Source organism: Lutjanus erythropterus, chromosome 4 (assembly GCF_056507025.1).
Source record: "Lutjanus erythropterus isolate fLutEry1 chromosome 4, fLutEry1.hap2, whole genome shotgun sequence".
Classification (NCBI taxonomy): Eukaryota; Metazoa; Chordata; class Actinopteri; order Lutjaniformes; family Lutjanidae; genus Lutjanus; species Lutjanus erythropterus.
The window spans coordinates 12,460,262-12,517,034 of NC_139320.1; the positions used below are offsets into that span (position 1 = coordinate 12,460,262).

At 40.3% G+C, this 56,773-nt stretch overlaps 2 protein-coding genes and 1 long non-coding RNA gene across 6 annotated transcripts; 1 reads left to right on the forward strand and 2 right to left on the reverse strand.

Annotated features, from left to right (window-relative positions):
* Nucleotides 1-4,823: 4,823 nt before the first annotated feature.
* Nucleotides 4,824-30,023, reverse strand: cluha (CLUH binding protein of NUMT mRNA a). 3 transcript variants are annotated; one of them, XM_084716993.1, is made up of 27 exons: nt 29,731-30,023; nt 21,382-21,575; nt 20,368-20,539; nt 18,663-18,806; nt 18,402-18,529; nt 18,097-18,251; nt 17,096-17,221; nt 16,510-16,657; nt 15,258-15,350; nt 14,705-15,139; nt 13,928-14,187; nt 13,508-13,833; nt 12,325-12,426; nt 11,723-11,823; nt 11,462-11,614; nt 11,307-11,369; nt 10,558-10,802; nt 10,362-10,446; nt 10,119-10,272; nt 9,848-9,987; nt 9,667-9,747; nt 8,861-8,986; nt 8,615-8,736; nt 8,440-8,533; nt 8,216-8,350; nt 8,041-8,114; nt 4,824-6,695 (listed from the first exon to the last, which is right to left on the reverse strand). In XM_084716993.1, the coding sequence occupies exons 1-27, from the start codon at nt 29,867-29,869 to the stop codon at nt 6,569-6,571; spliced, it is 4,122 nt and encodes a 1,373-aa protein (XP_084573119.1). In that variant the 5' UTR covers nt 29,870-30,023; the 3' UTR covers nt 4,824-6,568. The 3 variants fall into 3 exon arrangements, with proteins under 3 accessions (XP_084573119.1, XP_084573118.1, XP_084573120.1); XM_084716992.1 differs by having other exon boundaries at nt 13,421-13,833; XM_084716994.1 differs by lacking the exon at nt 29,731-30,023 and adding an exon at nt 28,585-28,709 and having other exon boundaries at nt 13,421-13,833.
* LOC146328139 (uncharacterized) lies at nt 30,015-36,723 on the forward strand. Its single transcript, XR_014769972.1, has 2 exons — nt 30,015-30,142; nt 36,662-36,723. It is a non-coding gene; the product is annotated as an uncharacterized LOC146328139 (long non-coding RNA).
* Nucleotides 36,724-37,302: 579 nt separating this feature from the next.
* Nucleotides 37,303-53,402, reverse strand: ccdc92ba (coiled-coil domain containing 92Ba). Of its 2 annotated transcripts, none has more exons than XM_084716998.1 (4): nt 53,026-53,402; nt 52,523-52,663; nt 43,898-43,945; nt 37,303-38,602 (listed from the first exon to the last, which is right to left on the reverse strand). In XM_084716998.1, the coding sequence occupies exons 1-4, from the start codon at nt 53,165-53,167 to the stop codon at nt 37,878-37,880; spliced, it is 1,056 nt and encodes a 351-aa protein (XP_084573124.1). In that variant the 5' UTR covers nt 53,168-53,402; the 3' UTR covers nt 37,303-37,877. The 2 variants fall into 2 exon arrangements, with proteins under 2 accessions (XP_084573124.1, XP_084573123.1); XM_084716997.1 differs by having other exon boundaries at nt 53,005-53,144.
* Nucleotides 53,403-56,773: the final 3,371 nt, after the last annotated feature.

Consider the following 56,773-nt stretch of genomic DNA (forward strand, 5'->3'; position numbering starts at 1 on the left):
AGCTCTTTTTTCCAAATACTCTAACAGAAACTTTGCCCAGCAATACATACTGTCAATCTGTTTCATGTACCGTGCACTGTAGCTTGAACTTTGAGCCATTTCAACATCATGGTCTGTCTAAATTAGACTTTTCTGACATGAAATGATTACATTACATATCAGGACTGCAACTAACAATCGTTTTTTTTACTGATGATTAATCTGACTTTTATTTTCACAATTAATTTATTAGTCTATAAAATGTCAAAAACATGAAACCTGCTCATCATTATTTCCCAGAGTCCAAAGTGATGCCTTCAAATTTCTTCTTTTGTGCAACCAGAAATCCAAACCCCAAATACTCTTCATTTATCATAAATGAAAACCACAAAAAACCACCAAATCCTTACATTTAAGGACCTTGAACCAGCATGTTTGACATTTTTGCTTGAAAAATGACTGTACCAATCAGTTATCAAAATAGTTGCCAACTATTTTTCCCCCAATCGACTAATTGTTGCAGCTCTATTATATATTAAAAATTTATAGCATTTTCACACAAGATTTCAAGAATCAAACCTGCATCAGTGCTGCTTGAATAGAGTCAATTAAGTAGTTAGCCTAATTTGTTTGAACAGTATAACTAGATTCACAAAAGCAAGATCTGCTAAGATTATCGCTGTCAAAATAATAACACGCTGAAATGGGGATCGCATTCCTCTTCAGAATGGTTGCATTTGTGTAAGTACAAGTCAGTCAGACTAAAGCATACTAATACTCTTACCTGAGAGGAAAGCACGCAGCAAAAACAAAACAGTTTCACCAATATCCAGTAATTCGTGCTGATTAGCTGCACCGCGGTCTTTACAGGTGTGGCTGAGAAAAGTAAATCAGCAAAGGATCCTGGCTTTAGTCACCACTTTATATCCGCTATCGCGATTGCTCAAAATTACAAGGGACACTAACAGCTTGTAGGAATCAGCCCACAACCTTGTGAGCCACCATCGCGATGATTTGCGTCCATCCCAGTTCGCAACATGAATCACTCAATCATACATCGACATGAGAGAGAAAAAGTGCAGACTGGAAAACGACAGGGCACACACTTGAATACTGAGTAGACAGACGCAGTACATACAAACTCTTCCGACGTGCTCCACCCTGATTTTCCAACACTGTGCCAACAACCCGCATGAAGCAGAGAGATGATGAGGGCTTCAGCTGAGCATGGCAGCAGCCATCAGCCAGCATCCACCAGTATGACAGCGACAAACAACAGAGCAAATACAATCAAGAGCAATGCATGATAGAAAGCTGCAACAAGATGATCAGATGTTCAACTGCAATGATTTTTGCACAACCAATACACAACCCGAACCAAATGACGAATATCCCTTACGCCCTTTACAAATTCTACCACGAGATGCAGCAATGACGCGCCGATTTATAGCAAAATATCTACACGGTGATAGCAATTAAATGTTCAAACGAATCAACTGCAACAGCAGTTAAGTTAACGTCGTGTGACCTACATTTGATTTTGTTGACGATTTTTTTAAGCAGGCACTAACGCTGCTTCAAACTATGCTAATTACTGGTTATTACTAACTTGGGACGCACACCAAACGCAGATGTAATTTACGTTAGCCTTGTCATACGTTACCTCACAAACTATCATTTTTTTCTGGCTATGGTCGCTAACGATGTTGGTCAACCTGACGACAGTGTCAGCCGATAGCTTAACGTTATCTATGGCCCGTTAACGCCTGCTAATATTAGCTAAAGTTAACGTTAGCTAAGTTAGCTCTTCGGCAGGCAGATTTCTCTTTCTAGGATGGCGAAGGAATGACCCGCCCTACTCCTCCCTTGATTGGCTGACGGTGATATTCTTACCCTTACTCAACCAATCACCACTCCTAGTGCCTTACGAAGCCAACAGATACTGGCCAATCAGAGGCAGGGTAGGGCGGGACATTCTATCGTCGTCCTAGGAAAGGAAAATTAGCTTCCCGGCGATGCAGTCAGAAAGTTAGCTGGTACGTTCACTCTAATGACAACCACAGGCTCATGATATGCACTTAAGCTCAATTAACTGCAATTAACTCACACAGTTAACTGACGCTGAGCGACTTTTCTTATGTAAGTACACAATACTGCTTATCAAACTCCGCTGACAAGGTACCTGCTGCTCCAGTCCAAGCGGCCTATCCGCCATTTTGAGACATAAAAAGGAGGTGCAAAAATTACAGCCACATCGTCATTTTCCCCACCTAACGCCAGATTCCTTCGACTCTGACCGGCTCCACGGCTGAAAACTAGCTGAACTCACCCTATTGTTTCTCCCCGTGGATATCCTCAGCCGTCTCCAGCGATAACACGACCCGACAGGGCGTGAAATTTCCGCTCCAAAATATGATCTTGTGATGTGGAGGTAAACTGTGCCCGTCTTGCCTCTCCAGCACTGCCTGCTTGTTTTTTCGTAGGCTACCGCATTCGCCTTCAATCGGGAACGCGCACGAAGATCGCGTTCACGGTCAGACGGGAGCGCGCACGCCCTTGATAGAAAAAACACTTTGGTTGTTTTATACGTTTTTGACTATTGACTCTTGCATGACTCCTCAGCATCAGTTCTTGACATATATAACTTTATTTGCAGTCAGTTATCCATATTTCTCCTCATACAAATTGAGGATCCAAGAACAGATGTTGTTGCATTCTGAACAAATTGTAAAGCAGATTTGTGATTTGTAATTTTGGGCTACATAAATACAGCTGACGTAACTTGTCTTGCAAATTTTACAATGTAAATGAACGAGATTTAATTCACACTAATCCCCAACTATTTTCAGAACTGATTAATTGTTTGTTTTAAGCTATTTTATGACAGTAAACTGAATATCTTTGGGTCGTGTGGACTAAACAAGACATCTGAGGAAATCACCTAGGGCTCTGGCAAACAGTGATCAACATTTTTTGCAATATTCTGACATTTTATGGACCATACAACTAATCGGTCAATCAGGTGATCAGTGGATTAATCAATATTTTCATGCTACTTTATATATCTATTCCACTTCAGTTTGGAGGCCAATATTTGTGCTTTTTACTCCACTACATTTATTTGGTAACTTTCATTACTGGTTACTTTACAGATTTGGATTATTAATACCAAAATATCAACCCACTAATGAAATGTCATGTATTATATATTAATCTACTCAACAGTATATAAAATAGCTGAAATTAGCTCAACCTTTACCAGCTGCAACATGAAAGAGATTAACATAGTAATGCATCACTAATTATAAGCCAGTAATAAGATAAATATGAATCTGAAATGGCTCATTCTGCATAATGATGAATACTTTTGCTTTATGAATATATCTCAATGCCAATACTTTGGTACTTTTACTTAAGTACAATTTTGGATGTAGTACTTCTACTTGTAACATTATTTTTACACTGTGGTATTACTACTTTTACTAGAGCACAAGATTTCACTACTCTTTCCACTACTGGCTACATGTAAAAGTTATCGAAACCCCAAACAAAACTTGTACTAGTTTTATTTTATTCATTTTAATATAAAAAAAAGCATACTCAGAACAAAATATAATTAGATTGTTATTTTGTAAAGAGCAACACACAGATACCACACATCATCAGGGGAAGCAGACTCAAACACTTGGCCTAAAGCAGCCTTTGTGCAGAAGAGATTTCATCAGCTGAGAAAACACAAAACCCTCAGACAATCAGTATTTCGGGCAACACACAGATACAGTAAATGCAATATGACTAGTGGGCAGCAAAGTGCATAATATTTTGGGGTAGATATTATACTCTTATTTCCCCACACAAAGACCTTTAACTTCATCTGTATTTATATGTAATTTCTGGTAATATTCATACTCCACACTTGCTTTGCATTTCAGACATTCAATGGTATATATTATGCAAATTATATTTGTGAAAATACACTTTGCTCTTAGTTTTGTATTATTACACCACGTCATCTTTTTTTCCCACTTCTGATGCAAACGTCTAATAACATATCAAGCACTTTCACAGCTAAACTATTCAAAACAGAAATGTTACACCGACCTCTAGTGCAGTGAGATTAGTGCCTCTGACAAAATGGAAGCACAGTGTTAAAAGAGCAACATAGAGCACCTGTGCGTACAAATAGTTCTCAGTGAGTTTATTCTAGATCATAAACTATTACTGTTGCTGGGATTTCAACAGGTTTCTGAACATGTTCAACAGGTAGCAGTCTTTGTAATTTTGGGCCATAGGACTAGTATTCTATTTAGAAAATACTAAAAAAAAAAAAAAGTTCCCACATTTTAATTCGTCTAAGTCAACTGCAGCATGTATTTATATGTGTGCACTTGCACTGCAACAGCTCCTGTCATCTAGGTCAATATATGTCCCTCAGATTGAGAATGAGACAGATATTAGTGTGCCACCTTGTGGACAGTGTTGGTATTACTGTTGAGCAAGACTAGGAGCAGGGGGGATAAGGAAAACTGAGAAAAAGATACAAGAAACCCAGAAAAAAAAATAAAGAAGCTCATTTCACCTTCATAAATTGTAAAGTTATATCTGGTTATCACCCTGGTTCCATTCAGAAGCATAAATAATAGGCACAATACACACCATGCTCGACCATTGATGTGATGACATCATGTTTATAGGAGCACAATCAGGAAAAATCACTGCATGTCTGAAGAGCTCGCCTTTTGTTCTTTTATGCGGCTTCCTTATTAATTCAGCCAGTGCAGTAAGTAGTCCATCTTGCACATCTTGTGCCAAGTAAAAACTGCATTTTTCCGAAAAACAATCAGTTCCAGCACCATCTCTATTGCTTTAATCACATACATTTAGACACGGCAACAATTAAGTAACAAATTGCCATGGGAGGGATACATTGCATGTATACAAGCGGAAACAAACCTTTTATCAGTCTCTTTTTGGTACATCACATTGAGGCAGCCCTTCTTTCGTCCACTTTTGGTTGTGCTGTGACCGTGACAGCACGAGAAAGTGCACTAAACACTGCTCAATGAACAGACACTCCTGGCTGGTTTTTGTCTCAGTTACATATGAAAAGATGACCCAGTATTGGGGGAAAAAAGAGAACACCCAGCAACAATAAATCAGTCAATACTCCCAATGTTGAACACCTGTCCAGTGGTGAGAAGAGGTTCATATCAGTACCAATTCATACACAAACAGATTTACAACATCGGTGGCCATGAATGTTTTAAGAAAAGAGGCGTCAGCCATCCAACAAGTTTACTATGAGTAGAAAAATAAAACATTTGGAAAGCCAATGTTTGCTTTAGCCTCTATTCACTATGCAGCAGCAAAAAGCAGCAAACAGCCCTGGCCAATAGATTTTCTGTCGGACTACACAAAGACACACACACTGTCACACACACGTACAAACATACATGCACATAATTCTTTCAATGTGTAAAAATAGAAGATTGAACACAGCTAGTATATAGATAGATAAATCTACTGCTTAAAGGTGGACGTTTCAAATCTGCGTTTTTTTTCCCATCAATCAAGTACCTTGTCTAAATCCGATAGCGATTTATACATCTTTTTCCACTTCTATACATTTTTTCTATAAAACAGACATGGCTTAAATTAATTGATGATCAACAGGCCTAATACCTTCTTTAATTCTCCTGTGCGCTTTTACAAAATTCATTTTATTTTCTAAATAAAAAAGAAAAGAAAAAAAATCCAGCAAATGAAAAATCAAACCGGTTGAAAGTTCACTAATGTGTGGCTGTATTGTTTGCTTGCTTGGAGAAACAGGAACCATAGGACACAGCAGGCACCCACCTGGGATGTCACACAAATACGTACAAATGATAGGATTATTTAATGAGAGGGGACATGAAAGAGTGATGGGTGACTGCTGCAAAGATGCCACTAAGAGGGGAATTTACATTCTGAAGCCCCACTTGAAAAATCTCAAATTTAGTGACTGTATTCTGGTCTTAGTGCACAGTAGAAAGTAACCCTGAGTTCTAGGACAGGGTGGGTGCTTTATCACTGAGAGCACCGTGAGGGGGGGGGGGGGGGGGGGGGGTGTCAGTGGCTACATGCCCGGGGGTCTTCGAGGCTCTTTGGGGACTGGTGGGGCAGAAAGTGGTCCTGGGCTAACAGTGCTGTGGGATATGTGAGCTGAGACGAAGCATTATTGGGGTAACATGGTACAGTGGATAAGGCTCTGGTATACAATTTCATGGTCATCCTTGGTCTCCCTCCCCCGGCTGCACTTCTAAGCAGCTAACACCTTCACCGCCAGGTTCTTGGACTGGGGATTTTTCAGATTGCACTTTACATTGATTCTATGTTTGGACTCCCTTCCTACTTCGTAGGAAACTCCCACTCTGTATTCCTTTGTCCTACAGTTCATACAGTGTGTTCTCCTCTCCTCCCCCCCTGTTAATTTCAATGCTGATTGCTCGGTTCTCAGGTCCACAGGCTCAGTGACATGGCTGTTGCATCACGGCCTCTTTCTCCCCCCCTCCCAATAGCAGAAAGTAGCTGTGTTGAGGGCTTTTAGACATTAATCAATGGGAATTTTGTCCTCTAGTTCCACTGGGCTGTCCTCAACAGGCTCCTCGCTCTTCCCCAGCTCCTGCAGCTGCTGCCGCCTCTGCACCTCTGCCTTCAGGTTCTCCAGATCCTTTTGGCTGAAAGGGAAATACAAAAAAAAATAAATAAATAAAAATCAATCATTCTGTTCTTACTTACATCTCAAATCTATCTCAAGTCAAGTTAATTTTTTTTTCTATGTAGCCCAATATCACAAATCAAAATTTGCCTCAGGGGGCGTTACAATCTGTGCACTACAACCAGCTACAACAAATAGCTTCCTGAGGGGCCCTAGCACTGCAATTTTTCTATGTTTTCATGCTCTGTCCACACCTAATCACCTGGAGCAGGTGTTCAGCGCCAATCAGGTGTAAGCAGAGCAGGGAGAGATGAAAAATATGCAGTGCTATAGTGGCTGTTTCTGTACGTCATTTTTGCATCAGACTACATGACGACGATGACACCATATAAAGAAAACAGACAGCATAAATGCTCAATAAGCCTGGACTTCATTGTTGGTCCAGTTGTCAAATGCTTTTCTTCTGTAACTCCATGTTGTGTCAAAGCACAATAAACAAAACAAACTGGTTTGAGGTAGAGCTACAATGATTATTTTCTACTCCTGTACGATATTTAACTGAATATCTTTGGGTTGTGGGCAAAACAAGGGTTGTGGGTAACTGAAACAAAATGCAGCAAGTACTTAATTAATCAGAAATGTTCAGCACTGCAAGCCCCATCCCAAGAGTTCCAGTAGTTTTGGAAAATGCTACCCCCAGGGACTCTTTGTGGGATAAAATAATGTCCCTGAAACTTAATTTAGACCCTGATCCCTGCAGTGGAAACGCACCAAGTTCCCGCAAAGGTTTCTAGTCCTGAGGGGGTGTTCCTGTGTTGGAAACGCTGCTTACATTATCTCCTACTGGTTTATAGAGCTGTTTTCTTATGCTGACCACACTGTGATGCCACACACAGTTGAAGAGGCTTGCTGCTGCTGTGTGGAACATACAGTAAGGGTATTTGCTTGAGTAAACCAATGTAAATGAGGTGAATATAAAAGATAATGTGGTAAATTATGGATTTCTGGATTCACAGTACAATGTTTGTGGCACATAACACTTGAATTATGCAGCAATTCGAAATTCTAAAGAAAACTAATGGGTTTTTCCAGTTTTCCCTGATGTTGATTGACAGTAAAACTGAACAAATTTCAAAGAATTTGAAAAAGATAGAGATGTCTCTTCTGTGGCCAAGTTTCACTCTATTTGGTGATACTAAAACCTACACTCAAGAGTCCACTAAACTTCTCTACAGTTATTTTCAGCAATAACCTCTTAAAGTAATCCACAATAACACAGCTGCAGTAATGCATATTTTTATGAGTCAAGTCAAATTTCTGCTGTGTCTCAAGAAAACATTAAGTCCCTGCAGGTTTCTTATTACCTGAGTGGTATGAAAATGATGCCGTTGATAATGTTGAGCTGTTCCAGGACACTGGCCATGCTGGGAGCAGTGAACTGGGAAACAGAAGGAGAGACAAAACATATCATCACTGCTGAATGGTGGTGATGAAAGAGCAGAAGCACATTAACAACATATGGTGACTGAGAACAGTCACCTTCAGGGGCATGATGCTGGCATTGGAGCCGTTCTTGTAGATCTCATTCATGGTTCTCTGCAGAGCGACAGCCTGCTGGGTGAGATACTTCAGGTACTCTGAGCTCTCCTTGGTTTTCTCATGTGCCTCGCCCATCTGAGAAGAGAAGAGAAATATTTAAAATGTCACGTCATCACAGCAGGTGAAGAGAAGTGTGTCAGTTCGTAACAGTCTTGTGGGCTGACCTGGTTCTTGTAAATGGTGTAACCCTCCTTCTCGTGCTGTAATGCAGAGCGGAACTCAGCCTTGCTCTCGTAAACCCTTGCGACCAAATGATGGCTGAAAAAAAAAAAAAAAAGACAAAGTCAGTCATCATGTCAGTCAGTATTATAGCTACTATATGGATGAGGAGTCTCTCACCTGAGGGCCACTTTGAGGGACCGGGGTCCATGGTACTTTGTGTTGATGGTCAAGGCATTCTCCAGGAATCTCAGCGACAGATCGTACTCCATCACTCCGTGCAGCACCAGTCCAATGTTACTCTGCAGAGGGAGAGTCAAGAGCAAGGACAGACTGTACACCAAATTGTCTGTTTTCCTCTGGCAGGTTGGGATTTTACCAAAGACTTAAATCAGTATCAGTGCTCAAAGTAAAGGCTGCACTCACGTCTAGCAGCGCCATCTCTGGGTGGTCCTCCCCGCAAACCAACAACATGAGGTAACGGGCGCGATAAAGCAGCTTCAGGGCAGTCGACAGCTGGCCGTTGGCAAAGCAGTACAGAGCCAAGTGCATCTGTGGAGTGAAGAGAACAAACTTAAGTTATAGGGAAACAATGGCTACGATAACTGATGATCAAACATCATTTTTACTGCTTTATGCAGCTTATCTGAATGTTTTTAGCTTGGGGTTAGGATATCAACGACAGTTTAGATTGTTTTTATTCCCATCTTTCTAATAGGAAATTCTCTGTGGTCATTGGCAATTTTAAATCCTCCACCTTTCAGTTCTCCTCTAGAGAGCCTCAAGGCTTGGTCCTTGGCTCCTTGTTGTTCTGAATTTATGTTACTATTAGGTCAAATCTGTCATAAATTCAACATCGGTTTACATTTTTATGCGGTTGACTTCCAGATCCATTTCTCATTTGATTCAAGCATTACAACACAACTGGTCAAAATACAGTCCTGTCTTACAGATCTTAAACGCTGAACTACTTGAAGTTTGGAGAGGTTGAATGTAGAGCCAAAGTGCTGCAGCAACACAACTTGCAAAATCCAACAGGGGCCGCATAAGTCCTATTTTAGCATATCTACACTAAGATTACTTTTAATGCACGTTTGGGATTGGCCCCTGATTATATCATTAACTTACTAACCCCTTACAAGCCTGAATGCAGCCTCTGGCAGAGGTCTGTTAGTAATTCATGGGTCAAGGCTAAAAACCAGCAATTTAGCATGAGCTAAACATGTCCTTACATATTCTTGAATTGTGTTGGGGTGCTCGATGCCGAGGACTCTTTCACTCATCAGAACAGCCTTCTGCTGGTTGCTGAGAGCCTGCAGGTAAATACACAGAATGTCATTCAGAGACATAAAATCAATACCATGTGTGTATAAATGTTGCTGACAGAGTAAAAGTGGCTATATTTCTGCCTACCTCAGGGTGGTCTCCCATGATGTAATTAAGGCGTGCCAGCAGGCGCAGGCAGGCACAGATCTCTACATGCATGGCTCCGTACACGTTGTTGAAGAGGTTAAGAGCCTCGTTGATCAGCTCGCAGCCCTCCTTCAGAAAACCTGGACATGAAAAGGAAGAATGACATGCATTTAGTCAAATCAAATTCGTCTTTTCGTCAATATTTATTACTTCTTTTACAGATTTCTTCACTTTGTTGACGCACCTAAGACTCCATATAAACACATCTCACCTTGCTGCACTTTGGCCTGTCCACTCTGGAAGAAGTGGAAGGCATCCGAGGCTTTGGGGTTCACGTGCTTCACAACAGGGAAAATATTCAGGATGTCCTCCTCTGTGAAGGCAGGCTTGTGGCGGCTGTCAAAGTTATACTCTTTTATCAAGATCTAGAAGGCAAAGAAAAGTAGAGGAAAACTGATAAAGGCCATTTGGAAAACAGACATGAGGAAGTCATGATAGATCAAATGAGTCGTACCTGGATGCCAGTTTTGATTGAAATTTCTCTAAGCAGAGTGGTTTTCTGGAGGCCGTATTTCTCCACCACCTGGTCCACACTATCACTGTGTAACAAAACATTTTAAAGACAGAATATGTGTGACCAGTAAACACACAAAATGTAAAGGCTTTACCATGTTTGTAACTTGTTTCACATTAACGGATGGAGCCCTCACCACTGTATGGTGAAGTGATAATAGCTCTGGGCCTCAGAGGCGATGTTCTTCCACAACTCGCTGGGCGTCAGGCTGGCCCACGCTGTGTTGTCACCGCCACCGGGGACCCTGTTGCGACGTTTGCGGCTCTTGCGGCGTGACACCAGCTCGTCAGGTGGCAGGTGTGCGACAGCATCAGGGAAGGAGCTCAGGAAGCAGTTTAGGAAATGGCTTACAGCAGCAGAGAGGGCAGACAACTCCACACCCTACATTATGAGGGGAAAAAAATTAAATACAGGGTTTGTACAGTTTTCTAAGGATAAAATTCAAGCTCTTTCATGGTACCTCAACAACAATTTCCAGACCTTTGAAGCATTTATCTTCACATCTAAATTGTTACAATAAATTCAACTTATACCCACAGTAATCTGTGTATTGTCACTTTGATCATTACATACATAAAATCAAAGTTAATATGAACAGCTGGTAAACTAAACAGTCATTTAACGCTAATTTGACTCATTTTGACATCAGGAGGCAAACAAATATGACAATAGGATCATTTCATTTCAAATATTAAAAGGTTTTTGGTTTGCATGAGTGATTGTCTAGAAGAAACACCAGATCATATTGGGGGGGCTTTTTTCAAAGAATATATTCAAATTCAAGGATATTCCTAACCTTCCTAACTCAAGACTTTGTCCAAACTATTAAAATAACAATCAAAATGAATGAAAGCGGTTAGATGATGCATATTTAGTGTTACCAACCTGCAGGTATGTCTTGAAGATATGTTTTGCACATCTGGTGATCAGCTCACTGATTCCTATCCTCTAAGGTTTGGAAAAAGGGAAAATTAGATTGGTAAAACCCAAGTGCAAAAAGTATGTGACAGTGGTTGTTAGAGTCAGGGGTTCACACTCACATAGAAATGCTCCAGCTGGGCTTTGGCGGGGGTTTTATCCACAAACTCCAGAACAGAACCCAAATAGCGAACATTGATGCCTCTCTGGCGCAAGGCCTCTGTCAGTGTGGCTCCATCCATGGGCAGAGCGCTGTGGTCCAAACAGTCCTTAACCTGCTCATAAAACACACACAGTACAGTCATGCCTTTGAAATCAGCTCTACAACATGAAAATTCAACCTTCATTTGATCTGGATCTGTGGGCGTATCTGTGACACTGACCAGTGACGGGATCTGACAGGACACCAGGAAGGCAGCAGCATCTTTGAGAAGCTGTTTCTGCTTCTGGACGTCATCTGCACTGTCGTCTGGGAAACGTACTCCTAGTTCAACAACACACACACATTGTCACTTCTGTGTTTATATTCGCCTATGAACAACTGTCACTCTAAAAATAATGAGCTAAAAATGACTACAACAAGAGGGAAATGAGACACTGACAAACCTGACAGATCAGGGAGTGAAAATGGATGAAATACATAGTACAATTATATTCTTTGCTCTTTAGCTAAAAGGGCAATAGTTCGTAGTTTAATTATTTTCTATTAATACAGACATATTGTATATAATGGGACAGTGTTCATGTCACCTGCTCCTCACTGTTCTTTAGGATGGATTAAAAGCAGCCATTTGCAGTGCAAATTGGGGTTCAGTATTTTCCAACAAAAAACATATAGAGCTGTAGACTGAACTACAAACCTTGTGATTTGTGGACAAGCCACTTTACAGCCAAAGCCTTCTTGTGGTTTTAGGCGTCGTATAACTTGACATCACCAGAACAATTCACGAATGAAAATTAATGCAAATGCACTTGTCGTGCTTACCTGGAGAGAAGATGTCTGGGTTGAAGCGAATGTCAAAAGATGTGTTGCTGATGGAGCCGACTGCCTTGCAGGCATTGAGGACCACCTCGCGGCTTTTGGGGTCTGTTTATGATCAGGTTCACACAAGCAAAAGATGTAAACATTTTAAAAGTCATAAGTACAGACACATCATATCAACACATGCAAATTACAGTTCAAACCATGTCCACATTAAGCCAGTGTTTTTTCCCCCTCCATCTGTTCAAAACTGCTCTTTTGAGTCTGCAGTTGTTGCTGTGTCTCAGTAATGGAAAGAGGCCAATCCTCTGTTGCCTCTGACTCTGTGTCATCACTTATCTTAATTATTTGTTTATTTAACATGGACATTACACATTAATACACATTGCTGTGAATGTGCTTAAGTTGAGCAGCCAATACAGCTGATCACACAATACAGATAGCCTGGTTGATAATTGTAATTCAATTGTGTTTCCCCCTCAATCACAAAATATTGATTTGATAAGCTTACTGTAGACATGACCTTAGTCAAGTACACAACCACCATTTCAAAGCAGTCAGTACACAACCACAACGACAACAGATTAGGTCTTACAAGCAGATTACTGTTTGATTTAGGATCAATGGAGCATCACACAAATCATTGAACAGGGAGATTATTTCTGCATTTCAAAACACACTGGGATTATCAGACACAGCGAAAGTGATTATTCCATTTATTGGGTGAAATCCCAAAGCAAAGCACCACAGGCTGGGACACTAAGAGACAGGCTAATCGGAGGCCAACACTCATCCTGACTACAGGCTGAGGACTGAGCAGGGACAGCTCTCCTGGTGGAAAGAAGCAACTAACAAACCAGTGCTTCATACTCCACTGCTATGGACACGCACGCACGCACGCACGCACGCACGCACGCACGCACGCACGCACGCACGCACGCACGCACGCACACAAACACACTTCAGCTGCAATGAGCTGCACCCAGCTGCATAAATACTACTTCTCTAATAAACACTACTTTCTCTATGCAATTGTCCACCAGAGTGGCTCTCCCTGCATCGTCCAGGCCATGTGTTTTTGGGGTATTTTTGGACATACCAATACAAGATCCATCTTCGGCAACTAAGGTCTCCGCCAGCTCTTTGGCCTGAGCTAATCCTGGAATACTTTCCTCAAGCTCCTTACCCTCCAGTGGGCTCTTGCACTCCCCGTTCTGGGTGGCTGTGAGGTCTAGAGGCCCGTTTGTGGTGGGCTTCGAGGAGTTTTCTTCACCGTCGGCCACTGCCTGTGAGGCAGCAGGGGTGTCGTTGTCTGTCTGGCTTGTGCTGTCTGTGGAGACCTCTGTTGCACTGGGAGAATCTGCTGCAGGGGTCTGTGTCTGGGTTGTGTCAGCGTTGCTTTCTGTAGTCGTTTCAGAGGTTTCTGTGATGGCGGGTGTGTCAGTTTTAGTGTCCTTGTTTGCTTTCTGTTGCATGAGCTGTAACGCTGCCATCTTCATGAAGAGAAGATATCTGAGGGAGGAACAGAATCACCAGTTAATCACATGTAGAAACTTTCCTGATTATGATAATATGATGATGCACACCAGCTCAGATATATACATACCTGTGCTCAACAAAGGCCTCGATGAGCTCTTGGCGTAGACAAGCCAGGCGGTGGCGGTGCTGGCGCGGGAAGCCTTGGCGCTGACTCTCTGGAGGCAGCTCCTCTCCATCCACAGGCAGGAAGTTGAGGTCAGGAGGGAAGGTACGCAGAAGGTCCAGAATATAGTGGCGGCCATCGTTTCCAATGATGCCCTTACATTCGACAGAAGAGCACAGCTCCACCGTCTCGTTTTTCTCATTCAGCACACTGTGCCTCTGGACCTAAAATTTACAGCCAGTATACAGAAATATAAACTTGTTGAAGACACAAAGGAACTTAATAGACTGTCTATAATAATTTTAATTATTATAACAATTTAACAGTAATTTACGCAGTAAGTTCAGCTGGGAGAACTTTCCTCAACAGGAGTAAATACTGCATTTGTTGGGGAACATTTTCAGCTGTGGATGAGTACACATTTAGTACTCTGATGAGTATTTACTTCAGCATGATATGTATGTTGGATTGACTCATGATTGTGTATTCTTCCTGGTGGTGGTGTCTGTATCTGCAGAGCCACTGCCCTCTGCCTGTATTTCCTCATGCTTTGCTGTGTTCAAGGCATTTCACTTCAGTGGTGTGTAGCTGCTAACCAATACAGCACACAGCAACGACAAACAACAATATTACTAATCGAATTTCATAGCTTATTGTGAAACTGGTCATCATTTCATCCCCAGTTACACTGTATTCTCCATCTCTTTCCCCTGCTTTAGAGACAACGGTCGTGTTACTGACCTTGAGTGGCCTGCTGGTTTTCTCCAGCAGCTCCAGGTATTTGCTGTGCGATACGACTGTCTTTCCAAAGTCAATGGAGCCGTAGATGACGCTCTGCTCCTGCTCACGCTCCAGGATACCTGGAATGATGGACTGGGCGGTGACCCGGTAGCCTCTGTAGTCCACCACTACCGTCCCCAGAGTGTACAGACCCTCCACGTCCACTGCCCCGTACGCCCGTACCCCGTTCAAGTCATTGGTGGGTGCAGCATGGGCAGCAGCATCTCCACCCAGTTCACGATAGTGGTCCCGCACATCAAAGCCCAGGCTGAAGAAGATGTTGTTCCAGATGAACATTTGCATGCGTGTTTCCTCACCAGGGTTGATGGCCATGACGTTACCATCGATGACTGCCATGGCGCCTCGAGTGGCGGCTGCTGCAAAGTCACTGTGGACCTGCAGGAGAAAAAGAATGATTCAGTATCACCTGGTCTCATCTGTTGACTATGTTACAGCAGATTTTGTGCTAGATGGCTGATCTCACATCATTTGTTTTAAGAGCAGAGGGCAGTACCTTAAATATGGCTCTCTCCCTCAGCAGGCGTTCAGGCAGGTTCTTACGCGGCAGCTCTCTGGTGGTCTGCAGCTCCTCATTCCAATCTCTGGTCTACAGACATAATGGCACAAAAAATATATTAATACTGGACATTAAAATAATGATATTATTCTTGTAAGAACACAGTTGTTCAATCCTTTCTTGCAAACCCTCTTTGGAGCCCCACTCCTGGATAATTTCAGACCAAATTGTTCCTGAACTATTAATTGCCGTTTCAAACAGAAAGATCTCTGAGACATCTCAGTCTGGATTTAGGGCCATCCACAGTACTGAAACTGCAGTCCTTAAAGTGATGGATGACCTGCTTGTTGCTGAAAATCCTCAGTGTTTCAACCTTTTAGATTTAAGTGCTGCATTTGTTGCTGCGGACCATTCAGTTTTATTGGATCATCAAACACCAGTTAAGATCTTAGGGGCCCAATTGCAATCTGGCCCCTACACACTCTCACTCCATTTTGCACGACAGGTCCACCACGTTGAGTGTTGTTCCAAACTAGTCAGTTTGAAGGGCATTATAAAGCCCTCCAATGGGCTTACATAGCACGCTCCTCTCAAGCACAGCATTTCTTTTGTGTCCAGGATGGAGGAAATGCCACAAAAGTTCCATGCAAAGTGTGATTATTTTGAAAGACTAAATAATAAGATACCCAACTTGAAAGTCAGTTGATCCCTTTTTTGTGCACACGTGACAGAATGACAAGATGAAAAAACATACAATACCACAGAACAGATGTGGCAAAAGAAGTGTGGCAGCAGAGATTTTATTTAAACAATAATTCTTCTTTTCACAAGCTCACAATGCCATGAATGCAATGAGTGTGCCAGTCATTGCCACTTACAGCTTTATTAATGCTGTTTATAAGATTATCATTTTAATATTTATTTAATTATGGTTGTTACTGACCTCAGTAAATATCACATCATCATGATTTAAATTTTATTTTTTAATTGTAATGCAAAACTGATCATTTCCACAAATCGTATTGCATATTGCAATCTCAATTTCAGTCTAAATAATTAAAATGACAAATGCATTTTCTTTTAATGACTGTCTTTATAATAATTTTCTCGTTTACAACATTTGCCTAATGCTGTATACCTTTAATATTGACTATACACATTTTTTTATCACTGTCTACCATTTTATTTCTGTCTTTCAAGGCACTTTAACTTTATATATATATATATCTCAATTTCCATCTGTGCCCACCTGTCCAGGTATGTGCTCCTCATAACCCAGGCGGGAGGTGTAGGCATCCTCAGCACGAACACAGTCCATGGCATGATCTACCTGCGGAGCTGTCCAGCTGTACACCTGGAAAGGCGTGGCTATCCTCTCAAACGGGTGTCTCTGGACTCTGCAGCAAAAATACAGTGAAACAGAGAAAATGGCATCACCTACACGGTCTCTTTTCATACATCTCCAGGCGCTTATCTGCAGTCTGATGACAAACTACACAAACAGTCAGGACTCTGTGGTTCTTGTCATTTAATTTCTTATTGAGCTTTAAAACTTTGATCTCTTGCATACCGGCCAGATCCTGCTTGTAAAAGAAAATGCGTTCTCACCAGGTTAAATAAAGTTAATGAATGAATGAGTTTTAGAATGATAGTAGAAAGGTAGCACTTCAAAGAGAAATGTAGCAATAGAAAAGAAGTGAAACAATGCACAGTTCAGTGTGAGTAGGGAACAGACGTTGTGGAGACACTGAGGTATTAGAAATGCTCAAACACAATAAGTCATTCAGTATGAAGGGAAGATGACCACTGACAGGAGGGCAAAGAGCTGATTTTACCTTTTCTTCTGCAGAGCAGTGAAGTTCTTCTTGAAGGCAGGGCTGATCTGGCTCAGCAGCTCCACCAGTGAATGGCTCAGGAAGCTGGGATTGGCTGGCTTAGGGTTGAAGGTGTAGGTAGTAGATCTGAAAAACACAAAACACACGCACACAACCATTATTATAGCTTGTTATTATGGCTTTTTGTAACAAATAACACAGTTATGCAACTGAAAATGAAGAGGGAAGGACAAAAGTCATTGAAAGAAAAAAAAAAACCTTAATGAAAACTAAAGCCTGGATCAGATGTAGTTTTCCTGAAGGGAAGCCGCTCTGTCCAAAACTACAAAACACTAAAACATGAGAGGAACTTATAATGGCTCTGATCAAGTTGTTGGAAACAGAACAGATAACCCTGCTCCAAACACCAATTCTACTTATCAATGTAATCCAATTAGTCCTCATTAATTTGACTGTTAAGTCTTTGCTGGTCTCCAAAACTAATCTAAAATTAGGATCCTGATACTATTAATACACCACTGCTTGTACTTGCATCTCCACAGTGCTTCACTATCCTATATTCATATACATACACACATATATACACACACATGTACATTTTTTCTGCCATATTCTGTAACCAACTCCATGTAAATCTTACACACTGGACCTTTAACACCAACATTAATGTGGTTCATCACTGTATAGCAATATCATTTAGTTTACAGCTCAACCCAGCTGCAGTGCCTCTTTAAAGTAAGTGCAGCTATGCGCATGTCTGTTCTATTTAAATTTTTTGTTCTCACAGTAGCACCTCTTTCCTCTTTCTCTTTGACTGCTGCCAAGTATCTTCACTTAATGATGTCTTAAATTTGCAGCACTGCAAGTCACTCTGCATATTAGTGACTGCCAAACACTTTGTGTATAAACTGTGCATCAAAAGATTAAGGAGCTTAACAGCTCCATGTTTTCACTGCAATGGACGCTGCGTTAAGAACTATGAGAGTGAAATGTTCACTGACTGGTTGAGGTAGAAGCCACGTGTAGAGGCAGTAACGCTGACATGGCGCTCCTCCACAGTCACAATGTATAGGTACATGAGGTCTCCGTGCATCTTCCTGTTTCCAGGTGGAGGGTTCCAGCCACTCATCGTCAGGACCTTCAGGCACTGCATAGGCTGTTAAAACAATGAACAAATCTTACAATTTCAGTCTCTTACTCAACTGCTTTAGCTTTGAATTTGGCTTTCTCTATAAATAGTTTGCAAGTACTGTTTGCATCTGTTTTTCAAAAGATATAATTAGACCAAGACTGTGCTGCTCCTCACCTTCCAGTCCTTGTTCTGTGGCTGGAGGGGCACCAGGGGGCGCTCTTTGCTGCCAGGCAGGATGTGCTCTGGGGGGGTGCAGTCGATCTGCTCCAGCTCGTTGCCCTTCTTCTTCCGCTTTCCACTATCTGGAGTCACATAAAACAAGCAAGGTGACAGTCTGTGGTCCACCTGCACATCACCACATTCGTGCAAAAACACTGCACATTAAAATGCTCCAGATGGCTGAACATGGCTCTGCATCCACCCTAAATGCCTCACCTCCAAGGTCTCCATCTGTGAAGATGCTGAGGAATGACAACGAGTTGCAGTCCACTCCGTTGTAGGCATCTGAGGGGTCCAGACTTTTCAGCAGGTCTCTGATGTGACGCACATGGATGCGGGCCTCACGCACTGTGTATGGCTCTAGAGAAAAGAGAAACAAAAGAAAATAAATAAGCAGCAGGCAGTGAGCAATTTAACATGTAACAGATCAGAGTAGAGGTTGAAATTAACTATGACTCCAACACTTACATTGCAAGAACCAAGCAACATACCTACAGTGCCAGGCTGTAGATGTAGAGCAAATCATTAAAGGGAAAATTTGCCACTTTTATGTGGAAAATTCAATCAGTTAATGGTAAATTTAGTCAATTTAAGCAATACATTTCTCAGTGCTGCTATATTAACCAAGAAAACAGAGCTTTCCTGCACATGGAGCCGTGTAGCAGTGCCTAAATGTACCAGGATGTATTGCTGGGGAATCTGCGACTCTTCCACCCACGTTGCTGTGTATCACCACCCTAGCCTTTAGCTACACTTTGTTGGCCAAAACATAATGTTAGGTGACAAACATACTCATCTAGCACGCCCCCTGGCTACCCTAAGGCAGACACTTAAAATCAAAGCTGAGAGAGCCTGTCGCCATAAGATTTTACAGCAGAAAAACTCAGTTTTTTAAGTCAGTATCGCACACACTGAAGAATTTAGTGCTTCAACTGACTACATTTACCTTCAACACCCACTCTGATCAGCATCGAACATCAGCATTCTTGCTTTGTCTATCTGCATGATGGTGAAACACTCCCAGTAGCAAAAGTGCAATGGAACGCCAATCAAAAGAGTGAATTCAGAACACATCCATCTCCCTCGACTTCATGAAGACGCAGTTGTCTGACATCACACAACAACGGCAGAACCCATGCAAATAGACACTTAAAAGCAGAATAAATCTTATTTGCATCTATTTAACTAAAATAATCCATATTATTTCACAGTAAAATCCGTTCTGTATATAAAGTGGTGTCAAAATATATACCGTATTAGGTAGCTGTCAAAAGGAGGCTGCACTGCTGTGGGTTCCATTGTGAGTTCACATGCCAAATAAATCTGTCAGTCTGTCAGCTGAATTTTCCAACCTCAATGCATCTCAGCTGCATGACGCCAACAATAAAAAAAAATTCATGGCTAAGTCCAACCTCTGTCTTTGACTGGAGCACAAAACAATAACAACATTTTTGTCGTTGTTGTTGAGAAGCACTGATCAGGTTTGTCGAGTTGCACCTACCAATGCTGTCTGACTATCACCTTCATTAATGGTGTATTTGTTTTCACACTATCTGGTTACCTAATTGACATTTTCACCATGAACACCAACAAGGATGAAGTGAAATGCAACACTAGATGCTTTGTCATCTGTAGCTTTATGTACACCCTTAACAGACAGCCTTTTGACATTTACTTACTTGAAGGTTAGAACAATATTAATTCAACTGGCCTTTTTTGGTGAGGACAATGTCTGTGATTACAGTCTCTTAAAAAAGGTAAAACTCAAGTTAAAACAATGTAAGTAATGTAATAACAGCCTGACCTTTCCAAGCCGAGCTGTTAATTTTGAAGGGATCTGCAACGTATTGCTTGTATTTTCCCTCTTTGCACCACAAGAGCAAGACAAAGCCAAATGTGAACAAAAGCCTCTGGATCTGACCTTCCACCACTTTGAGCAGCGAGCCCTCCTGCAGGCCCTCGATGGACTTGAGCTCAGCAAAGTTGTCCAGCACGTTTCCATCCAGCTGCAGGGAGAAGCAGGTTCGGTGGCAGGTGTCCTCACGGTCCATCAACACCTGATGGATCTCCTGTACCATTTCCTGAGGAGATACCTGATGTAGACAGGGAGATGACATGATGTAGGTAAGAACAGCTTCAAAAACATGGTCACCCTTTACATCACAGCTCTGTAATAACACTGTCACAGTGAGGCAACAGTTGATAATAAGGAAGCAATAACTAAATACCATGTAATTAAATTAATTATATAACCAATAGCTTGGTATTAACAAAGGGTATATTGTCTAATATTAGAATTACAAAATTTATGGATTTATGTAAAAGGGTAATAATGGGGAAACATTTAAAGTGAGCAATGAGGCAAAACTATTTAGTAATAGTATAATATTTTAATAAGAATATGGTCACCTACTAACAATAAAACTGTATCGATTTTCATGTGATTGCGAAGGAATTATGCTGATAGTAGCCTAAAATGTCAACCTATATAACCTCATTATCAGGTTATTACCCCAGTAATGACTATTTAATACTAATATTACCCAGATATACTCATTGTTAACATCAACCTATTACGTGTTATTATTTTTGTAATTACATGGTATTACTTAATTATTACCTACCTCTTTATAACCAAACTATTGCCCCACTACGACCACCAGGTTTTTACCATGCTGCAAAGTACTACTAAAAACATTTTCATGTTCACACTGCAGTATAATCCGGTCCAAAAATAGCCCTGAACCAGTGCCAGTTCCATTTTAAATGCCCGGTTTGATTATTAGATCTACGAGTTTGAAAGCTCATCTGAAGCAGTGACGATCAGCAGGTTAATGGCAGAAATATAAAGTTCAGTTCAGTTTATGCAGTGCTATCGTCTGTCTGAACACCTGTCCTAATGAACTGCTGCTTGTGAAGTTCCAATCCTCCTTACCTGCAGGTCAAATGGCTCTGTTCCAGGTGCCTGGATCTTGACGGTGAAGCCTGTGTCCTGGATCACTATCACCTCCTGCTCGTTAGACTCTTCTCCTCCGTCCGTCTCGCCGTTGCCATCCTGCTTTGATTCTGCCTCTTCTGTGTGCCCATGGGCCCCGTCACCGTTCACCATGGCTGTATCTGCACTGTGCGCTGTGATGGAAGAGAGACACAGAAGTCATCAGTGAATCAGATATATTGTTGACAAGCCAATAGGAGAAACAAATGGTCGACCGATATGTTCTTTTCCAGGGCCGATATGATACAGATTATTAACAATGAAGGAGACATAACAGATGTTTGACACACATATACTGCACATTAAAAGTTAAATCTTAGAATAAAAACCGAGAATAACAATTTCCTGCTATTTTTTACTTTTACTATTCATTTTGGAGGCATGTATGGTACTTTTTACTCCATTAAGCTTTTATTTTAGGGCTGCACAATTAATTGCAATGTAATCAAAAGTGCAATATCCAAATCACAGAACCAGGGCCAAATTACTTTTTTTTTTCTTAAAGGAAAAATGTGTGAGAAAACAGCATTATAATTAAGCACTATAGTGCTGCAGAGATGCCCTGGCCTACAAATCTTCTTCTCCAGATGAAAAAAAAATGCTTGTGTGATACAGACCACCGAACGTCACATCACTTTTTTTTTTTCTCAAAATGAAAATTGAAATGCAAAAAACACAATTTCAGGCTGATAACTGGCCAACCCTTGGGCTGTGCAATATGGACAAAATCAAAATAGCATGGAATTTTTGACCAAATACCTCAATATTTATCTATACTGTGACAATATGGTAGCAATCACGATGAGATTTTTCATATATAATCATCAGCAATGTGCATATAACAGGTAAGTGGGTAAAGGCAAATAACAGAACAGCCTTTAAAACCAGGGAAAGACAACACTCCTACCACATTATGATATCCAAAATCTAATATGATATCTAGTCTCATATCAGTGTCGATGCAATATCAATATATTGCCCAGAACTGATCAACCACTAAGACAAACAGCTTCTTTCTTTTTCACTCTACAGCTGCCATTAGTCAATAATCTGATCGACAGGAAACACCATCTTTAGACAACGAGTCATCCTGACAACAAAAACGCCAGACTGTTTTCTACCACATGAAAACAGTGAGACGCTGCCAGGCAGCCAGGTCACAAACAAAGCACACAGACCCAGAGGCTGGATGACCTTACCAGTAACCTCATGAAATATTTATGAATGGGTGAACGGAGCCGACAAAGCTCAGCTACAGTATGCTGCTGCCAAGTTGGTTTAATTCAAATACAACAAATACAGCAAACAACAGACTACAGGTGAAAGGCTCTAGACTTAAATTTCAATCAGCAACTGTACAAGCTGTCAAAGGAAACTCCAGTAAAAAGTTTCAACTGCAAACCACAGATGACTAATGATTGTATCAAGACCAACACTCAGTAACCAGTTGTTCTTTTCAGCTGATTCAGACAGAAAGTACCTCATTTCCAACACCAACCTGCTGAAAACTTTTGCAACACTGGAGGAAGTTTAGCCAGTGAGCCTTGCAGGACTGATTACCAAAGATTTCAGCATTCACATGAGGGAATTACTGGTCAGTTGCATGGCTGATTGCAGCAAATAAAATTACTGCAGGTTAGCTGGTAACCATTCACCAGCTGCCCTCACTCTTTTATGGACATGCAATCTCTCAAAATGACAGTTACTCATTACTTTATATAACAAGTATGATGCGAAGAATCTGAGCTGAATTATGAGCCACCTACAAGAAAGCTGGTCACGTTACACAAACTGCACATGTATTACATTTCCCACCTTCACTGGAGTGAGTAACAGTAAAGGTGAAAAGAAAATGACATGAATGAAAATGAGGCTACATTAATTCAAAGGAGCAGGGAACAGTATGTGGATGCAGGAATACCTGTTTTCTCTCACTGGGACACACACACACACACACACACACACACACACACACACACACACACACAGACACACACACACACACACACACACACACAGACACACTGCTGCCAGCCAGCATGTCCTTGCTGACTGACTGTCAAGGGTAAACAGCGTCAGGGTTACCGAAGAGAAGGGGCCAGAGGGAGGGGTGGGGACTCATAACTGGACCACGACCCTGGGTGGGGAGGAACGCGCTGAAATGGTGGTGGAGGTGCAGGGGGAAGAAGCGCAGCAGAGAGGAGCGACTGTTCAGCCACGCTCTGAACAACAAACACAACGGCTGCTTCAGAGCAGACACGCAAGATAATAATGTTACAAACCAGGACACAATGAGGGCTCTGTGTTCAGTGTCAGTACAGAAACATTAAAGTTATTATCAAATCATTTTGAGCACTCTTAGTTTGAGAGATTGACAGAAGATTTATAGCTTACTTCAGAAATTCTCCTTAAACTGGAAACAATCTGAGAAGATAACATTGACATAGTTTTTACTTTTAAAGTGGTTAGCGCTTATTCACGTTATCTAGCAGTTAAAGAGTAACATTATCATTGTTTTGGAGTCATGTTTCTGACCAATTGATGAGCAGAAGTCCAACATTTCACTCTTTTAGCTCCATTTTTGGTCTCCACCACCTCCTGAGGGGAAATATCTGGCTCTTTAGCGGCTTAAATAATCCACTGTTCACAAGCTAGTCACTAACGGTGTTAGTCTGCTGTTAAATGCTGAGCAAGCACTATGCTAGAAAAGCATTGACAGTGGACGAAAACAGGCAAATTTTTGCTATGAAGCTCCATGAAATTGAGCAGATCCAAGTGATAGTTCTCTGTAGGTTCATCACTGCCAGCAAGTCATTTAATACTGTTACAGTGTTTTCACATTTTGATATTCCAGCAACCTTCTGGGACTGTCTTTGTATTTTAAAGGGTAACTTTGACACTTCTCAACCTGGACCCTATCTTCACATATTTATAAACCTTTAATTCACAGAGTTACATGTGAAAATATCAGTAGTGGGCAGAGAAGGAGGTTGGACATCAGAGAAGCAGCATGTTGAGCCAGAGTATTTTCACATCTAATGCAGTGTTTATTTCAACAAAACCAGAACTGGTGATTGTTGGAGCAGTGGAAAGATGAACCAAGATGGTTAAAGTGAGTTTTATTTTTCCTTTTTGAGTTTGACAGAAGTTTTAAAGTCAAAATAACCGTTTCTGTAAATGGAGTCTGTTGGCTTTGATGAGATCAGGAGATCTTTTTAGGAAAGAGGTCCATCTCTGTAGGGATCCTTTCCATGATGCTGTCAGACACTTAATAACACTCTGAGCCTGTTTTGCAGCTGATGGCTGCAGCAGTCTCGCTCAATACTGCAGCTATTTCAAAAACTGTTGTCTCCATTAGTCACTTTAACACATGGGAACATAGGGTCCAGGTTGAAAAATACAGAAGTTACCCTTACACTCTTAACCACTCCTTCCAGCAAATTACGGTTCAGTTATAAAGGGACAAAGTGTGAACGTGGTATTTGAAGAGGACTATCAATAAGGCAGCTTTAGGTTTTTAGCTGGTAGCATTCACCACGTCAGAAAGAGTACAAAGTGCCAGAAGTCCTGGGATTGATGAGGCAATCCAGCAGCCTGTGTGTTGCAAAACTGACCCAATTTGCCCCACAGTAATGGAAGAAAGTTCAGTAGGGAGTGGGGAGTGAGGTGACTGGTGAAGCTAAAGTTTAACAGTAAATAGTCTGCTATTGTTTTAAATGAAGGAAGGAAGCAGAAATCAAACAGGCATCACGATTGATCCTTGATGCATTTCCTTTTGAAATAAGATATGGTGATGACTGTTAGGGTGACGCAGCAGTTTGATCTCAAGTTTGGACGGTCCTGCCTCTACCAACAGCTGACGTCGCTGGTTAGCACTTTCATTAAGGGATATCAGTGGTAATCCATTAAATGTGCTAAAGATACTTCCCGAAAGCAAATGTAATGAAATAGATTACCAAAAACTTAACAATTGGTAGTTTTTTGTTGCTTGCATTTTTTAAATTAAAATGTGTAAATATACATTTTTGAATATGCCTCAATTTAATGCCGACACGTAAGGTCAAACAACACGATAATGTATTGAGGGAACTTAAGAGATTTTACATGCAGTCTCTACTGATGTGGCAATGCCAGATACACCTGGTTGTATTAGGCTGATGTGGGCAATACTGTAAAATAAGCATGGTTGTTTTACAGCAATACTGGATTTACTGAATTCTTTAATAATTGCGATAAGGCATCACTACTATTTTACATATGCAAGTCAGTTGATTTATTGCAAACAATCATTTTATCTATTTATCCACAAATAAACCAGAGATCAACTGTATTTCCTCCGCATTTAAAGCAAGGTTTGTCTTCACCAAATACAAGCAGTCAGTTTACCATAATATAGGCCTATATCCATTTCTCTTCATAGAAATGAAATTCTGTTTAGGATATTCTACTGAATCATCCACCCATATAGCCTTGACATAATTTTATCTCACTCAAAGTAAATACTTTATTTTATGGCCTAAGTATAATCCATTCCTCTTAAACCAATTCAACTTGGCATGAAAATCTTCAACTTTGTACCAAAACTAGACCAACTCTGGCCTTAATTTGCAACTCACATCTGAAACCACAAGTGTTAAAAGCTAGACACAAAACAACAGATCTAAATATTAAGCGGCAGGGAGAACATTATCATGACTGCACACAATCACACACTGTGGTTGGACCGTTACCTCCATGGCAAGCGGTGAAGGCAAAGAATCACTGAAACAAGGACACCAATCAGATAAAGACAGAAGAGAGGCAAAACGCAGACACAGTGAAACACTACAGCAAGCAAGGTTTACACGGTGACTGACTCACTGAACTATTCTCTGAATCAAAACTGCAAACTCATGGTGAGAATTCAGATGATCTAAGAAATAAACTTTTCTCCAGTTTGTTAACTCAGTCCAGTTGTCATGAAAACAACTAAATAATAAATCCAGCAGCCAGCTGTCCATCTGCTCTGTGGCCCTTGACATGGGGACCCTGACTGTTGCCATGGCAATTTTAACCAGCTAGACAACCCTGAAAACAACAAAAACAACAACAAGGTCTGCATGTAATCAAGTTTGCTCCACCACAAGGTGGAAACCTCCTGGTGGACAGACGGACCCTGAGTCATGTATCTGTGATAGGTTTTCATGTCAACACAGACTGAACAGAAGGTCTGTTTGAGATCCACCTTAATGATGACTAAATACTGATGACAATAACATTCCTCCACCCTTAGATGAAATGTAGCGAGAGCCTGTATGACAATCTGAAGGCAGATTTATACAGTTCTGTGGTAACACAGGTTCAGTTTATATTAACAATCTGATTTACCCATCAATTCAAAGCTCTGTTTTAAATTAATGTCAGTTAAATATCTTCGAGTTTTCAGTTGTTGATTGCACAAAAAGAGCCAATTAAAGATTATATGTTGGAGTCAGGGAACTTAGGACGGACATTTTGAAGAATAAAAGATAAGAGATGAGATGACTACTTGAACTTCACTACTTGCTTCTTTTGAGAAGTACTGCACAGTTTCTTCTCTTCAGGCCTACAGCAGTCAAGAAACAATCTAATATGGGTTACATGAAGATGTTCTTTATGTTCAGGAGGTCACACATAAAAAAATTCTTGGAATAATTTGCTATAGATTACAGCTACATGATATAGTAAACATGCTGTGATTATGTTGGCAGATATTGCGATATGATTCACGAATTGTGGGAATGAACATTTTTGCATCACAATTTTCTTTTTCACAGAGAAAAAAACTATTAAAATCATGATGATGTGACATTTGTTGGGATCTGTACCAAACTAACACTTTCTAACAGAACATATAGAAAAAAAAAAGATTTGTAGGCCAGGACATCTCTGCCACACTGTAGTGCTTTATCACACTGCTGTTTTTTCACACATTTTTACTTCACCAAAAAATTGCAGCATTTGCAATTTGGACATAGCACTTCATGGCCATGTTGCAATTTTGATAATATTTTGATTAACTGTGCAGCCCTACTATACATGATGAATACAGCAGCATTGAGGCAGAAACGGTAAGGAATGGTGCCAGGGTGTCAGTGATTCCACAGATTAACCAGGTCACTATTCACCCCATGGGCGCATTAAACCCCTTTAAACACCTACAAGTGACACTCACCTTAATATAGCTGCTCTGCAATGTGCTGGTAGTATGTTCTGTTCCATCTTTGCACTGACAGTTCAATACTAGCAATTTATCAGATATATTTAGGTCATCAATTCTGTCACTGCCCATTTTGTTTTTTCACACATTATTTTTATTCATGAAAGCGGGATAAGTACAACACAGTCATTTGCATGCCACCATATTTTTTACAATAACTAACCATAGCTCAGCAAAAACAGAACAAAGAAAATCAAATAACCATAAGTTACAGACAGTTTCATGGCAAATCACAAATAAGGCTGCAGCTAATATCAATTCTAGGTTAATTTATTAATTATTTGGGCCATGAAATGCCCATCATAGGTTCCTAACGTGCAATATACTACTACCAGGCTGCCCAATTTTCCTGACAAACACCTCAAGACTATGCATATTAAAATGCACCATAACATAAGAAAAAGCTGTAAAAAATCATCACAATTGAGAAGCTGGAACCAGAGAATATGGGGTATGTTGCTAAACTGTTAATCAAATAGTAAAATAAATGCCAAGCGTTGTTCTGCTGATTGACTTATCAATCAACTATTTGTTTCAGCTCTGCAATGAAGCAGCCACTGCTCCATGTGGGCTTGTGAAAGCACATATATAAGTCATCATCCAGCCAAATAAACAGAAGAAAATAACACGCAGTTGGTCCACAAAGCAGCAGGAGCTCATCCCCTGACAGGTAAAGCAGTGAAATTTCCTGTGTTTTCATATGAAATGACACAAGCAGAGACAATTCAAGGTCCCACATGTGACACACAGAGACAGACTGCCTGCAGCAGTGACTTCTGGAGCTCTGTAAATTGTGTAACGTTAATTTCACTGGCTGACAGTCCTCACCTCCGTTTAATCTTCCCCTCCTCTACAACAGTCTCCTGCCGGCCAACACCACTACTTTTATCTGACAGTATACTCACCAGCTTACACGTCTGTTCATGTATTATTAGCGTAACCTTCCCTCTCACTGTGCATGCACCATCATGACTTTTTCTATCACAACCGGCTTCCGCTTCCCGGTCGAGCAGGGACACTCGATCTGATCTCCTGCGGTGGGGGGAGAGGTGGAGGACCGCGAAGAGTGTTACCACCGACCGCAGTGCACTTCATCCACCTGACACCTCTTAAAAACACTTTTAAATACATTTAAAATAGGTAATGTATATTTCGCATGTCTTGTGGGACATATATCCCCCCAAAAAACTTATCTGTATGTGTGACCCCCCCTGTATTCGTGTGAGTAGTGTGCAGCTCCACTGAAGGTGACCTTCAGTTCATTTCTCCTACATGCTGTTACCGAACATGTGCGTACATACGAGTTAGCACAACACAAGCTAACGCACCGTGTTACGTGAACGTATCATGTGCTATACAGCCGGGTTGGGTTTTAACTTTAAAACACCAGACTGAAATGAATATGCTTGTCTTTTGGCCACTGACACGCCGACAGTGACAAGAGCAGCGACTGCTTGCTAATTAAGCTAGCTGATAAGCCTGCGAGCTAACTAGCTACACACTCAATGAGAAGGCTAACGCTAGCATACCGGCTGTTTGGGTTAGCATTGTTTGCTTGTCAGTGTCAAGTTGGACTACATACTAACAGTTATGACCCATGGGTGTAGAAATGGATCTGGACCGATCATGTAGAGGTTGCTAGCTTGCTAGTTATTACAGATAAGTCTATAGGAATCGCATATTTAACATTGGACAGCTAGCTACGTAGCAGATGCTGCTAGATGCACCTCTAAACTTGGTGGAGAGGCTGCCAAGGAGACGTTTGGGGGGAGGAGGAGGTGAACCCCCACCTCAGACCACCACCACCTTGGGTGTGAGGACTTTTAAGTCACATAATAAAGCATGGATGTAAATGTCCCCAGCTTTCGTGTATGCTGTTCAGACATAACCGAGAAAATATTCAATAAACCACACTACAACAGTTAATGCACAGGGGATGCTTGCTATATTAAACTGTACAGGTAGTGTGTGTATGTATGTATGACGGGTGCAATCACTGTTATGTATAGTATATGTTATTACAGCAGATGTGCATCAGTCATTCTGCTCACCACAACCGCAGGAGTCCTTCAGGCTCGTCTTGCTGCTTTCTTTGCTGCTGTCCTGGGCTCCATCGCCGGCTTCATCCGCAAGATCAACCGGATTACAGTTAGGCACTGACGCCGGGATGTCATCTGTCTTGCTCACCATGGTCGGCAGTCAGTGTGGCAGCAGAAATCCGCCAGCAGCAGCAGTGTCGCTTTTAATCTATGAGTCTGTAAAAGAAATAGAAACAAATCTGCTTCTTCTCCGGCTAACGCAGGCTAGCTGGCTACATGCGAAGGGTACAAGCTTACAAAAACAAGTCTACCGAGGAAGGACAGTGCTGTACATGGTGGGGATCACACGTGGTTCTCTCCTCCCCTCCTCTTGACCTCTTTGCCTTTGCGTTGCACCTCCCCACACATTACGCGTGGCGCTACGGTAAGCCAAATGCGACAAATCGGGTTTTACAAACTACTCTCTGATTTTTTTAATAAGTGCACAGTGTAGATTTTATTTCACACTGGATGATGAAACAGGAACAATGACAGAGAGGAAAGAAAAAAAAAAAGGATCAACACAAACAAATTAGACAGTCTGACCCATCAGCTCCTGTCAATCTCCACCACTCTGTCAGGAATACAGCAGTGACTCATCTAATCACTAACACGTTCAATTATGGCTTTAATGAACAATTATTTTCACTGTCCTGTGTTGTACACAACTCACAGATATTCATTTTGTTGTCATAGAGGAGTAATGAACCAAAAACATGGTCACATTTGAGAAGCTGGAGTCAGAGATTTTTTTCTTTAAAAAGTAACTCTAATTAATTCATTATTAAAATTGTTGATGGTTAATTAAATAATTTAATTTAATTTAATGATTAACCGATCCAAAGTAAAAAATATAAATCTATATCATCATCTTTAAGAAACGCCTTTATTTTGAAATTACCATGGCATGTCTGTGTTAGGTCCCTTAATTGAAACAAATTGAAATTGTACTGGACAGGCTGTGTAATATCAGTAAGTATCATGTCATTGTCCAAAGAATCAATACAATATTGTATTGTGATTAAACTTGTGATTAACATCCCTACTAATTTGCCCTATTTCGCTGTGTTGTAACATTATGAAATATATAAGTTCAAGAATCTGCTTATAAAATGGCAACCAGTGTTGTCAGATTGGTTTGATGTTTTCCAGTCCAATAATTGCTCAAGATCTGCCTAAATTCTGTTTGTCTATAATAAGTAATACTTCACTGAATTCATAAAAAATAGCAACCATATTGTGGTTCATCACAGTTTTTCAATATGAAATAATAAAACTATTCAAGTCTTTGTGAGTGTGCACATACAATGCAATTATTTCCCAATTCTGCCTCCTGCCTTAAAAAAAACAAATGAATCAATAAAAGGACAGCTCAAACAACAAAGATAACAGGTTTTTATCTAAACTGGTAAATTGCAACAAGCCTTGGTAGTATGCCAACTTCACACATGCAGACACACAAAGAGAGCAAGGAGACAGAGATTAGGAAAAAAAGAAAGGAAAGCCAAAATCAAAAAGCCAAACAAATAATGATGTAATGTTGCAAACATAGAGCTCTCTGAAAATACAGACTTGTGCTGAGTAACTGAATATGTTTGCATTACTAAGGACTCAATTTATGAATATATTTTTAATATACTTTGATTTTTAATGTTTTTAAAAGTCTAAAGTTTCCTAAGTCATGGTAAACCAGCCTCAAACCTGTCCATTCACCCAAGCCCATTTTAACCTGCACAATGCAACCCAAGAGTCCAGCTGACCAAATTTGGGGAGACTGATCACAGCACAACACGGGGTCTGTCTTCAAGATAAGGCCTCGGAATGAGGTAACAGAGCAGACTCATCTTAAAGTCTTTACATCTTTTAATACTTTAGATAAGATGCATTTTGAAGTAGTGCAGTAGCTCAGGATATGAATCCAGGATGCAAGTAGTCAGACAGGCTGTGGTCCACTGAAGTGAGGTGCAGTATGAAGCTCTAGTGCAGGTGTGTGTGGATGATGGGGTACATGGGTCTTTGCTTATTTGTTATGCTGAGCTAGGGTGCAGCAGGATGTTGTTTGTTTAAGCGTGGTCCACAGTGTTCACTCCTCTGGTTGCACTGTTGACTGCTGAGTTGTGCGTGCTCCCAAAATGTTCAATAAACTGGTACAAACCAGACTTGTGTATGAGTATTTCTGCAGTGGGAGCAGCTTCTGTTTGACCAAAGTCTGTGATTTCCTCTCTCACTTGTCTCACCTTTAAGGGACAGTCAGAGTCAGCACCAACATGTTTTAACCATAGCTTCCTGAGAGTAAAACCCATGTCTTCAGTAGAATAGCAAAGAATATGATGAAATTCTTTATACGCTTCCGCCCTCCACCACTGTAACATGGAGGACAGCTGTAGGTAACAGTACGTAAGAGTCACTTCATCAAGTATTCGGTCCGTCAAAGTAAGAGATATGGGCTGTAAATAAAATTACTTTTCACTCAGTTAGTAATAAACTGAAAATGTGTAAGTACCTTCAGCCCAGTGTGAAAACACATCTATTTTATCCAGGTACTTTCATCAAAAAAACCAACCAACTTTGATCTCAGTCTCTCAAAGTACTTACATCAACATAGTTCCTTTCATTTTGTCTCCATTATTATAATAAGAGCAGTTAATTTCAAGCCCAATCTGGTCTTGGTCAAGTGCAGAAGAATCTCTTTCTCTCCTCCTAATAAAGAACCAATTTGGGCTGAAACGTTGTGTTTTCCTTTTGACATAAAGAAGACATTTTACAAGGTGCAGATAACCAGATTAGGAGTCTTTTGGGAAATACAGGCTTAATCTCTTTCAAAAAACATCTTCAATCAAATAGGCTGAATGCTTTCTCAGAAAGATCCAAAGTATTTTACTAACATGATTATACAAATTGTACAAATCTAAATGGCTGAATAATATTTCATCATTTACACTGAATTACTCTGCATGTTTAAAATAAAAGAGAATAATATATGGAATATCACATTTGGTACCATATTTTTTACAACCTTAACTATGTATTAGTGCCATATAACATAATTTTTTGTTATATGATTAACATTTCTTTAATATAGATCCATCATAAATTATTAAAATGTCCTTATTTAATGTTTATTTGTATGCCTAGATGAGTTTTTAAAATATATAAAACTAAACAACAAATATGCAACAATAGTAATAATAATAATAATAATAATAATAATAATAATAATAATAATAATAATAATAATAATAATAATGACATAAACCATCCGTCTCCATTGTTTAATCACCTGCACATTTATTTACTGCTTCTATAAATCAGGTTTTCTTCTGGTAAACTTTCAGGCAACAATAAGGAGCAGGCAGCAGACTAGACAATCCTTCATTTTATTCAAATTATGTGTACAGTAGATCATCACTATAGGAAGCTAACACAGTATATGCGGTAATCAGTCAGTAGCTTATGCTCACCCAAGGACCAAACCATAACCCAGAGCAACAGCCCATGTTGAGTACCCCGCAGCATTATTGCTAGAGACCACATAACATGTCAAACAAGATGCTTCATGGTGCCACACTCCACTGAAATGTCTCACAAAGATGCAAAATAAACTTACATGACCTTGACCAGGATTGACCACAAAGATGAGACCTGCTGACATTTCTTAGCATTATTATTCTGAGGATTATGTTTATTCTATAGGCGTTTAGAAATATGGAAGACATTCCCTGTGGGTGTGAGTAAATTATGTACTTTCTTGCTATGTTTTGAATGATGCGAGTTTTAGTGTGGTATGCTTGGAAAAGTAGAAAAAGCAAATCAGGCGGTGCAGATTGACTCTCTTGAGCTGAAATATTCATGAAAAGACATCTTCATTAAGGCATCACACCATTCGTCTTCATGTTAATTTTAGTAGTGGGCCTCTTTGGCTCATTAGCATTTCCCCTCAAAGCAGGCAAACAGTATTTGGATTATTTATCCAGCCTGTTACATAATACCAAAGTTCACATCATCCTTAAAATGTGAGATGATGCTATGATGTCATATGCAGGATGTTAAGTGGATTATGAAAAGTGGATGGAGAGTTTAATCTACCTGCCGCTTCATTTGGATGACATGTGGAGTGGTGAAGAAGACATGAAGTCTAACAGTCTAAGTTCAGGGTTCCTGTTGGGGGGAAAAACAGCTCTCAACAAGACAGCTTTGTACTTTTATCCCTTGAAACTTGAGGAAGAATAGTGCACAAGGTCATGCTAATGGCTTACCAGCTGAGAGGTGAATGAAAAACCTTGTCATGTTTGCATCTGTGATAAATAGGAGACAGGTTTAGTTCGTTTTCATCTAGACAGTCTCTCTCATGTGGCATAATAATATGCCCATTTGCTTACTGCCGCTTCACATGCAGCTTATTATCCAGTCCTCACTTGGATATGCCTCTTATAAACTGTAACATGACAGATTCAGTGACAATCAACAGAACTTCATAAAATCAAACAATCCATTAGACAATTAAGAAAAATATTCAGCAAAACATACTGAGCTCAGCAATTACAAAGTTAAACAATCATATAATCTACAAAGCCTAATTCCAGAAAAGCTGGGACGCCATGGAAAACCAAAATTAAAACAAAATATATTGATTCTTTTCAATATTCTGTTCAATTTTTAAGTTCAAGCTAATTAACTTTATTGTTTTTTGTAAATATACGCTCAATCTGAATTAACTTAATTTTACTATCTACAAACCAAAATATCATTTAAAGATTCAGAGAATCCAGAGAAATCTCTGCATGTAAAGGGCAAAGCATTTGATCCCCCGGGCAGCACCGCATTAAAAACCCACATTTATAAAAATGATAATACTACATGGGCTTCAGAACACTTCAGATAAACCTTTTTTTTTGTTTTTGTTTTTGTTTTTAAAGTTTTTCTCTGCATCTATAAAATGCAAATTAAGACTGTTATGCAAAGAGAAAGCCATACTGTGTATCTGTACCATCCAGAAATGCTGTCGACTTCTTTGACCTTGAGCTCATCTGAAATGAACTGATGCAAAGTGGGAAAGTGTGCTGTGGACGAGTCCACATTTCAGATTGTTTTTGGATCATGGACATCATGTCCTCCAGCCACAAGGTGTGTTAGTGCCTATGGCATCATGGGTAACTGTCACATCTGTGAAGGCCCCATTAATGCTGAAAGGTGCACACAGGTTTTGACATATGCATCTGTGACATAATCTACCATCCAGACAACATCCCTGCTTATTTCAGCCAAGACACATTTTGCATGTGTTACGACAGCATGGCTTCGTAGTAAGAGTTTTGGTATTAGATTGGCCCGCCTGCCAGACCCGTCTCCCAATCAGAAAGTGTGTTGCAGAGACCCTAGACTGTGCAACACCTCAAGCTGTATATCAGTCAAGAATGATAAAGAGTTTCACCTTAAAAACTTTAAATAATTAGTGTCTTCAGTTCCCAAACTCTTACTGAGTGTTGTTAAAAGAAAAAGTGAAGTATCACAGTGGTAAACATGCCTCTATCCAAACTTTTTTGTAATGTGTTGTAGGCATCAAATTCATAATGTGAGTGTATATTTATCAAAAACAAAGTTAGTTTGAACAATAAATTGATCAGTTTGAACAATAAATATCTTGTTTTTGTACTGTATTAAACTGAATATATGTCAAAAAGTTTATGCAAATCATTGCATTATGTTTGTATTTACATGTTACACAACATCCCAACTTTTTTGAAATTGGGGTTTGTGTTTAACACCTCAAGTGTCCTTAAACCAGCTGACATGACCTACTAATAATATACAAATATATTGATATATTGCTTTATCGAAGATATACAGCAAAAAAATCAAAACAAAAAAACCCCAAACAAACAAACAAAAACAAACTTAATACTAAACTTCTAACCAGTAGCTGTAAAAGGCGAGAAAAGCCTCACAGCAGCTAATCACAATTAAATTCAGTCCTACAGGAAGGTTCATTTCATTGACACGGACTGCAGTTACTTATGTTGAGTGATGTCACGGCTCAAGAGCAGGCCGACTGTCAAATGACTGAATCAAAACTAACTGAGGTGCCACATTACAGACAGTAAAACTTAATATGCAAATCCCAAAAAGTCTTATAAAAGTGTTTCTGAAACAAAAGGTGACAATTCTTTTACATTTCCACACTGCATTTCCTATGTCCACACCTCCTCCATTATAAGGCAGTAATTACAGTAGGGTACTGAATGGACAACAATGAAGCAATAACATAGAAACTGTGTCCTACATTAAAATATAGTAAATTAAAATGATCATTTCATTTTCTTTTACTGCTTTTGTTTCGCAAGATGCTGTTTGTTCCTTGTTACACTAGGGGCCACCATATGCACGTTTAAATTACAGAGCACACACACACACACACACACACACACACACACACACACACACACACACACACACACACACAGCTTTCTGCTGAGCCTGCCCTCTTGTCATTTACAGTACACAGTCACTGTCTTGGTGTGCTACTTTGGGAATTTGAGCAAAACGGAGAATCAAAATCAATAAGACCACGCTTCAGTTAAAAACACCAAAACCTCCAGTCGTATTGTCGTTTGCTCATTTTTCCTGAGGTGAAAAGAAACCCCAACACAACAGCCTCAAACACAAACCAGTTTATGAAGTTGTGCTGATGTACTCTTCTGTGTGTGTGTGTGTGTGTGTGTGTGTGTGTGTGTGTGTGTTTAGTACACAAACCACACCTGAGTGAAACAAATGTCCAACGGGTCCAAACTTATTATCACCTGAATGTGTCTTGTTTAAACAAAGCAGTTAGTGCAGAGGAATAGCAGCACACGTGTGCCTCAATGTGTCTTGCAGTAAAACACACACTAAATATTGTTTTGTTCAGTCCAAGGTTTACACACTGCTGCCATCTGATCCATCCTACACCTCAAGCACTGAGAAAAGAAACATTGAAAAAATAAAAAGGTGAGTTTGTCTTTGAAGAAATTGTTATTTCTCTTCAACAGCTGCTCTATTAATGATAAATTAAGTTGAAATATATTCTTAAGATAATCACAAAGATATATTTTGTGAGTGATAAAGCAATGTGATATGTATTTATATTTTGATGATCTGTGTGCTTGTATTCTGTGTGATGTGTAGGATGCTATTCTCTTTTACGATGGTTAGGATGTTTTACAAAGTTCTTTTACAACCCAAAGTGTAAAAATGTGTCACTTATGGTCTGAAATAACCTATTAATTAATCAGAAATGCATAACAAAATTTGGCATAACTGTGTGGTTAGTAGAATTCAAATTGTGATCTATTTTTACCTCAAAGGATGTTTTCAGTAACGTTTGTCAGCAGGGTAAAATCTACTAGAGAAACTTGGAGAAACAGTCCTTGGAGAGGATCCAAATCACAGGCTGGACACATTATTTTTCATTCTTGTTAACAGTTTGAGATAGGTCAATTGTAACTCAGCTGTCTATGGCAAAATTAAGTGAATTTGTTGCACATGGATTAAAAATCTGACAAAAATCTATTGCTATTAGTTAAGGTTTTCCAAATTAAATATGGGAAAACACATCCTTCCTATCTATGTTTTTCCACATGGAGGACTCACATAGACGTGCACACACCACTTCAGACATTTTCAGCTGTGACTCAGTCAGGGGCCACACAAACATTTGGTCACATGGTTGATTTATGGTCGGCCTTGAAAGGTCACAGTTGGTTGGGGCACACACCAGGCCTCCTGGTCCATCTAAAATGGCTGCTACCATAGACAAACTCACTGCCACTATAAATCCAAAAAGGGGTTGCTTTGAAATAAGGCCCCACAGTTTGCTGAGCATGTGACACCAGTGTAAACAGATATCTAACTTCACTTCTAACCGACTTAAAGTGACACTTACTGAGTTTTGCTTTGCAAGTTATTTAAGGTTATATCAAAGTCCATATTAGAAAAGTGTCTACAATAAGTGTTAATATAATTCAATTGCTAAAACCAGTCTCAGTATCAATTCAGTCAAGGTGCAGAACAACAGTTAACAGCATTAACAGTCTGACAGAAGATAATCATAAAACTGCAGTTAAAAGCACAGGTCACAGTAGTCACTAATCTGCCTTCGTCTCAGCAGCAGGCGGTGCTGCAGCTGAAGACACCAGTCTGGCAGCTTCATCCTGGGGCTCCACTGGCCCCTCCCCACCTCCATCCTCCTCCTCCTCCTCCTCCTTCTCCAGGCCCAGTGGAGGCTGTCTTTGTGCCACAGTGTGCCTGGAGCGAGCCCTGTGCCTTCGAGGGTGGAGGAAGAGCGCAGGGTCCGGCATCGCTGTGGGCTCTGCCGGCCCCATCACCTTCTCTATGGGCACACACTCTCGGGCACGCTCCACTCTCGAAGACGCCCGAGCACTTTTACGCTTGGGTTTAACCACTGGAGAGGAAGGGGAGGCTCCTGACAGCATCTGCGGAGAAACGGAGTTCTGCTCGGCACCGTACTGGGCCCCCTGACTGTTGGCTCTGGCGAGGAGTCCCTGCCTCTGCTGCATCCGCTGGTGGTGCAGTTTCTGCCGTGCGGCATGCAGCTGGAAGGAGAGGTATGCTGCTGCCTCGGTTTGTTTCTGCAGCTCCGTGTTGAGGATGGTGGAGCAGTGGCTGCGGCGTTTGAGCTCCTCCAGGAAATGGCGCTCCTTTTCCTTAAGATTAGCTCTGAGGGCTCCTACCAAAGCCCCTTTGTGACTCAGCTCTTTACGAAGCTCTCCTAAGGTGCAATCCCGTTCAGCCAGATGGTTCTCCAGGTGCCGACACCTGGCCTCCAGGACCTCCTCTTCCTCCTGTAACTCTGATATAGATGGACAAGGAACACAAGTGTTAATTATAAACATACCTGTAGGGGTTAAAAGGATAGTTAAGATATTATGTACAGTAGGGCTGTATGAGGTTCTTATCCATAGCCAGTATATTAGCTACAGTATATACAGTATATCAGCACACCCCTAGTTAGACGAAACAAAGAGGGACGCATTCATGGAAGTTAAGTAGTGAACCGCTGTGGACAGGGTCAGCCACAAAAGGTATTTCAATCACTTAAAAAGGTCCATCCAAAAAGATCAATGGCAGTTTAAGGGAATGCAATATATAGAATATTTTCACCACTTTACTTTGCTGTCAGACAGAATTTTCCAGCGGTGAAACACCATTATTCAAGCCAAATATTGCTCCCTCCGAACCTACCAAATCCATAGGCAAAATCAGTATTTTTACCTTGCACAACACAGAAGGTTACTGATCTACACTGCCTCAGTCTGGTTTTTTTGTATTATTGTGTAACTTGGGTGACTTAAAAGGATAGTTTGAATTCACCAAAGTCACTCAATAACACAAACAAACTACCAGACTGAAGCAGTGGTAGACCAGCAACTCCCACGTTCTGCAAGTTGAAATGACTAATTTCGCCTACTGAGTTGGGTTGGTTTAGAGAGAGATTGAAAGAGAGAGTGATACATGGGTTATTTAAAGGCGGTGTCCCGTCAGAAAAGGCGGTCCGATGGCAATGTAAAGTCTAAATATAGAGCACACTTAGACTGATAGTGATTTTTTTAGGTGGACCTTTTTTAAGTGGATAAAGTAGGTTTTGTTGCTGATTCTATCCATGGCTCGGCTTCCGTGCTGATGCCGCTCTCTGCTACTCCAAACTAGGGACGTGCCAACCAGCATCTACTGCAGGTAATACACTGACTATCAATAACTCCACTGAAAATAATCTGAACTTTATCTTTAAAATTCAGTTTTTCTACATGCTACATAGTGTAGCTGCATACAAAGACGTTTGCAATTCACAAAAATAAGTAAAATAATCTGAGTGCTTTTTAACAACTTAATACGGTATTAAACAAAAGCAGCACACACCACACACAGCAACAACACAGTTATATACATGGTGTGCATTACCATAGAGGCAGTGTACTTATCTCGCCTCTGTAAGCAAGTTGAGCCTTTGTTGGGCCATACCAGCTGTAATCCACAGCACATATGACACATAGAGGCACAACTCACAGATTGTCCAGATCACATTGAGGCTGTGATCCCCTCAGTTAAACAGATATGAAAGTAGTTAAAGGGACCAGGTCTGAGTATTTGGAAAACCACTGGTCTGATGAGGATAATCTGTGAGCTGGTAAATGGTTCAGTATGGTGGCTTTAGAGCTGGTCGAGACAGACGCTGGAGATGACACGTATGACAGAGGTATTCAACTGGCTGTACTAGAGCTGGGAAATATATCAAGGTTTATTCTTTATCACTGAGTTTAAGTGTATTTTAGGATTAGTTTTTAAGAGAGATTTACACACGACACACAGATGTTTCTTCTACAGTCAAATTTCTTCCAGCATTTTTTCAGAAATACTTCAAATTTAGACTTAGCATTGCAGATTGTGTAATTTTCTATACCTGAACAAATATCCCAATATGTAAGGGATGGAAATAAAAAATATGAACCCTGCTTAAAACAAATTCAGTTTAATACAAGAGCACTACAATAAACATGCTTGTTGATGTTTTAACTGCCTGGTTTGTCTGACCAACAGTCCAAACTTCAAAGATACACAACTTACATTAATATGAAACAGAAAAAGAGCAGCAACTCTTCGCATTAGGAAGCTGGAAGCTGCATTTTTTACTTGAATGATTGATCAGTCATCCATATTGACTCTCCTTTACTGCTTTGAGCAAGACACATTTATTCTGCTGTAAACAACTTATAATGTGTGTCTTTTGGTTTCTTTTTTCTATTGGTCTCTGGTTGAAAATGTTGCACCTTTATAAGGCTTGCAGAGGAACCTGTTTAGTATGTTTCCATATTAAATGATTAAAGCCTATAAGTCTGATGGTGGTTACAGAGACCCTATTGAGTTTTCCTCCTATTATGCAACATTTATTGTATATATATTAAATGTTTTTCAACAGTTGTTTTATGGATGTTTACTGGTGTTATCTGTTGCTGTTGAATCAGACAATTTATGATAGATGGACGAAAATACACAGAAAAGACATCATGCATGACAGACATAACACAATGAAACGGACATAACAAGGTGACACAGACATAGAGGTAGACTCGGCTGAGGAGAAAAGGTGAGGTTCAGCTGGCTTTGCACAAAAACAGATGGTAGAAATGATTTTCAGAGGGCAACTTATTACTTTTATACTTTGAGTACATTTCAGAGCCTGTACTTTTTCACCTTTACTTGAGAAAAGTTGAATCAGTTGAAGTATCTGTACTTACTACTGTACTGTGCTACTTGAGTGCAGTACATTAAAATACAGTGCTCTTGCCACCTCTGCTCATCATGTGACTGTATCATTTGCATATAAAATGGCATAGTGCAGTGTCACTCTAGTCTGATGAAGAGCAGCTACGCTTAAAACACTCACTGCAGTGCACTGAATAAATAAGTGGATACTGGATAAACATATTTGCTCTTTTGGCTCTGTTCTCTTGTGGTTTGGATGTATGTGCATAATCCTACATGTGCACCACAGGTTCATAACACGCTGCACATAAAGCTAGTCCTTGAAATCTGATACATTCTCACCTCAAAACAGTCCACTGGCTAAATTCTATATTATCAGCTAGTGCTGATATAGGCATTGTTCCCAAGAGATAAAACAGATTAGGGCCTCCCCTCCACATGAACTTCAACCTCTCTGCCAAGGTCAGCTTTCACGCAGCATACTGCTTCTTCTTCTGTTTTTTTTTTTGCTTCTGTAGACAACCTTTGTGCTCTTTCATTCCGGTAAAATTCCCCAGAGGAGAGGGAGGTATGGATGAAAAGTGAGTGCAGCAACCTCAGGGCTGACTGAGCTGGAGCTTGCCAGAGGAGAAGGAGATTACATCCACAGAGGCCAGCACCGATGTCTCCACCCATAGAAATAGGTCAGGTTTGCTGGGTAGGAGAATCCCGATGGGCGGTGGGAGGTTTGGTGAGTCCTGGAGGTGAAGCTATAAAGCCGGCTTTCCGTATTAGGCTTAAATGTAATAGGGTGCTTCAAACATTGATAAAAGCTTTTGGGTTTGAGGTCTTATTTCTTTATCATCTACTTTTTCCCCTTGCTCTAGCTTTCTCTCTAGTCAGTCGTCTTTTTTGCATTATTTTTTTGTCTGTACGACTTCTCTTTCATCCCTAAGTCCTTTTTCATCTGTGATTTTCTTTTTCTAATATCCCTTTCCTTCCTTCTATTTCCTCGATCCCCTCTCTCCCAGGATGGATCCTTTGAGGACTGATCAGTCTCAGGTTTTCTGTCGCCCATCGCCACACCCAGGTTGAGCTCATATGCTAACTATAGACTACAGTACCTAATGTAATCTTAATACCCGTCTATACCCCAAACCCCTCCTCCTCCGTGTCTGCAGCTGACTGCATCCCGCCGCCTTGTCTTTTCCCTTAATCGCACTCCTTGCTACCTCTCATTACCTCTTTCCTTCCACCTCTTCCTCTCTCTCTTTTTTTCCTGGCGCTACGTCTCTCGTGTTCTCAGCAAAGTCTGTAAGTGGACACCTCCGCTGGGACGACTGAGGGAAAAACGAGAGCAGCAAAAGAAAAAGAGGATGGATCAATTTGTCAGGGTGGGAGGAGAACAGAGGGCTGTACTGTATTGATGGATTGGGGGATAACCTGTCCTGGAAAAGGAGATGGGGGTCTAATGACTAAGTAATGCAGCCAAGCACGGCTCCCTGTTTAATTCTCTACAAGCACTCACACACATTCACACCGCCTTTTGACTTCTCTGTCTCTGCTCTGTCTTTAATTCACTGTGACAAAATGGTGCCTATCTCTGCATCCCTGCATCCAGACGCCACAAATGGTCCTGCAAACGTCAGCTATGAGCCAAATATGTCGAGGCGTGCTGTCTTTGCAGTATCTTCGCAAGGAGCGTGGTCCCACACACAGCTGTGACCAAGTCTTTTCAAACAGAAAGATTACACACACAGTTAAGAGCTAATAGACACACACAGGGAAACACGGACGCACTTTGCACCCCTGATCCGGCCTGTGTATGGTCTGGAGGCCCAGAGGAATGGGTGACAAGAGGGAGGAGGGTGGCTGACAGAGATCTGTCCCCCGGGAGATGGAGGATGGGCAGAGAGGGACACCAGGAATACAGTTATGGTGGACATCAAGAATGGATGCTAATATTTTTATCAGCTCAAGCCCCTAAATTTGGCAGCCAAGATATATTTTTGGTGGCCCAAATGTAAATTTATGTAAAAGCAATGAAGAAAAGGGAATTTAGAAATAACTTAACACAGCCTTTCTTAACTGTGACACTTGTGCTGTCCACTTTTCTTATGAACTGACACTTCCTATTTAGTTGGTATGCTCCATATAACGATGCTGTGAGTCCTCAGCAGTGGCCATTGGTTCGACTCCCATGTGTGGCCCTTTGCTGCATGTTACCCCCCCCCCACTCTCTCACCTCTCAAAAGTCAAAAAACAAAAGTCAACTTCCTACTTTCCCATGTAAAGAAATACAATGGCAAGGCTTTTCTATGCTGAAAACAAACCAAACTTTGAAGATAGTTAAAGAAAGTTGCTGAGTGAACTGTAAAAGTTTCATATAGTCACATCTGTGATGTGATGTGGTGTTTCCTGAAGGCATTGTTTCTGATGAAAAACAAGCTAGACTTCTCAGCTAGTTGAGCAAACTGGTGGCACACACGACAGTACATTTCATCCATAGATGTGTCATATTCTAGCTGCTTGAACTCCTGCTTCCATTCACTCCTAAATGTTGGATGCCATTTTGTTTTGTTTTTTGTGTTTCTAGTGTTTCTAGTTCTTGTGTAAGGATCACACAAGCAGTTTGAGTAGTCTTAATAAACGTAGACTTCAGTTGCCCTAACATATTGTTAGATAGCTGATTTTGTAGAGTGTTGACCTATAAGGTGCAAAGGAATCAGGATGTTTGTGTAACTGTGACGTGTTGGTGACAGTTCACAGGATGGGGTTGTTGAACCTGGGACATGTGTCATTTTTTCATGAAGAAGGAGAGCTGATTCACAAAGGAGTTGAGCAAGTAAGAGAAACAGATGCATGAAGAAGGATGTGAGCACTGAGAGATTTTTTTTTAACAAACCTATTTGGCTTCTGCCTGGAGGCTTCACCTTCAGCTCACTTGTCAACTCTGTAAACCACAAGAGACAGACAAAAAAGCAGAAGAGAGCAGTTAAAGAGACAGAAATATAAAAAAAAACACATGAAAACATATTGTTAGAGCTTCGGTGTAGATGCTTAATGGTGCTGAAATGTCTTATTAAGACTGTGTGCTGACATTTTCTGTTTGCTGTTGCTGGTGAGCATAACAGATGCTCGGTGCAGTTTTCCAGCACATTTTCAGTGAACTCATACATAATGTATGAAGCTAAATCTGAAACTTTACATCAAAGACTGTGTCACAGACTTGGCCAATAATGTTACATTGCTTGTCACAGTGTGACAGGGAAAAAAGTCCTTTACTGTAACCTCAATAAGACATATTAGCATTATTAGCATTTCTCAGTGAAATCAATATCCACTTAAATAAAATATACTGGCTGTGCAATCTGTTTCAAGAGGAAATGCAAACCAAACAAATAGGAAATGCTTGCCTTTAAGAAATGTAAGCAGAGCTGCATTAAAACATTGATCTGATGTAGCTTTACCCTGGTTGTGGCAGATTTTAGACATTTTCACAGCTTTATTTCACACTTTCACACTTCACCCTGTGCAGACAGATGGATTATGAAGGTGATATATGATTTTATAAGGAGAACTGCTTAATAGAGAGGCTCTCGAGTGATTTTTTTTTATCACATTTGTATAAAGGAGGTTGACTTTCTGCTGTGTATTGTGTAGTTTGTATTTCTTCTGAATAATATTAGACTGTGTCAAATTATAGATGGCTTTTATCCCTTGCATTAGAGGACGGCTTTTGCATCCATTATGTCTGCCATATGTACGCCATAAAAACACAGACAGACAGTAGACTCTGGACACTCAGCAACTTGCCTGTCTGAATTTTATTGGACAATAAAACACTTTTGATCACAAACAACTTATTTTTTGCAGTGTAGGAAGAAGTTGTTGAGCTGAATGGTGTTACTGGGGGATACTTCACCAACATGATTAGGATTATCCAAATATTATGTGACGTGATGTCTGGCACGCAGGCATTTTTAGATACTGGATGGATTATATCTTGTGTCAGTGCAACACAGCAGCTAATGGTTTCTGTCTTTGAGAGGATAATGTATCAGACTGGTTATTAGCAGTGTTGGATTTTTTTTCACTGATAAAAATATTTCGGCTTGGAGTCTCTTGTGGGGGTCAGACTGCTGGTCGTGTCTGGCCTGTCAGTCATTTTGATGGTAATTCAGAGAGGCCTGCCTGCAGATAAATATCCACATTCAGCTTTCAGCACACACTCAAGCTGAAACGTGTGTGTGTGTGTGTGTGTGTGTGTGTGTGTGTGTGTGTGTGAGTGTGAGTGTGTGTGTGTGTGCACGGCTCCAGTAATTTTTAGATGAATTTGTCATAGATTTGGCCTGCTTCAATTTCATCTGGCCAGAAATATGAGTCTGTTCAATGAACCATGGTTGATGATCGTCAGCTAGTTTAAAGGAGAAATCTGTAATATATTTACTGTAATTTATCATAAATTGACCATGATATGTCATCAAAGATTAAAGAAACTTGTTAAGTTGAAATACTCGCTTCTCTGCGTGCATGTCTGATTATGACTCGTGAGAAATCATTAACACATTTGTAGAGGACATAGATGTTTATAACAGTTAAATTGATGTTAAAGGGACAGTTCACCCCCAGACCTCTGGCTTCTAGTGCTATTTATCTATCCATACTGTCTGTTAAAGGGACAGTGAACCCTAAAATCAAAAATACATATTTTACCCTAGCCTGCAGTGCTATTTATCAGGATGATATACAGCAAGCAGGTCATTATTGTAAAATAACCCCTGGCAGGATGATGATGCGAAGCTTCACATCAGGGTCCTGCATCATCCTGTTGGGATTTAGTTCACAATAATGACTTGCTCACTGTATATTATCCCTTACTTAATATGCAGTGTATGGCTCTAAATTGCTATTTGGAAAAATTTATTACATATTGCATATCTATCTAATTCTAAAAAAGGTAAAAGTTTGGGTTGTGGACAAGATATTTGAGGATGTTACCTAGGACTTTGGGAAATAGTTATTGACATTTTTCAATATTTTATCATATTTTATGGACCAAACAACTAATTGGTTAATTGAGAAAATAACTGACAGATTCAGCGATGATGAAAATAATCATTAGTTGCAGCACTGAAAATTAGGAAACTGTAAATAAAATATTTTTTTTGCATTTTGTAATAAACAGAAGAGAGTTTAGTTCAATGTAGAGCACCACATGTGTTCCTAGCCTTTCTTCTCCTCTTGCTCTCCCTGTCACACCCTGTCTCCTTCCCTCTGCAGTCAGCAAAACACGCCCACCCATGCAGCTGGCATGAAGAGGGGAGGACAGAGGGGATGAAGAAAGATAGTAGGGAATAGGAAGGGGGGAAGGAAGGGAGGAAAGAAGGACGGGGGTAATGGAAGAACCCCAGACAGGCAGTTCCAGAAAAACAGACTGTCTGATTGCTGGTTGAGTACTGAACTGACTGCCAATGGTGGCAGACTTCTTGTGGGAGTTTTCTCCTGTTTATCTCCAGCTATTATCCTCATTCACAACTGCCAGAAGCACTTATGAGGTTAATTTAACTGCAGGCAATCGGCTCGAGGAAATATTTCTTGAAACAACAGTCAAACAATGAAAACGAGGAGCTCAGCACATTGCAGCAGCATCCAGAATGTGTGAAGCTTTGTAGGTCAGGCTTATCTCCGACTGCCTCACTGAGCATTCAAGGTTTTTGTTTCATGCCTTGACCTTGAATGTTTGCAAAGATATCTTGAAGGATACACACACACACACCAAATTGATTTGTGTGACACACAATAAACGTGTTACATCAAAGAAAAAAACCCCAAAATTGATTAATGTTGTTGTTGAGAGGAGAGAGAATAAGCGTATAAGCGCCTTTATGCTGATGAGGAAACACTGAGAGTTAAGGACTATAAAAGAGAGGTCAGCAGTAAAAAGACCGAGCTAATATGCACAGCAACATCGTCAGCTCAACCTTGCAGTACCCTTCCAGGCTACACATTAGTGAGCTGGCAGCAAACACCTATCACACCTGCAAACTGCATTAGCCTATCAGCACCTGTCCTCACAGCGAGGCTCCTCATCACCTCATTTTATATCTGTAAACCTTGCAATGTATTAACAGAGAGGAAGACATTCAAGTCAGCTGGCAAGAGGTAATTACAGGAAGGATTTCAGGGAGTTTGTTGTGGGTATTTACAGAAACTGTAATTTGTTTATCACTGACCTTCGATCCATTTATACAGTGTGTTTTTGTTGTGGTTGTTCCAAAGAATTTGCTCCCAAAAATGTAATGCGGCAAGGTTTTTCACAAGGAAACACCCATGTGAACAAAAAGCTATGTATGTACAAAAATAACTGAGAGTCATGATATAAAATGCCTATGTTGTAAGTCAGAATGATGAATGACTTATGAAATTCTCTCAATAAAAAAAAAACATAAATTGCAAAAAAAAAAAAAGAAAAAAGAAAAAGAAAACAAGAAAGTTTGCAATTTTCAGTATCATTTTCTCCCAGTGCAGAAGATTAGCTGCTTGCTCTCCACACTGCTTAAATTTCTTGTTTTTCTGCTAGAAATTATGGACAATGGTTTGTGACAGGGGTTCACAAATATTTCATGCCAAGGCCTCCCAAACAGCACTAGGTTCCAGGTTTTCCCCCACCCTCTCCCCAATTTTCTGAGGTCCACCTGGTGCCCCCCCACTTAGAAAATCATGGATTTTCAACACTTATTATTTTTTCAGTACCACACAACCCACCAACAGCACTAACTTCTTGCTAGTGAATGGAAACCTGGGACTTAACTAAAGCTAAAGCAGGAAGATGTTGCCCTTCTCCATGGGCAACTTTCACAAACTTCTACAGAAAATTGCAGTGCTTGAAACCAAAATCAACCAGTTAGAGGTGAATGTCAAAGTGAATGGACTGCGTGGGACTGACACCACTTTACCGTTGATAAATGTAAAACAGTGGTCAACAGAAACAGCTGGACAGCCTGTCAGGCAGTAAATCTGCAAGTGGAGTTTTCTCCTCAGCTTTCTTGTTGCAAAGCCAAAGAATAATTTCCCTGCGAAATGGGAGGACAAGTGATAGTCAAAACCCAGCGCCCTGAAATCTGCGCCACAACAGGCTGACCTGCTCCACAGAACACCTCATCAATCCCGGTGCTCAGCAGGACACAGCTCTTAACTGGCTCTTGGTGTAGTTGTGGAATTAGACCTAAATTTCAACATCCACATTAAGATTATAAAATCAGCCTACTATCACCTTAAAATCAAGAATTAAAGGACTTTAAAAACCTGCCCATAGTTTTATCTTCAATAGGCTCCACCACTGTAACGATGTCTGTTAAGGTTTCTCTAAAGGTTTTACGAGACAAAGATAAGATAGGATGAAGTAGATATGATAAGATGAATTTCTAAAATTAGTTAGGCTTTGCTTCTGTAATACCACTGGGAACAATCCTATCATAGTTTCTGTAATATGACTCCAGGAGAGTGGATCATATCACACTGGCTTTCTGATTGTCAAAGAATTAACCTTATAACTCTACTGTTGGTTTGGAAAGAATGGTTAAGGTCCACAATATTTCTGATCTGCTGGTCTGTTATGAACTGTTTGGACATCTCAGATCGTCTGGAACAGGTCTGCTTACTGTCCCAGAGTCAAAACTAAACACAGACGAGCAGCATTCAGTTTCAATGCACCACATATCTGAAACAAACAAAGTCTCCTGAAGCTCATTTAGATCAAGACTTCTTTGATTTTTTTTACTCCTATAAATCATACTTAAATGTGTATTTATATCTTGCCTTGTGTATTTCTTTTGCCTTTTATATCTCGCAGTAAAGCATGGTGAATTGCTTTGTTGTTGAAAGGTTCTATAGGCTACAAATAAACTAACCTTGCCTTGCATACTGGAAATCCACAGGGATGCATAGCGGCCATTTGATCTTACTTTGCCTTTAAAAAAACAGACATTTGCCTGCAAAACCTTTTAACAGATTTTCACCCTGGCATGGGAGCATCATAAGAAGCTTTAAAGTTGCTCGGCAGAAAGAGATGTGTGTTTTTAGAGAGTGTGGTATAATAATGTCCCTGCATATGCAGTCCCTCAGAAACCTCTGAGGAATGTGGAAATGAAAGGCCGCATTATAGGAAGACACAAGCCAGAGAACAGATTAATGACTCCAGCAGCTGCAGGATGAAGATTTACATTTGTGTTGATGAGATCTAAGGAAGGAATATGTTTGTTTGGTGCCACTGAGAAAATGCGGTGAAGCTCTCCAGAGACTTCTCTATTGGCTAAATTATTTTTATCATTAACACTATTGTCTTTCTGAGGGTTTGGCCACATGTTGTCCTGTTTTCTTGGAGCTGATGGTTGACAAAAATATAACTTTACATGGATAGTTTGGATTATTTCATGTGGGGTTGTATGAGATATTTATCGACTGTCAGTTTATTAGCTACAGTGGAGGGTGGTTGGCACACACCCAGTTAGGAGAAGCAGAGAGGGGTACCAGTGTGGAAGCTAAGCAATGGACTGCTGTGGACAGGGTCAGCAGCAAAACATATTTTAGCCATCTACACAAATATACTCCTAAAAAAATCAGTTTGAGTGTAGGTTATAACTGAGAATATTTTCACCGCTTTACTTTGCTGTCAGACAGTCTTTTCTGATGGGAAACTGCTAAATATTGCTCTCCTCCAAGCCAACCAAACTCCAAAAGCAAAATCAGTCATTTTACCTCACAGACCACAGGAGCTGCCGGTCTACAGCTGCATTGATTGGTTAGTTTGTTTGTGGTACTGTGTGACTTTGTTTTTTTTTTTTTTTAAAGGACAGATTGGTTCAGTTAAGTTGTTTTGGAGAGAGTGATATTTGGCAATTTCCTGTCAGGAAAGGCTGTCTGATAGCAACATAAAGCAATGAAAATATTTTAAAGCAAACACTTAAATCAACATTGGTTTTTTGGGTGGACCTTATTTAAGTTATTCAGTTCACTGCTTATGTTCCTACACTGGTACTCATCTCTGCTTCTCCAAATTGTGGGCAGCCAACCGCCATGTACTGTAGGTAATAAACTGACTATGGATAAGTACCTGATACAACTGCACATCAAATAATCTGAACTATCCCTTTACTTCAATGTGGACAAAAAATATAAACAATATGTAACAGTAGCATTTGGGCTGCCCTTTGCGCTCACAGTGGGAGACCCCGTGGAGACAAGAGACGGAGGAGGAGAGGACGAGTAAACAGTAAGAAACACACACTGTCTTTGTTGGTGTGTTAGTCTCTTTCTCTCTGTGGCTGTCAACACCACACACACACACACACATACACACACACACACACACACACACACATACACACACACACACACACACACACACACACACACACACACACACACACACACACAAACACACACACATACTGTGACCACCACCAATAACAGCTTTATTGACCAGATGTGATCGTGCCACACAGCAACAAAGTGATGGAGGGGGTCGTTTTCAACACAACTGGTCACATTGGCTCTAAGCCATCTCAACCTATCTGTCTCTCTTTGTCACACAAACACACACACACACACACACACACATACACACATACACACACACACACACACACACACACAGACAGACAACCCCTTCCCCCCTGATTTCCACTCCTGTATTTGTTAACCACAATCCCGTTCATATGGATTACTAAACTGTGAGATCTATGGATTAACCAGGATGGATATGTTTGAATGCATCTTTCTGAGGATGTATTGTGTGTGTGACAATTAAATGAAATCTGTATGCATTGTGTATTTTGTGTGTGTGTGTGTGTGTGTGTGTGTGTGTGTGTGTGTGTGTGTGTGTGTGTGTGTGTGTGTGTGTGAGTGTGCATGCTTTTTTCCCTGCACATAAGGGGATTCTCCTTCACTCTGCAGACACAAAGCCACCCCCCTAAATCATTAAATATTAATTTAATTTACTTTTTTGACTAGGTTTTAGGGTAAAATTATGACCAGGCTATGGTTAGGGTGAGTGATCGGTGTAGGCATGTAACAATGTTAGTGAAGGATAAGTCAATCCTCCAGGGATTTAACGAAATTAAATAGAACACCCCCACAAGTATAGTAATTTGAACGTGTGTGTGTGTGTGCGTGTGCGTGCGTCCGTGTATATGTTTCCATGTGCACTTGCGTGCTTGATTAAATGGAAGGCATATCCATTAGGCCTGAAACAGGAAATGATGCAATCTACAGGAACTGTAGCATGACATCACCATGTAGTCATTGTCTGGCATTGATTGATGGTGCAGACACACACATTAGAAGGAACAATGAGGCCTGTGAGCACATGTAGATTTAGTGTCTCTACTTGAAATAAATGCACAGAGTGACAAATATATTGGTCATGTGGTTCACCAAATGGATGGGAAATCATTAAAAACAAACTAATTATTTAAGGCTCTGCTTCGATAGAATTGTGAGAATATCTGCAGGCTTGGTGGATTATTAAAAAGTGAAAACACCTCATTAAAAAGGGTCACAGACCTGTCTTCTTTTCAATAATACACCACGTCTGTAATTAAAACTCTTTGTAAATCTTCTCTCTGAGGGTAGGGGGTCAATGAGAGGGTTCCTGACGGATTAATAAAGAACCATTGCAGCAAAAGCAGAGGATCAACCTGACACCTTCACTTATATGTGAGCTCATTAGAAGTAAAATGATTTGTCATTCAAATCGATATAAATGGAATATATGTGATTTTTGGTCTGTTGCTTGGACATGACAAGCTGCTTTAGAACATCTCAGTGAAACAGAGGCATTTTTTCATTACTGAATAGACAGATAAAAAATAATAATAGTTAACTGGTGACAGATCAGTAAATATATCCTTACAGCATATCTATCCATAAAGTATTAATAAATTATTTTAAAACTCTCTAGTCTTTAGTGTTTGTGACATACATATAGTATTATGGCTGCAACTAACATTTCTTTTCATTGTTGATTGATCTGTCGATTATTTTTTTGATTAATTGATTAGTTGTTTGGTCTATAAAACATCAGAAAATGGCAAAAGCATTCATCACTGTTCCCAAAGCCTAAGATGACATCCTCAAACATCTTCTCTCGTCCAAAACCCAAAAATATTCAGTTTATTGTCATAGAGGACTAAAGAAACCAGAAGATATTCACATTTAAGGAGCAGGAATCAGGGAATTTTGACAGCTATTTCTTTTTTAAAAAAATACTCAAACTGATTAATTGGTCATCAAAAAAGTTGCAGATTTATTTAAGAGTTGACAACTAATTGATTTCTCCATTAATCGTTGAGGCTCTGTATGATAGACGCTTGTCGTAAAGAGGAAAAGTAGTTTAAATAAGTCACAAAGTACTTTCCTCAATGCAAAATTTTGGGGTCACATAAAGGTTTCTTGGCCTACACACACACACACACACACACACACACACACACACACAGAGTGACAGCAGCAGCCGTGTGTCACTCACCTGAGCATCGTTTCTGCAGGGAGAGGATCTCCAGGTGGAGGCCGTGGAGTAAAGTGAGGTGTTCCTGCCTGAGAAACACCATGCTCCTCTCCACACTCCCTATCTGTCGAGACAGGCTGCTGTCATCAGCCATGGCTGAGTCTGGAGACACAGAGGGGGGAAATCAGAGGGATCATGAGACTGATAGATCATGTGTTTACTCCACCAGCATCCATCTAACCTTTTCTAACTTCATATTGCTCTGTAAAGCTGAGGCTCCTACTGCTAAATGTCACTTTCTCACAGTGTGAACACTGCTTATGTCAGCCAGAGATGGAAAGAAGGAAGTGCAAGTTGTGTATTGAGGTCAGGAGAGAGCTATAAATAAGGTATTGATGACCAGAGAAATCAACAGAAACCATGCACCTTAAGTCAGGATGCAGCGAGATCAATAACTCAGCCGTTTCATTTGATATTAAGTCGATGCAAATGTCTCTGCTTACCTTTGAATTGATGTTAAGTGCCAAAATCTAATAAATATGATTCGTTATAAAAACGTCCTCCGATCCGAGCATGCTGGCCTCCAGCGCTGGTCCAAATCCTGTCGGCTGCGACGTTCACCCAGAGACATTTTATCCGAGGCTTTAAAGTGCTTTTCAGCTGCATGTGACGCCGTTTGATTAGAGGCGAGATAGCTGCGTAAAAATGCAAAACCGCCGCGATGCATGGCACCGCGCTCCTCTGGCGAAACCGCTCCCTGCTGCAACATCCGCGTCGAGCATCATGAGGAGGAGGATGTGTTCAGATCGGTCGATATGAAAGCCCAGGAGGGAAGTGCGCAGTCCATTTTCTACATGCGCACCTTTCTTCCTCCTCGCCCACCGACTGAGACATCAGGCTGCTGCTGAGGACGGCGGCCGAGCAGCCAAATGATGAAAACAAGCCACCGTGAGCAGAACATCGTACGACAGAGTCAGCAGCTCAGCTGATTGGAGGGACCAGCCCAGATCAGCTGTACGTCGACTCTCTGAACAGGATCAATACAGAGAGCGTGGGAGGAGTACAAAGAAAAACAGACTGCTGTAATAACTCATTGAAAAAAACATAAACTAAAACAAATAACATGGAGGCAGGCCTTTTTTATTTTCAACTTTCTGGAAATTGAACTCTACACAACGTGTTTTGATGGGTGTAATTTAATTTAATTTAATTTCGGCACCATGGACAGAGACAAGCCGCTGCAGTGGTTCTCAACCTACGGCCCGTGGACCAAAAGAGGGCGTCTCAGGAGTTCTACTGTTTAAGAGCTTAACAGTAAGATTCCGGAATTGAAAATCCCATTCATATTCTGCATAAAAGATTTAGCTAATATTAGTCATAATTTCTTACCATGTGATCAAACGATGGTATATGCTCCTGAGACAACACAAGTCTGTATGATATCAACCTTGTTTTGTTTTTTGTTTTTTTTGTTTTTTTAAAATAACACATTTTATTTTCCATGTCATGGAGAAGTACTCACGCTTCATCTAAATAGCTGGGTTCCAGGCTTAAATCTCTTTCTATACGGATTTTCTGAAATGTAAAGGGGGTGAATGAATTGGAAATTCACCTCCAGAACAGGAGCTGCTGAAAAAGTCACTGTGGAGCTTTATTCACAAGGGAAATGGTTGGGGAGAAAGTTCTGCTGACCGTAAGAGCTCAACACACTGTCCTTTAGTGGCATCTGGTGGTGAGTTTGCAGCCTGCAACCAGTTCACCTCACCCTCCCCATTTAAGCTTGAAGGAGAACGTACAATGGCCGCAAAAAACACAAAAGCCCTTTTTTGAGTTTTGCACATTATCAGTGGGCCACGTACCCCCAAAGTAAACCTGGAAGCTAGAAAAGGTGAATCACATTTTAGTGTGCCTTGGAAATAGTTTCTGGCTACTTCCATCGTTTCTGTATTTGGTTGCATTTTCTGTTTTTGCAGCACACTTTTGTATTTGGTTGTATTTCATCTGTGGAAAGGCTGCATGTGCTGTGAAGTTGATGACAATGTTTTCTTAATTTACTTCATGGCTGTTCAAAACTGAGAACGTAGCAGTTGTCAACTGTCCAGCATTACTTGTCTGTTTCCACTATGTGCTGCTTAAAACTTTTGCAGCGACACTGATATGCAATATTCATAATTATTCCTGTATTTAGACTTTGAGCTAAGTCACCCAACTACTCTGTTTACTTTACTACTATTTGCATATAAACCCCAAAATCTTCTACAGTTATCAGACAAATGTACTGGAAAAAAAACAACATTTATTCCTTGATTTTCTTCTATTTATTTATTTTCACGTTAAACAAATAATGTTATTATATAAACATATAAATTGAAGTTTCAATTACAAAACAATCTTTGCTAAAACATGAAAAAATACAACTGTCATATTTACGCTCAAAGACAAAAATCTGTGAAACATGACAGTTTGATGTTCGGAGAAAGCAGATTGTTTTGTTTTCACAACCTCAGTTGGTCTCGGCGGATTCAGTATTCCATGTTTTTTAATTCCTTAATGAAGGGTTTAAGTCCTTGACAGGCTGCACAGTGTCAATAGGCTTCATTGTTATTTCATTTTTTTAATAATTCAAAATTTCACCAATCACCAGAGCAAAACAACAAATCTATAAATGAACAAAACACAGAAATAAAATTGGTAGTATTTGTTGGCTAAAGATAAGGAACCACATGTACTGTGTCTGATGAGGCAGTGTGGCAGTATGGGTTCATAACTGCTGCCACTGTGTGTGGAGAGCAGTGTACAGTAGCCTGTGGCTTTTGGCCAAAGGTCCCTCAGCGTCATAACACCTTCGATATGAGGAGGCATCTTGACTTGGCTGTTACGTTTTATCACAATTCCTAACAGTACACAGCAACTTAATGAACAATTCATACACATGTATAATTCCAATAATATTACAGCCTTATTGAACACACCGTCGTCACAAGTATAAGCTCGCTTGTTAGAAAGAACTTCAATTGTCACCAGTCGTCTTCACTACAACCACACCGTTAAGCTGCCCTACAAATTTAAAGAATCAACATAATAATGCACATTTACATTCACAATAAACATTAAATAAGGGACTTGCTCATGATCTTACAAAAAGGCAATTGGGACTCAGCATAAACAAAAAATTTTTTCCACCAAATCAGTGCCACCTTTAGTGCAGTGATGTCTTGATTTTCTCATGAGCAAAGACTTCAATTTGTGGATCGTGTTTAAACTCGATTTAAGTGCTAACAGCAGAGTCTAAATCTGCAATTTGTGTCTGATGTTTCCCTTCAACTACAGCCGCAATTAGTCAATTTATCTCTTGAAATGGAAAGAAAATTATTTTTCAAGCAAAGATGTCAAACATTTGCTGATTGCAGCTCCTGAAATGTGAGGATTTGCTGCTTTTCTTTGTCATTTATGATAGTAAATGAAGAGTTTTTGGACTGTTGGTTGGACAGAATAATAAAAATAATTTGACAACATCACTTTGGGCTCTGGGAAACTGATGAGCATTTTCCACAATCCTTCTAACGTTCCACAAACTAAACGATTAATCGATTACTTGCGAAAATAATCCGCAGATTAATCAGTAATGAAAATAATCCAGTCAGGTACTGTCTGTTCATGTCTGTTCACTGAACAAGTGTGTGATCTGCTTGGACAGTCTGGCTTTAGGCCTTGAACTCTTTTAAACTGAGATGACTGAGCTTCCCCTTGAGGACATTTGAGTTGTGAAAATATTAGCTGAGGAGACAAACAAAATTAAGACTTAAAGCGGCACAATGCCACGAAACATCATGACTTTCACAATCATATCAGCTTCACTATAATCAACTGTTTCACAACAGGGAAATTCATTTTTAGCACAAATAAGTTACAAATATACACCATTTAACCCCCAAACAATGAATATACACAAAACGACAAAGACAGAAAACAAATGGCCTCAAATTTTTCCATACCATAAAATGACTGTAATGCAGTGAGCAGTAATAGTAGGCAGCCTTGTAGCAGCTGTGTGGATAACAGTTTGCTGTATTCACAGATCTCAGACCTCAGGAGTTTCTCTGTGCTTATTGGCAACTTTGAATAAAAGGCACAGAGCTACAGAGACGTTACAAAATAAAGACATCTCTGGTGTTGTTGTCTGTGTTGAGATCACTGAGGTAATGTCGAGGAGTGTGCTGTCCTCCATTGGCCAAATGAAGAATAACAACTTCTACCTGTCTGAAAACTCCT

Coding starts and splice junctions, on each gene's coding strand:
- ccdc92ba (XM_084716998.1), bottom strand. CDS start 53,167: ATGCAGCTGAAAAGCACTTTAAAGCCTCGGATAAAATGTCTCTGGGTG. Junction 52,664..53,025: donor ATCATATTTATTAGATTTTG/GCACTTAACATC, acceptor CTGTGTCTCCAG/ACTCAGCCATGGCTGATGAC. Junction 43,946..52,522: donor CCTGCAGAAACGATGCTCAG/GTGAGTGACACA, acceptor TGTGGTTTACAG/AGTTGACAAGTGAGCTGAAG.
- cluha (XM_084716992.1), bottom strand. CDS start 29,869: ATGGTGAGCAAGACAGATGACATCCCGGCGTCAGTGCCTAACTGTAAT. Junction 15,140..15,257: donor GGGAGAGAGCCATATTTAAG/GTACTGCCCTCT, acceptor TTTCTCCTGCAG/GTCCACAGTGACTTTGCAGC. Junction 11,615..11,722: donor CCTGTCAGATCCCGTCACTG/GTCAGTGTCACA, acceptor TTTTATGAGCAG/GTTAAGGACTGTTTGGACCA.